General features: G+C 40.4%; 1 protein-coding gene across 1 annotated transcript; it reads right to left on the minus strand.

Moving 5' to 3' along the window:
• Positions 1-49: 49 nt before the first annotated feature.
• LOC133083662 (integrator complex subunit 10-like) lies at positions 50-22,450 on the minus strand (the record flags this gene model as incomplete). Its single annotated transcript, XM_061179767.1, has 12 exons — positions 21,993-22,450; positions 21,340-21,407; positions 20,050-20,153; positions 18,299-18,438; positions 16,138-16,219; positions 15,495-15,635; positions 14,889-15,060; positions 14,257-14,426; positions 13,348-13,481; positions 2,155-2,311; positions 930-1,012; positions 50-202 (listed from the first exon to the last, which is right to left on the minus strand). Coding segments are annotated over exons 1-12 (1,533 nt in total), but the record flags the coding sequence as incomplete, so codon positions are not given.
• Positions 22,451-61,764: the final 39,314 nt, after the last annotated feature.

The following is a 61,764-nucleotide window of genomic DNA, read 5'->3' on the forward strand; positions in this document are numbered from 1 at the left end:
GGTCACCGAGTGCGCCTGCGCGTCCCCGTGCCAGGCACCCAGTACTCACTCTGTACTCCCCCAAGGCAAAGTGGCAGGTCGCCAGCTGGATGAGCGCCCTCTGATGCTCCAAGGTCCCTTGTCCCGAGATCTGTGGCTGAGGAAGTGGTCCCTGGAGAGCTGCCAAGTGGTGCAGGCTGGCTATGGCCTTTTTATACTGACCCTTGGAAAGTCACACAGCAAGGAGGAAAACACAGTGCCATTAAAGAATCTCCAGAGCTAATTACGCCACTAGCAAGCAAGCAACCACAAATCAGGCACCTGTGCTTAATCATTTGAGGAGGGAATGGAGACTTAGCTACAGAATCAAACCAACTTAGCTAAAGCTACGTGGAGGATCTGTAGGGGGACTTCATAAATACAAAGATTTTTCTTTCTAGTCTTAATTCTTGAGACTAAATAAAACGCCACAAGCTCTTTGGTAGAGTACATTTTGGATATACCACTTCTTTATGAATATTTTACTATTAATACCATTTCTCCTTCATGAAGGCTGGAAGCTGCAACCTGCCCATTTCAACAACAGGGGTTGGAAGCTCTCCCTCTCGTTACTGAATCCCCTCTCCCTTCTGGGCATAAGTAGCTCGAGGACAGCAGAGCAAGGCAGCAGGGCTCCCCCAGAGCAGAGAGGAGGGGTGAGCAGTGTTTGTCTTTCACTGAGAAATAAAACTCTTACTTTTACAGAGGGGTGTGATTGGACCCCCCAAAAGTAACCCAGATGTGGGCCTGCCGTCTGGAGCTGTTCTCAGCTGAAAGTGGACCACAATCCCCTCACCACTGAAGACAGAACATCTGCCTTCAGAGCAGGAGGAAACGCACACACCTTCACGCTGAAGATGCTCGCAGCAACTGTGGTCCTGTCAAGACACAGGTACTTAAACACACATTACCTGATAGATGATCACATCATTGAGGAAGATTCTCAACCAAAGCCAAGTATCCGTCTTCCACGCCAAACAAATTCTTGTGAATTCTGAGCAAGAATTCAAAAGCTAATTTACCAGAAATAAGTAACACAGAAGCAGAGAATAAAACTGACATACCCACCAACAGAACAATAGTCAGAGAGAAACAAATTACCAAAAAATGGATGTAACTTTAGACTTTGATTTCTAAAACAATGGTCTGGACTTTCAGTTAGATAGTAAAGTTAGGGCAGAATACTTACCAGTAATACACAAGCAATAATCTTATTAGGCACCAACCCTTACTAAGCACACATCATGTGCTAGCAGCTGCTCAGAATGCTTTTCACACATTACTTTATCTTTTAAACTGCTGCGCTTTCACCCAGTTAAAGTAATAAATATATTACACTAAGAGTTTCACTCATTTTTTTAAGTCGATTTATACTTAAAGAAAAACATCCCCTCCAAAAGTCACATACCTATTCACCATTCTAGATGTGACAAGGATGAACTGGATGATGCAATGTTTACTTAGAAACTATGACATGACACATCAAACAAGGGGTCTGTATAGGCACGTGACAGGAGCAGGCCAGGAACAACTGTCCACTGGCCAGGAGGAAAGTGACGGCCTTGATCCCAAAGTACAGGAAAATATGCGGGTTAGCAGAGTGCTAGTGGTTTCTGAGCAGTGTGGAAGTACTCAGTAGTGTAAATATTATACAGAGAAAACTCCCTCTCATTCGTATGCTCAAAGCGGGCTCTCCGCAGTGTTTGGAGTTTGGGCTTTCAGGCAACGGAGTCAAGTCAGGCGGCACAGCACCACCTTCTGCAGCCTCAGTCACACGTGGCTGGAGGGGGCACCAAGCAGTGGGCAGAGCGACTAAAAGCACCAGACAGACCCAGCAAGAAAAAAGGCCAGCAATATAAATTTTAACAGAAAGACCAAACCCCCCTCCCTCCAAGTCCACCCCAACCCTGATTATAATACATCCCCAGTGCAGGAGCTAAGAGGTAAATGGCTATTTGAATATTTATAACTGATTAGATTTCCTGCTCAAAAAAGAATCCTATGAAATGTGTGAACTACTGTAATCAATTTAATTAGCCGTTAGTGACTAGACATTTCGAGTAGAATAATGAACCTTTTCGGCATGATGATTTCACATTAAAAATGAAATATCACAGCAGGATAAGCATGCCTTACCCTTGTCAAGGAATTCCAGGGAATAGAGCAGCTCCCAGCTCTCTCTGGCCAGCTTAAAGCTTTCCAACACCTCGATCGAGTTAGCAAGTTCTGCCTTATTGACAACAATGTGACGATTCCTTCCTTTTGCTGAACAGTCTTCATCGTCCGAACTCTGCTTAGAGAATGTGAAGAACATGATTAAAGTTATAAAGATAGTCACTACTTAAACATTATTACGTTTATCACTGTCAATTCTATTATACGAATTTCATATCAAAGTATACTATCATGAGTATAATACAATTTTTTTGAATTTAACAATTTAGCTTTAAAAAGTAACATAAAATTTTCATCCTTTCACGCATTTGATAGTTACTTTTAAAATTAAGGTTTTCTGATGATAAATTCTAAGCTTATGTTGGCTTCAGAGTAAAGCCATAGAGTTAAAACTTCCAATAACTTAAAAAATATATCAATGTTATAAAAGCCAAAACTTACATTTTTACATTTAGGGATACAGCTTAATTAAGTAGCACCTGTTTTACAGTTTACTTTTTTCCAATATGTGACATTTAATTTGCTTCCAAGAAACAGTTTGTTCTGTAACGCAATAAAATTAAAGCCTGAGTCCTCTGAGAAATAATTAAGAGAAACTGTTACTTATCTTTTGTTCACTGCATATAACTTCTCCAATGGCCACCCAATGCAAGGTGTCTGGCCAGGAATTACGTTTGTCTGCACTTACCCATTTTACTTTATAATAAACTTTCCTACGTTTCTTGCTCTTCATCTCAAATAAAGCCAAAGAAAAGAGAGGGCCTCAGAGAAAGGCAACTATTGTAAATGCCACTGAGTATGGTCAGACTTTTTGCCAAAAACAAGTAAAGTCAAAAAAGCTCCATTTCACTTTATTTTCCTGAAAATTTCTTGAATCTTTTATTCTACCTACGTCATTTTTATTAATTCATTGACCCAAATTAAATTCTCCCTGCAGATTTTTACCCCACTAAGACCATTTAAAAATATGTACAAATAAACACATCTATGAAACAGAAACAGACTCACAGACATAGAGAAGAGACTTGTGGTTGCCAAGGGTGGGAATGGGGGAGAGAAGAACTGGGAGTTTGGGATTAACGGATGCAAACTATTATATATAGAATGGATAAAAAACAATATTCTACTGTATAGCACAGGGAACTATATTCAATAGCCTGTAATAAACCATAATGGAAAAGAATATGAAAAGGAATACATATGTATAACTGAATCAATTTGCTGTACAAAAGAAATTAATACAACACTGTAAATCAACTGAATCAACTGAATTTTTAAAATTCAATAAAATTTTAAAAAAATACATAAAAATATTTCAGCTAAAAGCTCCAATCCTCATAAACAAAACCAACAAACCTCCAGCCAGGCTCACCATGAAGAAAAGAGAGGAACTAAATAAAATAAGAAATGAAAGAGGAGAAATAACAACCAATACTGGAGAAACAAAACAAATCATAAGAGAATACTATGAACAGTTACATGCCAATGAAATGGACAACCTAGAAGAAATGGACAAGTTCCTAGAAACATACAGCCTGTCAAAACTTAATCAAGAAAAAAACAGATACTCTGAACAGACCAATCACTAAAACAGAATCTGTAATTTAAAAAACTCCCTGTGGGCTTCCCTGGTGGCGCAGTGGTTGAGAATCTGCCTGCTAATGCAGGGGACACGGGTTCGAGCCCTGGTCTGGGAAGATCCCACATGCCGCGGAGCAGCTGGGCCCGTGAGCTACGGCTGCTGAGCCTGCGCGTCTGGAGCCTGTGCTCCGCAGCGAGAGAGGCCACGATGGTGAGAGGCCCGCGCACCGTGATGAAGAGTGGCCCCCACTTGCCGCAACTAGAGAAAGCCCTCGCACAGAAACGAAGACCCAACACAGGCAAAAAATAAATAAATAAATAAATAAATAAAAATTGACAACCAATGGGTAGCATTAAAAAAAAAAAAAAAAAAAAAAACTCCCTGTAAACAAAAGTCCAGGATGAGATGGCTTCACTGGGGAATTCTACCAAACACACAAAGAAGAACTCATACCAATCCGTATCAAACTCCTCCAAAAGACTGAAGAGGAGGGAACACTCCCAAAGTCATTCTATGAAGCCACCATCACCCTGATACCAAACCAGACAAAGACACTACAAAAAAAGAAAATTACAGGTCAATATCTTTGATAAATATAGATGCAAAAATCCTCAACAAAATATTAGCAAACTGAATCCAACAATACATAAAAATGATCATACACCCATGATCAAGTTAGATTCATTCCAGGGTCACAAGGATGGTTCAACATAACACTAATCAATCAATGTGATACACCATATTAACAAAAGAAAAGACAAAAACCACACGATTATCTCAACAGATGCAGAAAAAGCATTTGATAAAACTCAACATCTGGACTTCCCTGGTGGCACAGTGGTTAAGAATCCGCCTGCCAATGCACGGGACACAGATTCGATCCCTGGTCCGCGAAGATCCCACATGCTGCGGAGCAACTAAGCCTGTGCGCCACAACTACTGAAGCCCGCGCACCCTAGAGCCTGCGTGCCACAAATACTGAGCCCATACCGTGCAACTACTGAAGCCCGTGCACTCTAGGGTCCACGTGCCACAACTACTGAGCCTGCGTGCTGCAACTACTGAAGCCCGCACGCCTACAACTACTGAGCCTGCGTGCTGCAACTACTGAAGCCCGCATAGCCCATGCTCCGCAACAAGAGAAGCCACCGCAATGAAAAGCCTGTGCACCGCAACGAAGAATAGCCCCTGCTCACTGCAATTAGAGAAAGCCCTTGCGCAGCAACGAAGACCTGATGCAGCCAAAAAATAAATAAGAAAAAAACAAAACAAAACAAAACTCAACATCCCTTCATGATGAAAGTTCTCACCAAAGTGGGAATGAACATATCTCAACATAATAAAACCACTTACGACAAACCCACCGCCAACATAATACTCAATGGTGAAAAGCTGAAAGCCTTCCCACTAAAATCTGGAACAAGACAAGGATGCCCACTCTTACCACTTCTATTCAACACAGTATTGGAAGTCCTAACCCAGCAATTAGACAAGAAAAAGAAATAAAAGGTATCCAAATTGGAAGGGAAGAGGTAAAACTGTCATTGTATGCAGAAGAAATGATACTCTATATAGAAAATCCTAAAGACTCCACACAAAAACTATTAGAACTAATAAATGAATTCAGCAAGGTAGCAGGATACAAGATAAATATACAAAATTCTGTTACATTTCTTCACACTAACAATGAAATATCAGAAAGAGAAAGTAAAAAAAAAAAAAAAAATCCCATTTAAAATCACGTCAAAAAATAAATAAACCTAGGAATAAACCTACCCAAGGAGGTGAAAGACCTATATGCTGAGAACTCTAAAACACTGATAAAGGAAACTGAAGATGATTCAAAGAAATGGAAAGGTATCCCATGCTCTTGAAATGGAAGAATTAATATTGTTAAAATGGCCATACTACCCAAAGCAATCTACAGATTTAATGTGATCCTTTATCAAATTACCCATGACATTTTTCACAGGGCTAAAACAAATAATCCTAAAATTTATATGGAACTACAAAAGACCTAGAATTGCCAAAGCAATTCTCAGGAAAAAGAACAAAGCTGAAGGCATAACCCTCTCAGACTTCAGACAATACTACAAAGCTACAGTAATCAAAATAGCATGGTATTAGCGCAAAAACAAACATATAGATCAACGGAACAGAAGAGAGACCAGAAATAAACCCACACACCTCTGGTCAATTAATCTTCAACAGAGGAGGCAAGAATATACAATGGAGAAAAGACAGTCTCCTCAGCAAGTGGTGCTGGGAAAGCTGGACACCACATGTAAATCAGTGAAATTAGAACACTCCCTCACACCCTACACAAAAATAAACTCAAAATGGCCTAAAGACTTATATATAAAGCATGACACCATAAAACAGCTGTAAGAGAACATAGGCAAAACATTCTCAGACATTAATCATAGTAATATTTTCTTAGATCAGTCTCCCAAGGCAAAAGAAATAAAAACAAAAATAAACAAATGGCACCAAATCAAACTTATAAGCTTTTGCTCAGCAAAGAAACTCATAGGAATGCAAGAGATTTCTGTGCATTAATTTTGTATCCTGCTACTTTACCAAGTTCATTGATTAGCTCTAGTAGTTTTCTGGTAGCATCTTTTCTTTTTGTTCTGTTTTGTTTTTTGTTTTTTTGTTTATGGCGGCGTTGGGTCTTCGTTGCTGCATGCGGGCTTTCTCTAGTTGAGGCGAGCGGGGGCTACTCTTCATTGTGGTGTGCGGGCTTCTCACTGTGGTGGTTTCTCTTGTTGTGGAGCACAGGCTCTAGGTGGGCGGGCTTCAGTAGTTGTGGCTGGCAGGCTCTAGAGCGCGGGCTCAGTAGTTGTGGCGCATGGCCTTAGTTGCTCTGCGGCATGTGTGTTCTTCCCAGACCAGGGCTCGAACCCATGTCCCCTGCATTGGCAGGCTGATTCTTAACCACTGCGCCACCAGGGAAGCCCTCTGGTAGCATCTTTATGATTCTCTGTGTATAGTGTCACGTCATCTGCAAACAGTGACAGCTTTACTTCTTCTTTTCTGATTTGGATTCCTTTTATTTCTTTTTCTTCTCTGATTGCTGTGGCTAAAACTTCCAAAACTATGTTGAATAATAGTGGTGAGAGTGGGCAACCTTGTCTTGTGCCTGATCTTAGAGGAAATGGTTTCAGTTTTTCACCACTGAGAACGATGTTGGCTGTGGGTTTGTTATATATGGCCTTTATTATGTTGAGGTAGGTTCCCTCTATGCCTACTTTCTGGAGGGTTTTTATCATAAATGGGTGTTGAATTTTGTCGAAAGCTTTTTCTGCATCAATTAAGATTATCATATGGTTTTTATTCTTCAATTTCTTAATATGGTGTATCACATTGTTTGATTTGCATAGCAGGATACAAAATTAATGCACAGAAATCTCTTGTATTCCTATACATCAATGATGAAAAATCTGAAAGAGAAATTAAGGAAACACTCCCATTTACCACTGCAACAAAAAGAATAAAATACCTAGGAATAAACCTACCTAAGGAGACAAAAGACCTGTATGCAGAAAACTATAAGACACTGATGAAAGAAATTAAGGACAATACAAACAGATGGAGAGATATACCATGTTCTTGGATTGGAAGAAACAATGTTGTGAAAATGACTATACTACCCAAAGCGATCTACAGATTCAGTGCAATCCCTATCAAACTACCAATGGCATTTTTCCACAGAAGTAGAACAAAAAATTTCACAATTTGTATGGAAACACAAAAGACCCCGAATAGCCAAAGCAGTCTTGAGAAAGAAAAATGGAGCTGGAGTAATCAGACTCCCTGACTTCAGACTATACTACAAAGCTACAGTAATCAAGACAGTATGGTACTGGCACAGAAACAGAAATATAGATCAACGGAACAGGATAGAAAGCCCAGAGATAAACCCATGCACATATGGTCACCTTATCTTTGATAAAGGCGGCAAGAATATACAATGGAGAAAAGACAGCCTCTTCAATAAGTGGTGCTGGGAAAACTGGACAGCTACACGTAAAAGAATGAAATTAGAACACTCCCTAACACCATATACAAAAAAAAACTCAAAACGGATTAAAGACCTAAATGTAAGGCGAGACACTATAAAACTCTTAGAGGAAAACATAGGCAGAACACTCTATGACATAAATCACAGCAAGATCCTTTTTGACCCACTTCCTAGAGAAATGGAAATAAAAACAAAAATAAACAAATGGGACCTAATGAAACTTAAAAGCTTTTGCACAGCAAAGGAAACCATAAACAAGAGGAAAAGACAACCCTCATAATGGAAGAAAATATTTGTAAACGAAGCAACTGACAAAGGATTAATCCCCAAAATATACAAGCAGCTCATGCAGCTCAATATCAAAAAAACAAACAACCTAATCCAAAAATGGGCAAAAGACCTAAAGAGACATTTCTCCAACGAAGATATACAGATTGCCAACAAACACATGAAAGGATGCTCAACATCATTAACCATTAGAGAAATGCAAATCAAAACTACAGTGAGATATCACCTCACACCAGTCAGAATGGCCATCATCAAAAAATCTACAAACAATAAATGCTGGAGGAGGTGTGGAGAAAAGGGAACCCTCTTGCACTGTTGGTGGGAATGTAAATTGATACAGCCACTATGGATAACAGTATGGAGGTTCCTTAAAAAACTAAAAATAGAACTACCATATGACCCAGCAATCCCACTATTGGGCATATACCCTGAGAAAACCATAATTCAAGAAGAGTCATGTACCACAATGTTCACTGCAGCTCTACTTACAATAGCCAGGACATGGAAGCAATCTAAATGTCCATCGACAGATGAATGGATAAAGAAGATGTGGCACATACATACATTGGAATATTACTCAGCCATAAAAAGAAATGAAATTGAGTAATTTGTAGTGAGGTGGATGGACCTAGAGTCTGTCATACAGAGTGAAGTAAGTCAGAATGAAAAACAAATACCGTATGGTAACACATACATATGGAATCTAAAAAAAAAAAAAGTGGTTCTGAAGAACCTAGGGGCAGGACAGGAATAAAGACGCAGACGTAGAGAACGAACTTGAGGACACAGGGAGGGGGAAGCATAAGCCGGGAGACGAAGTGAGAGAGTGGCATGGACATATATACACTACCAAATGTAAAACAGATAGCTAGTGGGAAGCTGCTGCATAGCACAGGGAAATCAGCTCGTACTCTGTGACCACCTAGAGGGGTGGGGTACGGAGGATGGGAGGGAGACGTAAGAGGGAGGAGATATGGGGATATATGTATATGTACAGCTGATTCACTTTGTTATACAGCAGCAACTAACACACCATTGTAAAGCAATTATACTCCAGTAAAGATGTTTTAAAAAAAAAGAAAAAAAAAAAAAGAAAATCATAAGCAAAACAAACAGACAACCAACAGACTGGGTGAAAATATTTGCAAACAATGTGACCAACAAGGGATTAATTTCCAAAATATACAGACAGCTCATGCAGCTCAATATCAAAGAAACAAACAACCCAATCAAAAAATGGGCAGAAGACCTACACAGACATTTTTCCAAAGAAGACATACAGATGGCAACAGGCACGTGAAAAGATGCTCAGCAACACTAATTATTAGAGAAATGCAAATCAAAACTACAATGAGGTATCACCTCACACTGGTCAAGATGGCCATCATTAAAAAGTCTACAAATAATAAACGCTGGAGAGGGTGTGGAGCAAAGGGAACCCTCCTGCACTGTTGGTGGGAATGTAAATTGGTGCAGCCACTATGGAGAACAGTATGGAGGTTCCTTAAAAAACTAAAAGTAGAGCTACCATGATCCATCAATCCCACTCCCGGGTACATATGTGGAAAAGACGAAAAGTCTAATTGGAAAAGATACATGCACCCCAATCTTCATAGCAGCAGTATTTACAATAGCCAAGACGTGGAAGCAACCTAAGTGTCCATCAACAGATGAATGGATAAAGAAGATGTGGTATATATGTACAATGGAACACTACTCAGCCACAAAAAAGAATGAAATGCCATTTGCAGCAACAGTGGATGGACCTATTATACTAAGTGAAGTAAGTCAGAGAAAGACAAATATTATATGATATCACTTGTATGTAGAATCTAAAAAAGACACAAACTTATTTACAAAACAGAAACAAACTCACAGATATAGAAAACAAACTTATGGTGACCAAGGGGAAAGGGGGGACGGGGGGGAGGTAAATTAGGAGTATGGGATTAATAGATAAAAACTACTATATATAAAATAGATAACCAACAAGGACCTACTACTACACAGCACAGGGAACTATATTCAATATCTTGTAATAACATAGAATGGAAAAGAATCTGAAGTTGTACACCTGAAACTAACACAACATTGTAAAACAGCTATAGTTAAAACAAACAAAAAAAACTCCAATCCTCAAGCTAAACTCAGAAAAATTTGGCACCTCCCTCCCACTACCCACTTTCTCCCCATTCCTTGACAGCTGGGGACCCTCCCCGTCCCACCCTAGTTAGCTTCATATTCTTATCCCCCTAGTAATGACACACACCCCAATTCCTTTCAAAACCAAAACCCATCTGTCAGGCACCCTAGCTCATCGGGGCCACATGTGGGCCACACGTGGGCCATCTAGTGAGATACAGTAATAGGAACAGTGTGTTCATCGCCATGGCAACTCATGGAACACGTTCCTGCCTCAAAATGATATCAGGAGTTTCCGGAAGGGCCTCAGATGTGGTGGGGATAGCGTGGAGTTCCAAACAGTCTATGAAATTCAGAGAAATTGATTTCGAAATACAGAAATGCACTCTGAGGCTCTGCGGGGATGCTCTGAAGCAGGAGTCCTGACCTCAGGGAAGGTACACGAGTGTATGTGGTGGGAACACCCTGCCCACAGGGAAGACTGCCCCCGGCTCCAGCTGCCTGGCCGGTCACGTGAGCAGGCACTTAGGCTGTGGGGAGAATGTCCACCCCACTGCAGGGGTGGGCCTCCACAAGGGGCCAGCATTATCAGAGACACCAATTATTAAAGGGAAGTCAGACATCTGGATAGTGAGAGAAAGCTTCCAAGTTTTAGGTGCTAGGTTAGTAAAAACAAAACAAAACAAAACAAAACAAAACACTATGAGTAAAACAAGACAGGTCTGTGAGCTGAGCTCATGGGCCACCAGGTATGTCCCCTGCCACAATGGGACAAACAGACCTGGCTGGACCTGCATTGGGTGGGGAAGGCAGTGGGACGGAGACCCCAGACTGCCTGGAGGGCCAGAGCATGAGAGCAGAGCCTGCTAGACGGCACACGACGAGTGAAGGATGGAAGGAGAAACGGATGGGCCAGAGGCTAAACAGCTGTGCCACCGCCCGGACCCAAACCCAGGAGGGCATGTGTGAATCCCCTCGCGCACCAGAGCTCACGGAAGGCCTGCTGGGGCGCAGGCACCGTTCGAATGGATACCCAGACACTGTCACTGGCCCCATGGAGCTTGTACTCTGGTGAAGGGACACGGACAGCAAACCAACCAACCAAGAAAGAATTAAAAATAAACAGCAATAAGGGCTATGCAGAATTTGGATACAGTAATAAAAAGAGAAAACTGATGGCCATTTGGAGGCAGCCTCCGGGAGAGCGCTCAGCTCTGGGCTGAACACTGACCGACGGGACCCAGCCAGGCACAGAAAGGCACTCCGCCCCAGAGCGTGGCTATGAGCTGCGCCGGGGCCCGGGCAGGAGCAGCGGCAGCCAGCGTGTCTGCAGCACCGAGGGCGGCTCAGTGCATGCTCCGAAGCCAAAGGAAAGAGTCTGGATTTTACTCTTAGAGTGATGGGAAGCCGTCGGAGGCAGAAGCCATGTCTGACTCACACTGTGAAAAGGTCACTAAGGCTGCTGGGTAGAGGAGAGATTGTGGGGAGCAAGAGAGCAAGCAGGGAGCCAGGAGGACGACGCGGGTGACCCAGGGCAGAGGCCGCGGTGCCTGAACAGGGAGGAGGCTGGAGGGATGGAGAGACACAGGGTGCGGCTCTGCTACGTACGCTGAATGACAGGCCGCTCCTTTTCACTAAGACTAGGAACACACAACCTACCACCTACATGGGTGGGAGAGGTGTCTGTGGTCTTACTGTGAAACCACACACCCGCAGAAAGCAGAAGGGAGAGCTAACGAGAGTTACCCCACCTAGGGATGTCAGGAAAGAACGGAAGAGCAGACAGAGGGCATCTGGGAAAGCCTGGTTAGCACGGAGATCTCAGCCTGGGGTTCAGGGTTGGGCTTCAAAGCAAAATTGTGCATGTTGAGCATTTTTCTGTGGAAGGAAACAAACTAGTTTTTCAGAAGGGTTAATACCCTTACACGCACGTTCAGAATGGGCCACGTCTTCCCACTCCAAACCACTTCATACTCCAGAACCTTGGAGACATCAGATTAAACCGATTTTCAGACCTGCCTCTCATCAAGCCAGGGTTTCGTTAAATGTTACCCAAGGGCTGAAGAAGAGCAGGTAAGAGACTGAAAGGCGGAGAGAAGAGGGGACAGAAGGTGGGTGAGACTCCTGGCTGCCCTCACACTTCCACCAGAGGAGGAGCTGGCACGCTATGCCCTGCAGGACAAACCCTGCTGTCTCCCACTGTCTGTGGCTATTTCTGCACTTTAGCAGCAGAGCTGAGTAGCTGCCATGGAGACACATGGCCTGCAAAGCCTGAAACATGCACCACCCGGCATTTTACAGGACAAAGTGTGCTGAGCCCTGACCCAGAGCATCCCCACTGTCACGTTACATGACGGGCCTCCACAGAAGTGTTCCTTGAAAGAAAGGATTCCTCTGCTTAAAAAGAGTTCGAAAATCAGCGTTGGGCACTGGCTCGCCAGCAGGCCAGACCAGAAGACTGATGGTTCACTCTCTCTAGTTTCCTGCATCTTTGTGCAAGCTGCCCCCTCTCAACAAAATCTACTTCCCATTTCCAAACAACAAAACCCTACAAGGCTGGCGTCAAATGCCAACCTCCTTCATGGGACCGTTCCAACATCTCCCCTCGGGTTATGACCTCCTACCCCGATGGCCTAAGAACTCCCCGTTCTGTGGCCAGTGCCCCTTGGCACCCCGCTCTACATGTCCAAGGTAGTTTATCTGGTTTTGCCTTTTAAATTTAATCGATGGCACTAAGTCAAATAGGTATGAACGACTTACACCAGGGTTCCTCCGCCTCAGCACTAGAGGCCTTTGGGGCTGGATAACTCTTTGCTGTGGGGCTCTCCTTGTGCACAGGAGCATGGTTAACAGCATCCCTGGCCTCCGTTCACTAGATACTAACAGTAACCCCTCCCCACCGAGCCACGACCATCAAACATGTCCTCGGACACTGTCAAATAACCCAGGGGGCAAAATCGCCTCTAGTTGAGAACCACTGATTTTATATAGTAATTATATTTTATAATTAAAAGACCTAAGCTTTATCAATTTAACTCCAGAGCCATGTTTTACAAAGATTCATTTCTAGCAAACCATAAACATATAATCTGTTAACAATTATATCTGAAAGAATTACCATGGTTTTATCTCTTCCCTCAGCTAGTTTCCTCTTTTTATGTATGTGTTTATTGCGATCAATTTCTACATCACCGTATACATTTGATATGTCCTCCAGAAGGACCAGTGGAACTTGGCTAGGGGCATTAGGACCTGTGGATGGAGGGAAAACACCAACACTTAAAAATGCAGCAAGGAAAACAGTACTTAATATCAGCTGGAAATTTACTCAACCATCGTGTGAAAATACGTTCAGTATCATCCCAATTAGGTAAACAAATAAGTATACATATACATATACAGAAATGAAAAACTGTACAGATATAAACCAAATTGTTAATAAAGGTTCTTTCTCAGTGGTGGACAAGGGAAAGTTCCCTCTTTGTATTTGTTCTTATGTTATCTAACAATATTTTACAATGATCACGAAGCATAAAATTACCAAAAAAAGAAAAACTACCAAGTCGCACATACATTATTGTTATAAATTCCAAACAAATATATGAAACACTACAGGCAATACACAAAAATGAGAGCTGCATTATACTGGAAGTACTGTGGCTGATTTCACCCTGTAGTTTTCCTGTTTTTCCCATTCTCTAGAATTTACATGCATACGTATTATTTTTAAAATCTTTGTCTATTGAGAAGTCATTGTGAAATCTACTTCAGTACTTAGCTACATCTGCTGCTTTTTTAAAACAGAGGCATTCAATATCTGTATTTAGTTTCACAGTACCACTACATCCTTTGATATAGAAGTTTTTAATGAAAACTTACTTACATAAAAATCAACAACTAATGAAAGCTCTGGCATCACCCCGCAATTATTTGGATCCAAGAACAATGTTAAGGTAAACATTTTCATCTTCCTCACCACCCAAAATGAGGCCAGTATTCTGAGACACTCTAAAATTCTTAAACCAACCTTGGAATAGAGACGGCTGTATGCTGTTGACATACTGAAATGCATTCTTAAAGAAGACCAACATAGTGGAATAAACCACTTGGTTTTTATATTTTGCATGAGCTTCATTATCAAAGTTGTTCATGTATCTGCAGAGATCCTTCATTCTATGCAAAATATCACCATAGCTTCTGAAAGGTGAAGGACAGTAAAAATTATTTAATTACTCTGGGCTTGTCAGCAAAAGGTCTACCAGAGAAAAGCCCCAATAAAACCATTACAACTACCAAATGTGGCTCTAGGCATGTATAATTATTCTTCATTGTCTGCATATGGATGCAAATTCCTCTTCTGAATTAGAGCAGCAACAGGCCAAGAGTTCATGACACAAACATGCCAAGTAGCTTCTCTTTCCTCTAAACACCAAGGAGTGCTTCAAGCTCAACAGCATCTTAAGAGTTCATACTTCCGTTGCGAATCTTTTAATAAGGTGAAAAACCACACTCTTTTGCATAAATACTGAGTGTTACAGAATTTGCCCAGACAGAGGTGTACCTCTACATTATATGCTTTTAGAAAAAAATATTTTGTTTTATAGAGAGTATGCTATCAAAAGATTTGTTATGCAATCTTAGAAACGAACAGTTTTGTACCGTCTTCCTTTATCCATCTGCCAGTCACATCTCATTCCAACAACATTCAAAATCTTAAACAACCTCTCCCAAGGGTCCACGATCTGGGATGATTTTTCAGTCAGCCCCTCTATTATGTACTTCTGAGAGCTACGTTTGCTCGGTGACATTAAATCAGACGTTTCTTGGGCACCTGAGATGTGAAAAAAAAGTAGTTGACAATTAACATTACTACTTACTATTTATGCGGTACTTTATAGAGAAAAAATGTCTAACTCCCATGCAAAAGGCAAGAACACAGAACCTCAACATGTTGTGTGTTTTATTCAAAGACCCACCACTGGCCCCTGGTAGAGGAGGAAGGGACCTTTGAGCTGTGGTTAACGTAGGAAGCTAACCTTATAGATCAGCAGGTTCACTGTTTCAATCGAGGGGTAAAACTGGTTCCAGAAAAGTCTCATCTCCTAACTGTAGTGTTTTTTTCTAGGAACCGTCTTTTAGCAAGACTATCAAACTGGTATGTATCCAGAGGAGAATAATCCGAATGTTGAGGGATTTCTGAGCTTGAAATTTTACAAAATAAAAAATACAATACAATAAAATAAACTGCAGGTTATTCCCACTTACCTTGATGCTGACTCTCTATTTGAGTAGACCTAGTGACATAATTGATATAAAATTCAGCTGCTTTGTTCAAGTACTTATACAACAAATTGGCAGGCAACCGAACATCATGGTTGTTAATTATTAGAGGAAGGACATCACACACTGTTGAAGAGGGAAAATTAGGAAAAACCGATTAAGCTGTTTGTCTACTCTAGGGTTCTGGCAAAAACAAAATTTATTTTAGAGTTCACTTAATGTACTACCTAAGATAGACAGGCAAAAAGAAACCCCTTATGGCACATTTATTTAAAAACTGCAGTGCAGAGGGACACCAGTGCAGTGGATGGAGTCAGCAAGGAAACACACAGGCAGATTCCACATTATGAGTGATGTTTGGGTGGAAATTCAGGTGTTTGTTTATTAGTATGCTTCATACTCAAATACATGGTTACACGTACTCTTTCAGAGGTATCAACTATTACATAATAAAAATTTAGGAGTTGTTTAAAATGCTTTCTGAACTGAAAAAATAAACACAGATTTAAATCCCATAATACGAAGAGTTCCTTTGCTTTCCACAAATGACCTTATTTTTGAAATGACACTTACCCCCAGCATATTCTACTTAGCATAAGGAATGAATACAAGATGTAATTTTTCTTACCAAATAATTTTCTAAAGCAGTTAACAGGAGATTCTTGCTCTTCAATAGTTTCAGCCTCCAATAGTGCCTCCCCAAGGCCAACCTGTTTCAAAATACAATTAATCATTTGTGTTAAGTTTCAGATGTCAGAATTACAAGAATAAACACCATATTTGATTTACCACATAGTTTGTACATTCAAACTTACCCAAGAAACAAATACTATCATTTTAAAGACTAGAAAACAAAAGAATGCATCAGCAACACCACCCAGAAGGGAACCCCACATGCACCTGACCACAGACCACTCTGTCTTGGTTATTCTCCCCTGAACTAGTACAATTAAAATGTCTAAGAAACTTAATGGAAGCACTGGAGCTAGTTTGATAATAGAGATGTAGAGATTTTTCTAAGAAATGTAGAAACTAACTTTATTCTCTACATCAAGATGCATTATGTAGACAAAATTTAATATCTTCAAGAGTTGCCGGGAGTAGTCAGTCATACAGCCTGGACTAGGTCGGACACAACTGTTTGAGAAGGCCACCTTCCCATTACTGATGCCCTAGCCTAGTAGAAAGCTGGCTTCTCCAAATCCACCAACACCTGCATCATCTTCCTTGTAACCACTTGGCGATGCATGGCGTGGGGGGAGAGGGGAACCATGTAAACAATTACATGAGACAGAAAGTTAAAAGTCAGAGTAATGATCAGGGAGGACACCAGGTTGAACAGCATCCCCCCAAAATTCACGTCCACTCAGAACCTCAGAATGTGACCTCATATATTTTTTATCTTATAAAAAAGGTCTTCATGGGACTTCTCTGGTGGTGCAGTGGTTAAGAATCTGCCTGCCAATTCAGGGGACACGGGTTCGAGCCCAGGGCCGGGAAGATCCCACATGCCGCCGAGCAACTAAGCCCGTGAGCCACAACTACTGAGCCTGTGCTCTAGAGCCTGCGAGCCACAACTACTGAGCCCACGTGCTACACCTACTGAAGCTCACATGCCTAGAGCCTGTGCTCCGCGACAAGAGAAGCCACCGCAGTGAGAAGCCCGCGCACTGCAACGAAGAGTAGCCCCAGCTCGCCGCAACTAGAGAAAGCCCACGTGCAGCAACAAAGACCCAATGCAGCCAAAAAAAAAAAAAAAGAAAAAGGTCTTCGTAGAAGTCATACTGGATCAGGGTGGGTCCTAAATCCAATGACTGGTATCTTTATAAGAAGGTCATGTAAAGACACAGGGACACAGACCACAAAGAAGGCCACATGACAACAGAGGCCGAAACTGAGTGATGAAGCTGCAAGCCAAAGAATGACAAGGATCGCTGGTGCCCCAGAAGCCAGGATGAGGTGAGCAGGAGTCCTCCCCAGAGCCTTCACGGGGAGCACGGCCCTGCCCATACCTTGCTTTTGGGCTTCGAGCTTCCAGAATTGTGAGAGAATAAACTTCTGTTGTTTTAAGGCACCCAGTTTCTGGTATTTTGTTATGGCGGTCCTTGAAACTAATATACGGACGTACAGAGAAGGTTAACTGGGGCCAGCAGCCAGAAAAGTGGAGCCAGAAAGAATAAGCCAAAGAGTTTGAATTAAGAGAGTTAATGATTTGAATCCCACCTCTCCGTTACTGGCTACGGAAAGTGACTAACATATATGTAAAGTAGGATGCTATCTACCTCAACGGATCTAAGGAGTACAGAAGGACCTACTGAACACCGACCAATGCCTGCCAGTAGCACTCAATAATAATTAGAGATATGAGGAAAGGGCAGAGTAGAGGGAAAACAGTGACCATGTGGCAAAAGCATGTGAAAAACGTTAAGAATACAAACTATGGCTCTCCTTTAAATTCAAACACATTGTTCAATACAATGAAACAGATTATTTTTTAAAACTTTACTGTACTTTACAAATTGAAGATAAGTAGCAGTGCCAAGGCTTGGTGACTGTTTCCTCACACTGGTAACACAACTTCTACTGGGTATTCATAGCGTTTGGTAACAGTGACATCCTTTTAGCTTTAATGACAAAGATTCCTTGATTTGAGTTCAATCTTATCTGGTACTCCTCAGAATTAGAATAATCTGCTTTAGAATAATATACACTGTAGCTCTTAAACATACTCGTGAGTCCACTGATCAATTTTATTCTCTTTTATGAAAAAGGAAAGGATCAAATCTTACCCCATGCTGTACCACCGTTTCAGGGAATCGTCTCAAAAGTAGAAGCAACATTTCTGATCGTTCCAAAGTGTTGAAGCATTGTTCCGTAACCTTTAGTAACATTTCACACTGAACCCGACCAGGAAGAGTTTCAAATAAACCTGTATATAACACAGTTCACTTTTAAAAGTTTCTTTCAGAAAGAAAGTACGGAAGCAAAAGTGGAAATAAGGCATCATCACGTACAGAATGGTATATACTAAGTGAAGAATCACTATTTTTGGAGTTCACCTACAACCTGGAAGGCTTTGGGGTCAGATACTATAGGGCATAAGATATTTGCTGAATGACGATAAAACCTTTGGAGGCCTTATTGGATCTAGAAGAGAAGAATGATGCCTGGGAAGGGTCACAGCAGTGCTTGCTGCTGACTGAGATAAAAAGCACTCACTTGAGTTGAAATGACCTAAACAATCTACTTTCTTTTTTATCCAAAATCTGAAATCCTGGATTGGCTATAGCAACCAACACAGAGTGAAGGTTAATGAGAAAGGTCATAAATTACTAAAAGTTTCTCTCCTGTTCTGTGGAGATCTGTCTAATCTACAGATGTTTTATGATTACTGTAGAACTTGTTAAAATATATTCAGTTTCCCGGGCTAACTGATAAGTCCACATCCTTTAAGGAAGTTTAAAGGGTTCTAAGCATATGCTCAAGGGATCAAGTGACATCATTTGTACAGGCTTCAGTTGCCAAGAACAAAACATGCATATGGGTACCAATACCACAGATGTGACTTTTTTGTGAAATTACTACACAGAACTTGGTATTCCAGAAGTAGTAATTTTTTTTAAAAGAATTATATGTTTTTTATTATAATATAATTCTACTTGGAAATATTTTGGTATATCTACAACTGTATTATATGAGATAACATCATCATTATGTTCTAATAACAGTAAAAAGAATGATCACTTTCTAGATATTTCTGTTTTTCAGAAAATTATTATTTTTAAAATTAACAGCTCAATAAAATTGCATGTTATTGGGTTCACAGTTGTGAGTCACTTTTACTATGGTGAAATAATTGCTAGTATTTTTACCCAAGTAGGCAAAACTTCCAAAATACAATTACTTTGAATCTCATACAGACATTTTATAAAAATTAGATGAATTATCTTCTTTTACATTTTTGCTTCTAATTTTATCATAAATTATGTATATTGCTAGAGTATGTAGCATAAAACACATTATTATATCTTATCTCTGATTTCTTAATGATAGCTTTAATGCCTTACCTATTTATCGATGTTGGTAATTTTATTTTTTACATCTTTATTGGAGTATAACTGCTTTACAATGTTGTGTTAGTTTCTGCTGTACAACAAAGTGAATCAGCTATACGTATACATATATCCCCACATCCCCTCCCTCTTGCATCTCCCTCCCACCCTCCCTATCCCACCCCTCTAGGTGGTCACAAAGCTGATCTCCCTGTGGTGTGTAGCAGCTTCCCACTAGCTATCTAATTTACATTTGGTAGTGTATATATGTCAGTGCTACTCTCTCACTTTGTTCATCTTCCCCTTTCCCCCTGTGTCCTCAAGTCTGTTCTCTACACCTGTGTCTTTATTCCTGTCCTGCCACTAGGTTCATCAGAACCATTTTTTTAGATTCCATATACACGCGTTAGCATACCGTATTTGTATTTCTCTTTCTGACTTACAGAAGTAGTAATTTACACACCATTAAGTTATCACTTCATTCTTACTTCTTAAAAATTGGGTTTGTTTATCCTGTGAATCGTTTCTTAATGCTGATGTAATAATGCTGATTTCTCTCCACACCACGGGCTGATCTGGGAAATTCACAAACCTATTTTTAAAATGAATGCATTAAATTAAAATGTCAGATTCCAAATAGTATCCAAAAAAGAAAGTAAAATGCTAGCATCAGAGAAAAACACATTTTACTATATTCCAAGTGAACACACAGATGTACCAAAACAAACCGAAATAAAGATATAAAAATAAAAACTAAGAAAAATGAGGGTACTCACAAAAGTCTGTAGTTTTTTTAATAAGTGAAAAGACAAGTGACCATAATATGCAAAACACTCCTAAACGGCAAACAAGAAAAAAAAAAAAAAAAAAAACTCCCCAAAGAAAAAAATGGGCAAAGGCAAATCACAGAAAAAATACAAACAGCCAAATATTTGAAAAGATACTCAGTCTTATTAGTAATACAACAAACACAAATCTTTAAAAAATAGCAAGATATTGTTTTCTCCTACGGCACCGGCAAAAATTGACAGCTGAGAGAAAGACTGATAATATCGAATGCTGGCGAAGGTGTGGGAAAAGAGGCACTCACACACGGTCAGTGGAGACGTAAACTGAACAATACCTTTTGGAGAGTAATCTGACAGTGCATCGAAATTTAAAATGCGCATACCCTTCGACTAGGAAAACCTACGTCTAAGAATCCACTCTGCAGAAAAACACCCAAATGTGAGTACAAAACTGCTTTCTGACACTCTGAATATAATTTCAAACAACTGGAAACTACCTAAATGTCCGCCGAGAAAAGAGGGCTGAAACGCCATGCAGACAGGAGAAAGAAGCAAGTAGATCCCTACGTGCTGGCCTGGAAAGCGCCCCATCACAGTGGGTGAGCCGTAGGTGCTCACCGCTGCAACTCCTCCCCCAGAACCTGCTGATGCGCCCTGGCCGTACATGCACACAGACACACACACCCCTGAACTCGGACCGAGGCTGGGAGGGACTTCCACTGATTACTCTCTACACTTCAGTACCGTCGCAACTTCTGCGAGGAGCCTTATTACGTTATTCCCAAAGTAAAATAAATGATTGAATGGAAGAGCTGTAACAAGAATAAAACCTAAGAAGACTTCCCCGCAGTTAACGGAAGGCCTAGACCCACGACCAAGTTAAGCTTTAGGTGCCGGACACGCAGATGAACTTGAGGACCTTCCCCCAACTCCCTCTGCCACAGACAGAACGGAAACCTCCCGAGAGGGGCGGGCGGCGTCCCCACTCACATGTCGTAGAGCAGCCTCCCGGCGGTGGCCGTCCGCTCCGCGTTCCGCTCGATGGTGTACATCTCATACTGCAACACGGGCCGGGGCCGCGTCAGGCCCTCCGCCCGGCCGGCCCGGCTCACCCCACCGCCCCGGAGGTCCCAGGGTCGGGCATCACGTGCTGACGGAGCCTCAGGGCTCGCGCCGCACGGCCCCGGGGCCCCGGCTTAGCGCAGGCACGTCGCCCGCGGCCAGCGGGGCTTCTGACTACCCGCGACGGCAATGCGGTGCAGGTCTACGACGTTCGCGTTCCTCGAATGCCTTTATCTACCGCGGGGCCCGCAGATGCGCAGTACTGGTCCCCTCACAGAGCCGCAGCCCGGAGCTGGCGCCTGTGTTCACGACACTGCACCCCAGCTCCCTCCCGCGGGGACCCAGAACACCCCCACCCCGCCCCCACCCCCGCCACTACCCGCGCCCGCTCGGCGGCCGTCCGGACCCACGAGCCGGCGGGCGGCCTTGCCCGGCGGCGCGAGGCGCTGTCCCGGCCGCCGAGAGGGTAACGCTCCCGTCGCCCCGACCCGGAGCGGGGCCCGGGGTCCCCTGGGCCAGCCTCGCGGGGGGCTCAGGGAAGCGGGGAGGAGCGCCCCACCTGCGCCCCCGCCCGGCCTCACCTGGATGTTGAAGTCGGCGGGGTAGAGGCTGCGGGCCGTGATCAGCCAAGCCTTGGCGGCCCACAGGTCCTGCTGCACCAGCTCGCGGGCTCGCTGCACCAGGAACTCGCAGTCGCCCTGGGCCGACATGACGCGGGAGGCGTCGGGCGGCCTGAGGCTGCCGGACCTTCCGGCTGGGGGACGCCGCGGACCTTGCCGCAGCAGATCTTGCCGCCGCCGCCGCCGCCGACGCTACTGCGCAGGTCCGGGGTCGCGCGGCCGCCGCAGGGTGGATCCGGGAGGGCTTCCGGACTTTGCGAGCAGTCTCTTCCCGGCCACTCCGCGCCTCTGCTTGGCCGTTTCCTCCTCTGAGGACTTAGTGCGTTCGTCCCGGCTCTTCCAGGTCGCCTCCAAGACGCGGAGGAGCGTATTCTCACCCTGCTCGGGAGCGACCCCGGTGCAGCCAGGGAGCCTGCGCGGAGCCCGGTCCTGGCCGGGCGGCCGGGGGCCGGGCGGGGAAGACGCTGGAGGGGGGAGCGCCGAGAGGCGGCGCGGAGGCGGCGGAAAGAGCCCCTCGGAACCTCCGGATCGGATGTACAGAAAGGCTCGCGCTGGTTTCGGTCAGGCGGTAACGCCAGCGTTTGGACCGGTGCTTTGGGTCCTCAGCACGGTCACGTCTCATGGTCCTTGCGCCTTTATTCCCTGGTTTCTCCGAAAAGCATTTATTGAGCCAATTGCAGTCTTAGTACTTTGCAGGTGCTTGGCTGCATGCCGGGAGCTACCGAGCCGTTTATCCTGTTCCAACCCGAGTTTACAGTGTTAGGGACCTGTGACCTACAGAAAATAGCTGTTTTAATTCTCTTTCAACCAGAATCAGTGTCATTTTCACCAAATGAAAACAAAACAGTCTACCTGATCTCGTGAAGGGAGGCCACACTTAGGAACCGGAGGAAGCAGCATTTATTTGCCTAATAGGAGGCATGTGCCAAAATGTGGGTTCCCAACAGTTCGTTGGAATCTCCAGTCCAAGGTCTATATACAAAACTTTTAGCAAATTCTAGTACCACTGATATCTTGGACTTAAAACCGAGATTAGGGATCCAAAACTGATTTTTTTGGAAAAAAAAAGAAATGACTATATACTTCATACATGAAAACATTATAAATATGGTAAATAAATATGAATATATACTTACTATCGAGGGCAAAGAATGTTGCCTGCCATCCGAGTAAACAATGACTATTGCCTGCCCGCAAGCTATCAGCCACTGTAACCTGGCCCCCCCTCCACCCCGCGCCCCCCATTAGTGCCCCATGAGCGGAATTCAGGATGGAGAAAAACAGGATAGTGGCCCTACATCAAGATGCATACCTAAGGAGTAACTTTAATGAGCCCAGACTCTTGCATCTTCCCACGTGTGCTTTTCAGCAGAAACTCCTATATATCCTCACTCCCCTTTACCTCTTTGGAGCAGTCCTGCAGAGCTATCTGAGAGGCTGTCTCCCAGGCGATGGTCCTCAGTAAGGTCCCCAAATAAAACATAACTAGCAACTTTTAGGTTGTGCATTTTTCTTCAGTCAACACTGTGGTTATACGTAAAGTATAATATGTACTTCGTAATTATAATAATTTAAAAATAAACAACCGTGGGACTTCCCTGGGGGTCCAGTGGTTAAGACTGCGACCCCACTGCAGGGGGTATGGGTTCGCTCCCTGGTCGGGGAAGTAAGATCCTGCATGTGGTGTGGTGCGGCTGAAAAAATAATAAAATAAAAACAATCGTAAAGTTAGTGGTGAATTAGTGTGTTAGTTTTAGAGGAAAGTACCAAGAAGAGCAGGCTTTAAGGAACACCATGTAAAGCGCCAACGCTACCAAATCCATCCATGTCCAGGCTCTTTTGCTATTTCGCTCATAATACCAGTCTAAAAATGATAACTTTAGTATCTCCCCCCTTATTTTAAAACCTTGATTTAAAAAACTCGATTTTGTTTCATTAGTATCCTCAATGATATCTTTAGGTAAGAGTCATTGCTTTACCCTCAGTCACTCTGATACATTAATTGTATTAGCGCTTTGGGAAGCATTATGGTTCCTAACGCTATTTAATGCCCTCTGATTATGCACAGGAACAGCGTGATTATGCGATCACTTTGTAGGCTGGGATGGATTGCTCAGTGATAGAATTTTTTCGGCTTTGTAGAAAGGAAGGTAAACAGATCAGGGGACTTCCCTGGTGGTCCAGTAGTTAGGACTCGGGGCTTTCGTTGCCCCGGGTTAAATCCCTGGTCGGAGAACTAAGATCCTGCAAGTGCGGCCAAAAAAAAAAAAAGAAAAAGGCTTTATATACACATAAATATAAAAATCAGGATAATTTTTATCTTATAAAGTGTAGATCAAAAAAACAGATTGCTAGCTTAAATATTGTTTTCATTATTTCATTGATTTTAATGTATAAATTGTATAATGTGTAAATTGGCAAAAATGACTGATTGGGCTTTAATCTTTAAACTTTATGTTTTGGTTATGGGATTACAAAACAGAAACCAAAACAAAACTGTGTACCTGTTCCTGAGTCTTTAGTTCTCTAGTGCTGTATTAGGTAACAACTGAAAATTAAAATTTTAAAGCTAGGGCTAAATAAGGGAGCTCTGGTTATAATTTAGATACCAATCAATTGAGTTTTTGCCAGAATACAAGATAAGACTTGTGGCTATTTTCTAGCCAACCTCTTAATTTTGAAAGATCTCTAGATAAATATTTGTCCTAGGGTATCATGCTGGCATCTCAAAGTACAGAAGACAGGCACCATACCGTGTGGGTTTACGTCTTTTGGGCCTCCTTGTCCTGATCTCGAAGCCTCACTGAGCGTCTGGGCGCCTGGCTCCCGTTCTCCCTGACAACTTCTAAGTCACATAAGATGCCCAGCATCCAGCATCCAGCATCCAGCATCCAGCCTCAAGCTCCTGGACCTCAGTTCAGTGATTCGTATTAAACTCTATATTGCTTTTTACCGTCCACTTCAAAATCTCAAAACTCATACACAATCTCTTAACTTTCCTGCCCTCAACTCTCTCCTTGGTTCTTTTCAGCAATTTCCTCCTTTCTTCCTCCCTGATGTTAGCTTGACAGACCTACCTTTTCCTCCTAGTTTATCTGCCTCCTCCTGCTATAGCCTTGCTTGGACACTCAGCATGCTCAGCGTCTTTGCTTCTTATCCCACCTGTATCCACTCTTCAGATGAACAGCCCTGGATCCACCCTGTGGTGCATCTTGCTGGGTGTTGCGACTGGCTTGAAATAGGGGCAATAGCTATATAGTCAGTGAACGCTGAGGAGGCTGAGTCCTGCTGGAGAATAGCACACACATGTGCAGATTGATGCTGTAAGAGATTCCTGGTCTTAGTATCAGTCTGGGCTCTCAACGACTCCACCTCCCACTCTTTCAGTTAGGACTCTGGATCTACGAGCTGATGGGAATTGGGTACTTTCTATATAGTCATTCAACTCAGATTTCTGCTCACCTGGCTTAGACTTTCTCTGATTTTACAGATCAAGCCGTACTTTGGTGGAGGCTGTCCATCTATTTTATTCCTGGGAACTTTATGATCAATTAGCCACTGCCACAGACCTTGAGAGCCAAAATGCTCTGATGGCCACTCTGTCCCCGTGTTTTATTATGCGAATTGTGCCTACTTTGTCCTTGATGGTCAAGTGCTGCCACCACACTGCTACCACACAGGGATCCCATTATTCCCATTGAAATTAGGGCACCCAATTCTACTGCGGTTATCTCCCACCAGCATCTCTGGTGTACAGAGGAGAGTTAGCACTACGACCTTTATGGATTCTGGTGCTCCCTTCACTAAAGCATTTCTGGGCCTCCTGGGTTGGGTGGTAGGGGCTGGCTGAGCAGGCTGCACATAATGAATTAACTCCAACATTCCCATCTCAGTGAGCCATTATAGTCCTTTCTCTAACGTATGCTGGGAAAATTCCAGCATCTCAATCTAGGCCATCTATGAACCAGTCTTCACAAGTATACTCTTAGAGCCATTTGGCACCTAACAGCTGTTCAACTATCTATAATAGCTGCAGATCCCAAAAGAGGGATCTGCAACTATTGTAGCAGATCCAACAGAATTCAAAATGGCTGTGATGGATAGGGATGCCATATGCAGCCCCTGACAAGGCCTAATGGAGCAAAACATGCCCATTTGACAAGCAGTTCCTAGACTGCTACTGGACATGTTGAACCTAGAATTCTTGGTAAGTGCACCCATATTGATAAATTTGGTCCTATCTCATTGTATAATTTATCCTATTTGGTCAATTCCAAGCATCTCGTGGATGTGAGTTGGTAGAATCCTAAAATTCCTTTGGGATATACTTTTTCTCGTCCTGGTTTTGTAAGTCACTCTTTAGGCCATATAGGAATTTCTTTTCCTTAAAAAAAAAAAATGTTTTACTTGGAAATAATTTCAAACTTACAGAAAAGTTACAAGAATAAAAATAGTATAAAAATTATCCATATACTTGTTAGGGGTTGAATTGTGTCCACCCCTCCCCCCCAAAAACAGATATGTTGAAGTCCTAGTCCTGACACCACAGAATGTAACCTGATCTGGAAATAGGGTCTTTACAGGGGTAATTAAGGTCATTAGCTTAGGCCTTAATCCAATATGACTGGTGTCCTTATGCAAAGGGGAAATGTGGACACAGAGACACACACACACAGGGACAATGCCATGTGAACATGAAGGCAGAGATGAGGGTGATGTGTCTACAAGCCAAGGAACATGAAAGGTTTGCAGCAAACCACCAGCAGCCAGGAGAGAGGCCTGGAACACTTCCCCGTCACAGCCTCAGAAGGAACCAACCCTGCTGACACCTTGATCTTGGACTTCCAGCCTCCAGAACTGTGAGACAGTAAATTTCTGAGGTTTAAGCCACCCAGTTTGTAGTACTTTGTTTGACCACCTTAGCAAGCTAATGCATACTCTTTACCCAGGTTTACTTATTGTTAACATTTTATTTCATTTGCTCTATCATTTGCATGGATTCTCTCTCTCAATAAATACATGCATAATATATATTTTACTGAACAATTTGAGAGTAAATTGTATTTGTCATGGCCCTTTATTCCTAAATATTTCAGCGTGTGTTTTCTAAGAATAAGGATATTCTCTTACATAGCCAAGGACGATGATCAACTTCAATACCTTTAACCTTAATAAAATAGTTTCATCCACTCTACCATCTACATTCCAGTTTTTAAATTGACCCAATAATGTCTTTCACAGAATACCCTTTCTAGTAAAGGAGCCAGTCTTGGATCAGGTATTGCATTCACTTTCCACTTCGTGTTCCTTGAATGTAGAATATTTCCACAGCCTCTCTTTGCCTTTTATGACATTGACATTTTTGAAGAATATAGCTCCCCTCCATTTTCTTTTACATAGAAAGTTCCTCATTCTGGGCTCATCTGTTCCTCCTCCTGGTTAGATTCAGCTGTGCATTCCCAGGTGGAACACTACATGTGTGATCTACCCTTCTCTGGGCATCACACCTGGAGGCATACAATGTCCACCTGCTCCTCACTGGCGACACTCATTTTGATCATTGAAGGTGTTGTCTGAACTGTAAGTATTTTCTTCTCTCTGCAACCATAAGCAAACTGAGGGAGACACTTTAAGGCCATGCAAATACGCTGCCATTCTGGAATTTTCCTCTCGTTATATGCCTGGATATAATGCAGAACAGGCACCCCATCTGCAGCTGTTACAGCCTGGAAGCAAAGAGATAACAGATTCCTTGCAGGCCATCAGAGACGTTTTCTGATTTCAACCAACACCCTGAGTTGAAAGTTCAAGACACCCAGCTTATCTTTTTCCAATCTACATCTTATTGCCACAGTAACCAAATGATTTTCCAAGTCTTTTCCCCTCTCTACTCCATTCCGTGCCATGGCAGACCTTAATTTGAGTAATCCTGGTGCCAGGGTGTGCTATGGGTTTCCAGTGGCTCTGAGCCATGTATGGGAAGCCCAGAATTCCATCTTGAGAGCTGTTGTTCAAGGTTACTCTTCATACCATTTGCTCTCTCAGTCAGGGTCCCAAGAGGAAAAAACAAGATACACTCAAGTGGATTTCTGAAGGATTTAACGAATTTACAGCAGTGTGGACAGAGTTAAGAGACCTACAGGGGATGTGGAGGGACCGGGAACCAGCCACAGTAGGATTACCCCTCGCCCTGGAGGCTGAGAGCTGAGGGGCATCCCGGCAGAGACTGCTGTCGTAGAATGCCAGCCTCAGCCAAGCTCTTGCACCGATACAGCAAGAGAGAGTGGACAAGAAGTGCCCCGCTGCCCTCTCCTGCCCTCTGAGCGCCTGCGGTACTTCCCTTCCGTTGGGTGATGCTAACCCCGGGCTAATGCAGCCCCCAGGGGTCACCTTCTGGAGCAGAGCGGGCGGGCAGGGCGCAGAACGGGAAGCAAGCAGCACCGGGCCCTCACTGTCACTGCGGGGACATGGCTGTGGTCCCCTGTGCTCCTGCTGTGTGCAAATCCACTTGTAACACTGCTAATGTTCCCTTGCGTGTTTTCTTTGTTTATTATACCGCTTCTCGAAGAATGTGAAGACAAAACAGCAAAACTCCATTTACCCTTTCTCCCGCCCTTTGTGCTGTTATTGTCACATATATTACCTCTGCCACAATACATGGTTATTGTTTTTTCTATAAATGTTTAACTACTTAAGAATTCAAGAAACCAAAAAATTACCCTTTTATTTTTACCAATATCCTTAGCATTTCCAGTGCTCTTTGTTCCTTCTTGTGAGTCTGATTTCTATATGGTACCATTTTCCTTCAGCCTGAAGAATTTTCTGTAGCATTTCTTACAGAGCGAATTTGCAGGCAACCGGTTATTTAAATGTCCATTGATCTGAACATATCTCTATTTTGCCTTCATTTTGACAAGATGTTTTCACTCAGTGTAGAATTTTAGGTTGATAGTTGATAGTTTTTATTTGGTTTTGGCACTTTAAAGATACCCGTAGGTCCTACTGTATAGTACAGGGAACTATAGTCAGTGTTCTGTGATGGACCATAATGGACAAGAATATGAAAAATAATATATATATATATATATGTATAACCGAATCACTTTGCTGTACAGCAGAAATTAACACAACATTGTAAATCAACTCTACTTCAATAAAATAAATTAAATTTAAAAAATAAATTAAAAGATACTCTTGTCTTCTGGCCTCCATTAGTTCTAATGAGAACTTAGCCTTATTTTTATTATTGCTGTTTGCACATACTGTACCTTTTATCTTATGTTTGCTCTTTTTAAAAAAATTTCAAAAATTTTAAAATTGTGGTAAAATATGTATAATGTAGGATTTGCCATTTTAACAATTTTTAAGTGTGGAGTTCGTTAGTGTTAAGCATATTCACATGATATAGCCAATCTCCAAAACTTTCTCATCTTGCAAAACTGAAATTCTGTGTCCATTAAACAATTCCCTATATCCCATGCCTGCACCCCTGCAACCAAACTTCTGCTTTCTGTTTTTATGAGTTTTACGAGGTACCTAGAGCATCTAGGTACCTCCCATAAGTGGAATCATACCGGATTGATCTTTTTGTGATTGGCTTATTTCACTTAGATTAATGTCCTCAAGCTTTATCCATGTTGTATCATGTGTCATAATTTCCCTTGCTTTTTAAGGCTGAATAATATTGCATTGTGTATATATGCCAGTTTTGTTTATTAATTCACCCTTTGATGGATACAATGCTGCTATGAACCCGTACCTCTTCAAGACCCTGCATCTGCTTGCCTTTGAGATTTTATCTTTATCTTTGACTATGATCTGTGTAGGTGTGATTTTCTTTTTAGGTGTTTTTCTTTTTTAGTTGGGGTTCACTGATTTTTCTGTCTGTGGGTTTCTTTTTTGATCAGATTTGGGATTTTGATGAAAATTTCTTCAAAGATTATTCCTACTTCATTTTCTGTTTTCCTCCTTCTGGAACCCTAACCACACATGTGTTTGACCCACAGGTCATTGAGGCTTTGTTCTTTGTTTTTCTCCTACTATTTTACTCTTTGTGTTTCAGTTTAATGATGTATTTTGAGCTATCTTCAAGTTTACTAATCCTTTCTTCTGTTGTGTTCAATCTCCAGGTAATCCCATCCAGTGAATATTTGATTCCTGTTCTTATGCTTTTTTTTCAGTGTTAGAGTTTCCACTTGGAAACTATATATGTAAATTTTTATAACTCTCCTAAAATGTCTTATCTCTTTCTCCATTATATCCATCCTTTCTTCTAGATTCTTTTACATGTTATTATTTGTGTGTTTGAGGCATGGTGTTTTATGTCTGTTTCTTTTCTTTTTTAAAAATTATTTTTTTTTTATTGGAGTATAGTTGATTTACAAGGTTGTGTTCCTTTCTTTTTTTTAATAAATTTATTTATTTATTTAATTTATTTTACTTTTGGCTGCGTTGGGTCTTCGTTGCTGTGCACAGGCTTTCTGTAGCTGTGGCGAGAGGGGGCTACTCTTCATTGTGGTGCGTGGGCTTCTCATTGCGGTGGCTTCTCTTGTTGCGGAGCACGGGCTCTAGGCACATGGGCTTCAGTAGTTGTGGCACGTGGGCTCAAGGACTTGTGGCTCACGGGCTCTAGAGCACAGGCTCAGTTGTTGTGGCGCACAGGATTAGTTGCTCCGCAGCATGTGGGATCTTCCCAGACCAGGGCTCAAACCTGAGTCCCCTGCGTTGGCAGGCAGATTCTTAACCACTGCGCCACCAGGGAAGCCCTGTTGTGTTCCTTCCTGCTGTACGGCACAGTGAATCAGTTATACATATACGTATATCCACTCTTTTTTAGACTCTTTTCCCGTACAGGTCATTACAGAGTATTGAGTAGAGTTCCCTGTGCTATACAGTAGGTCTTTATTAGTTATCTATTTTATATATAATAATGTGCATATGTCAATCCCAATCTCCCAATTTATCCCTCCCTGCCTTTCCCTCCTGATAACCATAAGATTGTTTTCTACAACTGTAACTCTATTTCTGTTTTGTAAATAAGTTCATTTGTACCATTTTTTAAGAGTCCACATATAAGCTATATCATACAATATTTGTCCTTCTCTGTCTGACTTACTTCACTCAGTATGACAGTTTCTAAGTCCATCCATGTTGCTGCAAATGGCACAATTTCATTCCTTTTTATGGATGAGTAATATTCCATTATATATATGTACCATGTCTTCTTTATCCATTCCTCTGTTGATGGACATTTAGGTTGCTTCCATGTCCTGGCTATTGTAAACAGTGCTGCAGTGAACATTGGGGTGCATGTATACTTTTGAATTATGGTTTTCTCCGGATATATGCCCAGGAGTGAGATTGCTGGATCATATGTTAGCTCTATTTTTAGTTTTTGAAGAAGTCTCGATACTGTTCTCCATAGTGCTTGTACAAATTTACATTCCCACCAACAATGTAGAAGGGTTCCCTTTTCTCCACCCCCTCTTAGTGTGTCTGTTTCTATTGACAGATTCTACTTTTTTTTTTTTTTTTAAATAAATTTATTTATTTATTTATTTATGGCTGTGTTGGGTCTTCGTTTCTGTGCGAGGGCTTTCTCTAGTTGTGGCAAGCGGGGGCCACTCTTCATCGCGGTGCGCGGCCCTCTCACTGTCGCGGCCTCTCCCGTTGCGGAGCACAGGCTCCAGACGCGCAGGCTCAGCAATTGTGGCTCACGGGCCTAGCCGCTCCGCGGCATGTGGGAATCTTCCCAGACCAGGGCTCGAACCCGTGTGCCCTGCATTGGCAGGCGGATTCTTAACCACTGCGCCACCAGGGAATCCCTACTTTTCCTCTAGATCACATTTTTTTCTTTGCATTTCTAGTAATTTTTGACTGCATACTGGACCCTTGATGATTTGTTTTAGAGGCTCTGGATTGTTTTATTTTCTTCAAAACAATTTTGAATTTTATTTTGGCAGATCCCTAAATTAATGTGGACCACTTTGATTTTTATTAAGGCTTAGCTCTAGGCTTTTTGAAGGTTGGCATATTTTGCCCTCAGTTCTAGGGTATGATCTTTACTTCTGCAAGATGGGCGTTCTGGTGTCTCAACTGAATGGCAAGGACATTGACCAGTGTCTCTCCTTTCTGGATGGGTCAGTGTCTCCCCAGCACTGTGAAATCCCTAATTCCTCTTAGCTTTTGGTCTCTCAGCAGTTTTTCTCTGCTAGGCTTTTCAGAGCCTCATCTTCACAGACAGCTTTGGATTTGTAAAAGGACGCCAGGGAAACCCTTAGGTAGACTTTAGGATTCTTTCTCTGTAGCTCCTTCCTTTCTGATAACCTGCTCCCCAAATATCACCTGCCTTAGCTGCTCTGAATTCCAATCTCTGTTTTTTTTGTTTTGTTTGTTTGCTTTTTGCCCAGTGAGACAGTTCTCTGCTTGGCCTCCATTTTCCTGCACTATTTTTGGAAAATGCCTCCAGAGAAGTCTGGGTGGCTTTGGAGCTCACCTATGGTGTGCTTCCTTTCTTCCAAGATCACAGCCCTGTGCTGTATACGGCCAGTGCTTGAAGACAGTTGCTTTCTAGTTTTTTAGTTGTTTATAGTGGGAATATAAATGCAATTTGAACTAATCCATCAAGGCCAGAACCAGGAGTTACTTTAGAAAATTACTAGGACCATTTTATCATTAAAAAAAAAATTCTTTTTCACTTTGAAATAAATCCCTCTTCTTATATCATGTCTTCTTCAGGGATAGTTTTTATTTATTTTTTCCTTGGGATGTGCCATACTTCCCTGTTTCTCTGTATGCCTTGTGATTTTTTTAATTGAAAACTGGACAAGTAAATCTTATAATGTGGTAACTTTGGAAATCAGATTTTCCCCCTTCCCCAAGGTTTGCTGTTTGACTTTTTTAAAAACTGAGATATAATTGATATCATTTTACAGCTCAAGGTAGTGTTAGGAGCGCCCACGCTCTGCACAGTCAGAAATCCGCATACAACTTACAGTCATGCCTCCATACTCGTGGTTCCTCCGTATCATCCTTGGATTCAGCCAACCGAGAATTGCATAGTACGGTAACGTTTACTATTGAAAAACATCCCCGTATGAGTGGTCCCATGCAGTTCAAACCTGTACTGCTTAAGGGTCAACTGTATTAGTTTCAGGGTACAACGTAATGATTTGATACACGTATGTATTGTGAAATGATCACCCCAATAAGTCTGGTTAGCATCCATCACTACACATACCTACAGTTTTTTTCTTGTGATGAAAACTTCTAAGGCTTACTCTCTCAGCAGCTTTCAAATATATGACACAGTATCAGTAACTGTAGTCGCCATGCTGTAAGTTACATCCCTAGGACTTACTTATTTTATAACTGGAAGTTTGTACCTTTTGACCCACTTATCCATTTTGCCTCCCTCCACACACACCTCTGACAACCATCAATTTGTTCTCTATCTATGAGTTCAGGTTTTCCTTGTTCTTGTTTTAGACTCCACACATGAGATCATACAGTATTTGTCTTTCTCTGTCTGACTTATTTCACTTAGCATAATACCCTCCAAATCCACGCATGTTGCCACAAATGGCAGGATTCCTTCTTTTTTTGGCTGAATAATATTCCATTCTATATATACTACATTTTCCTTATCCATTTCCAACATCAATAGACAGATTGTTTCCATGTGTTGGCTATTGTGAATAATGCTGCAATGAACATGGAGTTGCAGATATCTTTTCAAGTTAGTGATTTTGTTTCCTTAGTATATATACCCAGAAGTGGGATTGCTGGACTGTATGGTAGTTCTATTTTTAATTTTTTGAGGAAAAAAACTACTGTTTTCCATAGTGGCTGCACCAATTTCCATTCCCACCAACAGTGCACAAGGGGTCCCTTTTCTCCACATCCTCATCAGCACTTGTTATCCCTTGTCTTTTTGATAATAGCCATTCTAACAGGTGTGAGGTGATATTGTGGTTTTGATTTGTATTTCCCTGATGATTGGTGATGTTGAGCATCTTTTCATGTACCTATTGGCCACCTGTATGTCTTCTTTGGAGAAATGTCTATACACTTCCTGTACCCATTTTTAATCAGATTGAGTTGTTTGAGTTTCTTATATATTTTGGATATCAACTCCTTATCAGGTATGTTTGCAAATATTTTCTCCTATTCAATATGTTGACTTTTCATTTTGTTGATGATTTCCTTTGCTGTGTGGAAACTTTTTAGTTTGATGTAGTCCCACTTGTTTATTTTTGCTTCTGTTGCCTTTGCTTTGGTGTCAAATCCAAAAAATCATCCCCAAGACCAATGTCAAGGAGCTTACTGCCTATGTTTTCTTCTAGGAGTTTTATGGTTTCAGATCTTATGGTAAGGTTTTAAATCCATTTTGCGTCAGTTTTGTGTAACTATTTGGTGTAAAATGGTGGTCCAGTTTTATTCTTCTGCATGTGGCTGTCCTCTTTCCCCAGCACCATTTATTGGAGCGACTGTCCTTTCCTCACTGATTTGACCATATATTCATGGGTTTATTTCTGAGCTCACTATTCTGTTCCATTGATCTGTGTGTCTGTTTCTATGTCAATATCATAGTGTTTTGATTATTATAGCTTCGTAATATAGTTTGAAATCAGGAAGTGTGATGTCTCCAACTTTGTTCCTCTTTCTCAAGATTGCTTTGGCTATTCAAAGTCTTTTTGTGGTTCCATGCAAATTTTAGGATTTATTGTTCTTTCAAAACATTTTTTTTGTGAGTGTAGGTGTCTCTGTGTCAGAGATCAGCCTGAAGTGTGTAAACTTAAGGTCTTCTCAGGTCTAAGAAAAGCCTGCATCTTGGACATGAGTGTTATCTTTCTAAATTTCCCTGTATGTGTAACTAATCTTTAAGTATCTTGCTCCCAAAGGGGGCAAAAGGGAAAAATGAAGGGAATAAAAGATCCATTGTCTCTTTAAATCCCCTGAAAGGTGCTTGAGGTGGAGGAGCATGCAACAATGGTGGTGGGAAATGCTGCTGACTGCCCCCCTCTGTGTCTGCCCCTCCATTACCAGAGGCAGCTGTTGGTGATCAGAACCCAGATCCCTGATATTTGGAGGACAAAGTCCTTATTGCCACTCTGGCTCCTGCAAGCCCCTCTAAGAACACTGGTACAGCTGGCTGCCGTGGGCTGGGGTGTGGGAGGATGCATAGCTGCACTAGGCTGAAATTGACCAAAAGTAAGCGCAATTTACCAGGCTTGTCCTTGCCTGGAAGCTGCAAGCCTTTGAATAGACTCTGAAATTCTAAAACAATTATGGAAGACAGATTTGGCCAATACATGTTGTCCAGGTGGAGAGACAAATTCTTAGCACTTCCTACACTGCCATCTTCTCTGCCATCCCAAGCTTATTTAGTCTTACATTCTGGTACAGTGACTTTTAAATTCTCATGTCAACTCTCTAATTTAACAATTATAAAAACTGACTTCAGGTTGCTATGTGGAATTTAAAATTATTGAGAGTGATAGCTTAAATTAATTTATACACACATTTGAAGGCCTTCTTCAAGATATACTCCAGATTATGCAAAGAATGCTTGGTACCTTGGCCAAAAGAAAGCACGTTTGTGTGTATGAATAAGATGTAGAGCGTAGCAAAGCAGTAGAGAAAGGATTGGGATCCTGGGGAATTGAAGCTTAGAGACAATCCTAAAGCCATCTGATTGGCCACTGTGATAACAGTAAGAAGGTGGCATAAATTTCGATCAAAAATCTTACTACCCAAAGCAATCTACAGATTCAATGCAATCCTTATCAAACTACTAATGGCATTCTTCACAGAACTAGAACAAAAAATTTTACAATTCGTATGGAAACACAAAAGACCCCGAATAGCCAAAGCAATCTTGAGAAAGAAAAATGGAGCCGGAGGAATCAGGCTCCCTGTCTTCAAACTATACTACAAAGCTACAGTAATCAAGACAGTATGGTACTGGCACAAAAACAGAAACATAGATCAATGGTACAGGGTAGAATGCCCAGAGATAAACCCACGCACATATGGGCACCTAATTTACGACAAAGGAGGCAAGAACATACAATGGAGAAAAGACAGCCTCTTCAGTAAGTGGTGCTGGGAAAACTGGACAGCTACATGTAAAAGAATGAAATTAGAGCACTCGCTAACACCATACACAAAAATAAACTCCAAATGGATTAAAGACTTAAATGTAAGACCAGACACTATAAAACTCTTAGAGGAAAACATAGGAAAAACACTCTTTGACATAAACCACAGCAAGATCTTTTTTGACCCACCTCCTAGAGTAACAGAAATAAAAACAGAAATTTAAAAATGGGACTTAATTAAACTTAAAAGCCTTTGCACAGCAATGGGGACCATAAACAAGACAAAAAGACAACCCTCAGAATGGGAGAAAATATTTGCAAATGAAACAACAGACAAAGGATTAATCTCCAAAATATACAAACAGCTCATGCAGCTCAATATTAAAAAAACAAACAATCCAGTTAAGAAATGGGCAGAAGACCTAAATAGACATTTCACCAAGGAAGAAATACAGATGGCCAAGAAGCACATGAAAAGATACTCAACATCACTAATTATTAGAGAAATGCAAACCAAAACTACAATGAGGTATCACCTCACACTGGTCAGAATGGCCATTATCAAAAAGTCTAGAAACAATAGATGCTGGAAAGCGTGTGGTGGAAAGGGAACCCTCCTGCACTGTTGGTGGGAATGTAAATTGATACAACCCCTATGGAAAACAATATGGAGGTTCCTCAAAAAACTAAAAATAGAAATACCATATGACCCAGCAATCCCATTACTGGACATATATCCTGAGAAAACCACAATTCAAAAAGAGACATGTACCCCAATGTTCATTGCAGCACTGTTTACAAGAGCCAGGTCATGGAAGCAACCTAAGTGTCCATCGACAGATGAATGGATAAAGAAGATGTGGCACGTATATACAATGGAATATTACTCAGCCATAAAAAGGAATGAAATTGAGTTATTTGTAGTGAGGTGGATGGACCTAGAGTCTGTCATATAGAGTGAAGTAAATCAGAAAGAGAAAAACAAATACCGTATGCTAATGCATATATATGGAATCTAATAAAAAAGAAAATGGTACTGATGAACCTAGCTGCAGGGCAGGAATAAAGAGGTAGACATAGAGAATGGACCTGAGGACATGGGGTGGGAGGGGGAAGCTGGGGCGAAGTGAGAGTAGCATTGACATATATACAGTACAGAATGTAAAATAGTTGGCTGGTGGGAAGCAGCAGCATAGCACAGGGAGATCAGCTCGGTGCTTTGCAGTGACCTAGAGGGGTGGGATAGGGAGGATGGGAGGGAGGCTCAAGAGGGAGGGGATATGGGGACATGTGTATGCATATGGCTGATTCACTTTGTTGTGCAACAGAAATTAACACAGTATTGTGAAGCAATTATACTCCAATAAAGATCTATTAAAAGAAAAATCTTATATTGCTGTGCAGTAACATCTTTTGCAGGTCTCAGGCAGAGTCCCAGTGAGGAGAGACTCCTTACCCACGGTCATGTTCCCCTTGTATTAGGCATTCTCTTAAGGCTTCATCCTACTTTTAAATGTTTTCCTTGGACTCCCTACATCATTTATACATCATCATGCATTTTGTTATTTTCATAAGGGTTTGCTTTGTTTCTCCAATTAGACGGCAAGCTCTTTGAGGTCAAGCATTATGTTTTCATTCTTTTTAATGTTACACACTATTGGGAACAGTTGTTATTCAATTACTATTTTATAATTAATTTTTCAGAACATGAGAAATCTAAGGTCTTTTAATGTGTGATTTGTCAGAATGCAAATACTTTTATTTTAGAAGCTCCTACATTAATAGGAGTTCTGATGGGAGTGAAAGCAGAAATTCTTCTTGATAGAGGAGTGTGATTTCCTAATTTTGGCTCAAACTCTGTTCATAACTTTTGTTTCTGCTGGATCCTATTTGGCATATTAATAATTCATTGATGTGTATATAGGTTGATAGCTTGATATATTAAATTTGGTTGTAGGCATTAAACAAAATAAATGAAACCATTGCAAATTGGAAGAGGGTATTATTATTCAATTTTCACTGTAGAACACCTTGGAATAGTTTGAGAATGACTACCATAAGTCATCCAAATATCCCACAAATTTAACAGTCAAGCATTCAAAATTTATTCCCTAGATAGTATCTTTTGTAAAATCCATCGTTTTTATTCATTAGAATTGTGAAACACTAAAAGTTCTAAAAATAATATATAATTACTATAGAAATTAGAAAAGTGCAGAAAAGCACAAGGAAGAAAATGTAAATCACTCGTAATTCCATCATTCAGAAATAACTCATATTACCATGATCTATGCAGTCATTAAAATTTTTTTCCACTTATATTTTATTCTTTTAAAGAAAAAGATAAACAATCCAATAGTAAAAAATGGACAAGAGATTAGAACAGGCCCATCATATAAGACAATGTGTAAGTGGCTAATAAATCCAGTAGAAATAAGGAAAATGCAAATTACAATCACAAGATACTACTCTATAACCATACAACTATTAACATTAAGAAAGACTGACAATACCCAGTATTATTAAGGATGTGGAACGATGGAAACTCTCACACCACTGATGAGAGTTTCAACTGGTTGCAGGAAATTAGGAAAACTGACATTATCTGCTAAAACTGAAGATTCACATATCATTGCCTCAGCAATCCCACCCCTAAATATTTACTCAACAGAATGTGTGCTCCTATGTAATAAAAGGCATATAGAAGCATGTTTATAGGAGCGTTATCCATAATAGCCACAAATGTCCTTCAAGAGCAGAATGAATAAATACATCATGGTCTATTCACACAAGGACTTAGAAAGGCTTTCTCCATCTGGGACACAACAATGAAAAACGGCTACTCTGTACAACGTCAGGGAGTGGAAGAGGCCAGACCTAAAGTGCCCACACCATGTAATTGCATTTACATAAAGTTTGAAAACAAACAAAAGTAAGCCAAAGTGTTTACAGTGTTTTCTTTATAGTTTTAGCACACAAGTGGTAAAACTATAAAGAAAAGTAAGGGAATAATTACACTCATGTGGTTCATTTGGGGAGAAGGGAGGGGTGAAGACTGGCAGGTGGCAGGAGGACACTGAGACGCTTGAATCATTCTATTTCTGGACCCAGTGGTGCTTACAAGATACTCACTTTGTGATAAGTCCGATCTACCTGTTTCTTTTGTACCCTCTTTCTTATGTTATATTGAACAATAAAAATTCTTAAAAGGAAACAAAAGTATTGCACTAGACATTGTTTTGAAATTTGCTTTTTACAAAACAGTATCTTAATAATGTTTTCAATGCCATTAAGTCTTCTACTTTTTATGGCCGTATAGTATTCCCTGAATTAGGTTCATTATAATTGGACATTTAGTTGTTTCTAGATTTTTAAATATAAATAATAGTTTGCTAAACATCTTTGTAAATATACATTTTCAGATGTACATGATAGTTTCATTTGGATACATTCTTAAAGCTGGAGTTATTTAAATAAAGTGAATGCATTTTAAAGTTTTTTTTAAAAGGTTAAATGTGTCAAATTACTCTCCAGAAACATTTTGACATATCAGATTCCCAACAGCATTGTGGGAGAATGCTAATTCTCTCCACCCTCAACATTAGGTTTTGTCATTTTATTAATCTTTTCCAATTTGATCAATCACATTCTTATTTTTGCTTGAATTTTGCACTTTTTATAATTAGAAAGTTTGACCATTTAAAAATGTGTTTACTGAACATTGTTGGTCTCCTATGAATTACCTTTGCTTGTTTTTTAATTGGGATGTTAATTTTTTCCCTTATTCTTTAAAAAAGTTTAAAATAAGAATATTAATCTTTTGCTGTCACATATGTACCTTTCCCAGAGTTCCTTTTAATTGTACGTATGATGCTTTTTAAAAATAGTATTTTTACTGTAAAATAAAACATGGATATAGAAGACCACACAAAACAAACATATAGCTTTGTGAATTGTTCTAAGGCAAACATCCTTGTAACAACCATCAGGGAAAGAAATAGAACTTTTGTCTCCCCAGAGGTCCCCTTGGTGTGCCCATCCTTATCTCTCTCCCCCTCCTCCCACAAATAACCACTACCCTGACTTTTATAAAATCACTTCCACGTGTATCTGTCATAGACTGAATATTTGTGTCCCCCTCCTCAAATTCATATACTGAAACCTAATCCCCAAGGTGATGGTACTTGGAGGTAAAGACTGCAGTCTGTGGACCAGGAAGCTGACTCTCACCAGACACCGGATCTGCTGGCGCCTCCATCTTGGTCTCCGCAGTCTCCAGAACTGAGAGAAATAGATTTCTGTTGTTTATAAGCCACCTAGTCTATGATTTTTATCATTATGCTTTATTATTTTTAGCTCTATTGAGGTACAATTCACAAATAAAATTGTAAGATATTTAAAGTGTACATAGTGATGACCTAATACATTGTGAAAGGAATCCTCCCAACTAGTTAATCAACACATCTGTCACCTTATTTATTTCTATACACACACACACACATATATATATATATATTTTTTTTTTTCTTTTTTGGAGAGGGTGAGAACATTTAAGTTCTACTCTCTCAGCAAATTTCAATTATACGATACAGAGTTAGCCACTTTGGTCACCATGTTATAGTTTAGATCCTCAGATCTTATATATCTTATAGGTGAAAGTTTGTACCCTTTTACCAACCTCACCCTGTTTCTTCCATCCCCCAGCCTCTGGTAACCACTTTTCTACTCTTTGTTTCTATGAGTTTGACCTTTATTTTAAGATTCCACAAATAAATGATACCGTACTGTATTTGTCTTTCTAGTCTGGCTTATTCATTTAGCATAATCCCCTCAAGTTCCATCCATGTTGTCAAAGTGGCAGGGTTTCCTCCCTCCTCATAGCTCAATAACGTTCCTGTGTGTGTGTGTTTGTGTGTATGTGTGTGTGTGTCTGTGTGTGTACCACATCTTCTTTAACCACTCATCCACTGATGAACATTTAGCTTGTTTCCATGTCTTGGCTGTTATAAGTAATGCTGCAATTGAACATGGGGGTGAAGATATCTTTTCAAGTTAGTGTTTTCATTTCCTTAGAAAGTACCCAGAAGTCAGAGTGCTCCATCATATGGTAGTTCTATTTTTAATTTCTTGAGGAATCTCCGTACTGTTTCCAGAATGGCTGTACCAATTTACATTCCCACCAACAGGGCACAAGAGTTCCCTTTTCTCCATATCCTTGCCAAATCTTAACTCTGGTCTTTTTCATAATAGCCATTCTGACAGTTGTGAGGCAATATCTCATTGTGGTTTTGATTAAAATTTCCCTGATGATTAGTGATGTTGAGCAGATTTTCATGCTCAACAATGATTTTTTTGCATGTGGCCGTCTGGTATATAGTTTGAATAGTTTTGGTTTGTTTGTTGTAAATTAATCGACCATATATGCATGGGTTTATTTCTGGGCTTGCTATTCTGTTCCATTGATCTATTTTTATGCCAATACCACAGTGTTTAGATTACTATAACTTAGGAATATAGTTCGAAATCAGGAAGTATAATGCTTCCATCTTTGTTCTTTCTTAAGATTGCATTGGCTATTCAGGATCTTTTGTGGTTCCATATGACTTTTAGATTGTTTATTCCTATTTTTGTGAAAATTATCATTGGAATTTTGATAGGGATTCCATTGAATTTGTAGATAACTTTGGGTAGTATGGACATTTTAACAATATTGATTTATCAATTGTTCCAATATATGAGCATGGACTATCTTTTCATTTATTTGTGTCTTCTTCAATTTACTTCATCAGTATTTTATAGCATTCAGTGTATTTAATTTTTGATACAATTGTAGATGGGATTGTTTTCTGAATTTCTCTTTCTGATAGTTTGTAATTAGTGTATGGAAATGCAACTGATTTTTGTACATTGGTTTTGATCCTGCAACTTACTGAATTCATTTATTGGTTCTAACTGTTTTTGGTGAACTCTTTCTATATATAATATGTCATCTGCAAGTAGATAATTTTATTTCTTCCTTTCTGGTTTGGATGCCTTTTTTTTTCTTGCCTAATTGCTCTGGCTAGGACTTCCAGCACTATGATGAATAAAAGTAGCAAGTGTGGGCACCCTTGTTTTGTTCTTGATCTTAGAAGAAAAGCTTTCAGCTTTTCACCATTGAGTATGATGTTAGCTGTGGGTTTGTCATATGTGCCCTTTATTATGTTGGGGTACATTCCCTCTATACCCACATTGTTGAGAGTTTCTATCATGAATGGATATTGAATTTTATCAAATGCTTTTTCTGCAACTATTGTTATGATCATATGGTTTTATGCTTTGTTTTGTTAATGTGGTATATACCACATTGACTGATTTGTGGATGTTAGACCATCCTTGCATCCTTGGAATAAAATCCACTTCATCATGGTGTATGATGTACTGTTGAATTTGGTTTGCTAATATTTTGCTGAGGATTTCACATCTGCATTCATCAGGGATATTGGCCTGTAATTTTCTTTTCCTGTAGTGTCCTTGTCTGCTTTTGATATCAGAATAATGCTGGCCTCATAAAATGAGTTTGGAAGTGTTTCCATCTCTTTTATTTTTTGGAAGAGTTTGAAAAGGGTTGGTATCAGTTCTTCTTTAACTGTTTGTTAGATTTCTTTGTTGCCAGATTTTTGATTACTGATTCAATGTCCTTACTACTAATTAGTCTGTTCAGATTCTCTGTTTCTTCATGATTCAGCCTTGATAGGTTTTATGTTTCTAGGAGTTTATCCATTTCTTCTAGGTTGTCCATTTTGTTTTGGTGTATAATTTTTTATAGTAGCCTCTTTAATCATTTGTATTTGTTTGGTATCAGTTGTAATGACTCCTCTTTCATTCCTAATTTTATTTATTTGAATCCTCTCTCTCTCTCTAGTGAGTCTAGGTGAAGATTGTTTATTTATCTTTAAAAACCAGTTCTTAGTTTTTTTTTTTAATTAATTAATTTATTTATTTATTTTTTATTTTTGGCTGTGTTGGGTCTTCGTTTCTGTGCGAGGGCTTTCTCTAGTTGCGGCGAGCGGGGGCCCCTCTTCATCGTGGTGCGCAGGCCTCTCACTGTCGCGGCCTCTCCTGTTGCGGAGCACAGGCTCCAGATGCGCAGGCTCAGTAGTCGTGGCCCACAGGCCCAGCCACTCCGCGGCATGTGGGATCCTCCCATACCAGGGCTCGAACCCGTGTCCCCTGCATTGGCAGGCAGATTCTCAACCACTGCGCCACTAGGGAAGCCCCAGTTCTTAGTTTTATTGATCTTTTCTTATTGTCTTTTTAGTCTCTAATTCATTTATTTCTGCTCTGATCTTTGTTATTTCCTTCCTTCTACTACCTTTCAGCTTAGGTTGTTCTTTTTCTAGTTCCTTGATGTGTAAAGTTAGGTTGTTTATTTGAAAGTTTTTTTTTTTCCTTAAGGTAGGTATTTATCACTATGAACTCCCCTCTTGGAACCACTTTTGCTACATCTTATCAGTTTTGGTATGTGGTATTTCTATTTTCATTGGTCTCAAGATATTTTTGATTTCCTTTTGATTTCTTCTTTGACCATTGGTAGTTCAATAACACATTGTTTAATCTCCACATATTTGTGAATTTTCCAGTTTTCTTCTTATAGTCAATTTCTCATCTCATACCGTTGTGGTCAGAAAAGATGCTTGATATGATTTCAGTCTTCTTAAATTTATTGATACGCGTTTAGTGGCCTCACATATGATGTATCCTAGAGAATGTTTCATGTGCACTTGAGAAGAATGTGTATTCTGCTGCTCTTGAATGTATACTGTGTAAATGTCTGTTAGGTCCATCTGTAGTTTAAGTTCAATGCTTCCTTATTGATTTTCTGTCTGGATGACCTGTCCATTGTTGAAAGTGGAGTATTGAAGTGCCCTACTATTATACTATTGCTGTCTATTCCTCCTTCAGGTCTGTTAATATTTGCTTTATCTATTTAGGTGCTCCTATGTTGGGTGCATACATATCTATAAATGTTACATTATCTTGTTGTACTGATACCCTTATCATTATGTAATGACCTTCTGTGTCTCTTATTACAATCTTTGGTTTAAAATCTATTTTGTCTGATACAAGTACAGATACCTAGCTATTTTTGGTTTCCATTTGCATGGAATACCATTTTTCATCCCTATACTTTCAGTCTGTGTGTGTACTTAAAGCTGAAGTGAGTCTCTTCTGAGCAGCATACAGTTGGGTCTTGTTTTGTTTAACCATTTAGCCACTCTCTGTCTTTTGTGGAGAATTTGTCCATTTACATTTAAAGTAATTATTGACAGGTATGTACTTTCTATTGCCATTTTAAAATTGTCTTCTTGTGTTTTGTCATTCCTTTCTTTCTTTTTTCTTCTCTTGCTCTCTTTCTTTGTGATTGGTGATTTTTACATAATGGTATGATTAGATTCCTTTCTCTTTATCTTTTGTGAATCTATTTAAGGTTTTGCTTTGTGGTTAACACGAGGCTTACATAAAACATCTTATTTATAACAGTCTATTTTAAGCTGATAACAATTTAACTGTGAATGTATACTAAATCTCTACATTTGTACTCTTTTTGTTGAAACATTTTATGGTTTTGATGCCACAATTTATATCTTTTTAACTTGCTCATCCATTTACAAATCATTGTAGTTATAGTTATTTTTACTAATTTTGCCTTTTACCATTTATACCAAATGTAAAAGTGATTTACCCATCCCAACATTAGAGTATTCTGCACTTAATATATATTTACCTTTACCAGCAAAATTTATATTTTCATATGTTTTTCTGTGATTAATTGGTGCCCTTTGTTTCAGCTTGAAGAAGTCACTTTAACATTTCATGTAAGGCTGATCCAGTGGTGATAAATTCTTTCAGCTTTTGTTTGTTTGGAAAACTCTTTATCTCTACTTCAGTTTTGAAGAACAACTTTTCCAGGTAGAGTATTCTTGGTGGCAGTTTTTTTTCTTTCAGCACTTTGAATATATCTTGCCATTTCATTATGGCCTGCAAAGTTCCTCTGAAGAAACTGGTCATAGTCTATGGAGGTTCCCTTGTATGTGACAAGTTGTTTTTCACTTGCTGCTTTTAAGATTCTCTGTCTTTAACTTTTGACAATTGAAGTATATTGTGTCTTGGTGTGGGTCCCTTTGGATTCATCTTATTTAGAACTCTCTGGGATTCCTGGATGTAAATGTCTATTTCCCCAGGTTAGGGAAGTTCTTAGCCATTATTTCTTTGAATAGCTTTCTGCCTCTTTCTCTCTTTTCTCCTTCTGAGACCTCTATAATGTGATTTTTGGTCCACTTGCTAGTGTCCCATAAGTCCCTTAATCTCTCTTCACACTTTTTTCTTTTTGCTCTTCTTATTGAATGAATTCCATTGCTACCTTCAAGTTCACTGATTCTTTTATTTCGCTACATCTAGTCTGCTGTTGAATTTTTCAGTTCAATTATTGTATTCTTCAGCTCTGTGATTCCTGTTGGGTACTTTATTATATTTTCTATCTCATTGTTGAAATTCTCACTTTGTTCATGCATTGTTCTCCTTATCTTGGTTAGCATCTTTAGGACCATTATTTTGAACTCTTTGCAGGGTAAATAAATTATTTTAATTTCATTAAGATCTATTTCTGTGGTTTTATCCTGTTCTTTCATTTGGAACATGTTCTTCTATTTCTTCATTTTCCTTGACTCTCTGTGCTGGTTTCTATGCATTAGATAAAACAGCCATCTCTCCCAGTCTTGAAGGAGTGGCCTCCTGTAGGAGAGGACACTTATTGTTCAACCCTGCCCTTACTCTTGGTTGTTTGTCAAACCTTTGTGATTGTCTAAGCAGACTACTTTGTTCTTAGTGGCTCCCAGTAGTTGAGGGTGTGCCAAGACCTGTCCGTGTCCCAAAGGGGAGGGTCTCAGTCATCACCCATATGCAGGCTGATTGGAAGCTGGACCTTCAGGCAGCAGCTTTTGAAGGATGGAAATAGACCTCTTTCAGGAAAAAACTCAGAAAAGTTTCTCTCTGCTCCTTCTGCACTGAACTCTGGGGGCACAGCCAGTGAAGAACTGTTTCTTTTTTCGCCACAGTCTGGTTGAACCTGTGAACACAAGCCTTACGGCATCCGAGCCAGACGATCAAGGGGTGTGTCCTCTGGATGGCAGCCACACAACCCAGGGTGCCAGGTGTGTGCCCAGCTCTCCTCATGGGGAGATGGGTGACCTGGAATGGGACAGAGGGAGAGTGTGAAAACTGCTCCTGCTGGCCTCCCCAGTCCTTGGACCCTAGCTGCGTGTTAAATTAGAAGGCTGACTTTCAGGATGTAGCTTTTAAGATAAGCAAATAGGACTTTTTCAAAGACAGACTGGGGGTTATGTGTTTCTGATTGGCGTCTCTGCACTGAGCCTTGCGGGGATAGTCTGTTAAGAACTCTTTCTCTATATTATATGATCCTGTGAGATCTCAGAGCATAAGGTCCTTCTGGCAACCAGAGACAGGCAATCAAGGAGTGTGTCCCCTGCGTGGCAGGCACACAAGCTGGGGCACCAGACGTGTACACAAGCTCCTTTCAGGGAGATACTCATGACGTAGATCAAGGTACAGGGAAGGCACACAGATGTGCCCATGGGCCTCCATGGTCTCTGGAGAACATTGCTGTCAGCCCCTTGTTTTGTGTTAAATTAGAGGCCTGATAGGCTGCAGCTTTCAAGATACACAAATAGGCCTCTTTCAGGGAAAGACTGGGCGTTGCCATGTGCTATCTCTGCTCTGAGGCCTGGGGGGAAAGTTGGGAATCCTCACAAGCTCTTTAAAAATGATTTCTTTAAAGAGAGTTGTGAGTTTCCTCTTGATTACACACTGTCATGCAGGGGATGGGGTTTATGGTGGGATTGCATCTTAGCCTCTCTTACCCGTTTTGATGTGGGTATTTTCTCATTCACTCAATGTGTAGGGGTAACTCACTCAGTTTCTGGATTTCTTTCAGAGGGAAGTTTTGCATATGGAGCTGTAGATTCGGTGTGTCCATGGCAGCAGGTGAGTTCAGGAGCCTCCTATGTTGCCACCTTGGACTGGAACCTTCCTGTACAATCTTTTTAATGTTGTGACAGCTTCTTTTTTACCTGGTGTGACAAGATGTTCCAGCTTTATCTTCTACATCTTCAGCCATTTCTTCAAGAAGCCTTGTTTTTTATTTGTTTTATTTCATGTTGGGATTTAGTGGGAAATGCTGTTTCAAGGTCACAATCTGGGTTTGATGGGTTCCCATTGCCACTTAGATGGTTATTGTTTACAAACCTTTTCAATGGACAGATCTAGGATTTACATCAATCTATTTATCTATTTGTAAAATATGTTCCACCCAACATTTATTATTTACAAAATTAGAATCTTTACTTAATCTCATCTATATTTCTGTATTTTCTTTCTTCCACGAGTATCCTGATTCTCAAGGACACAGGAGATGCTAGAATTAGAAAAATCTCATATTACATGCTTGCCTTATCTCACAACAATCTGAGAACAGCAATACTAAGATTGTTATTATCACTAAACTGATTATTCAATATATATTTAAAACTTTTGCTTATGCTCTTCCCAAGCTTTCCGTATTTTTAATGGTTGTATATTATTTACCTTGTTAGAGAGTAAAGCTATTAAACACTAAACCTTCGTCTTTTACCCTCATTTAGACTTAGTTTTAAAGTAACCATATACTTAATGCTCATGACCAATTCTTATGCCAATGTCTCTCAAGTATTTGTTTGAAGCTTCTTTTCTAATAGATATTTCTGGAAATGCTCATGAGAAAATTATTCCCTGAGTTCTGTATGTTTTTAAACTTTTCTTTTTTTTTTTTTCCCAATTATTAATTTATTTTATTTATTTATGGCTGTGTTGGGTCTTCGTTTCTGTGCGAGGGCTTTCTCTAGTTGTGGCAAGCGGGGGCCACTCTTCATCGCGGCACGCGGGCCTCTCACTATCACGGCCTCTCTTGTTGAGGAGCACAGGCTCCAGACGCGCAGGCTCAGTAATTGTGGCTCACGGGCCCAGTTGCTCTGCGGCATGTGGGATCTTCCCAGACCAGGGCTCGAACCCACCAGGGCTCGAACCCGTGTCCCCTGCATTGGCAGGCAGATTCTCAACCACTGCGCCACCAGGGAAGCCCTCTGTATGTTTTGATAATAGTCTTTCTAACTTTTTGTACTTAAAAGTTTACTGGGTTTAAAATCCTTGGTTCACAGTTTCTTTCATTGAGGATCTTAAATTTATTTCTAGCATAAAGTGTTGCTTTCAAAGAGTGTGATGATAATCTAATTTCCTTACCCTCGTTAGTCAGCTGCTCAGTTGCCTAGATTTCCAAAGAGTTTTTACATTTTTAGCTTATTGTGAAATAACAGGTAAGGGTCTTGGTGTGTTTTGTGGGCATGTCTTTCCGGAGTGCTTTCACTGATGTTATTCTGTTCCTTATTTTCATTTGGGATTTTATACGGGATTTAACCTTGATCATTGTCAGTTCACATTTCATGTGAAATTAGTTTTCCTCACCTTTTTGGTGGAGGGGTGGTTTAGTCAAGATTTTCTACCTTCACAGGGCTCCCTCTTTTGTTGTTTTTGTGTAGTTTTGAAAAAATATGGTAATTTGCCTTCTGAAATGTCCTGGCTTAGTTCTCCCTCACAGTTTTATTTGTGCCCTGTTTTTTCTTTGCCTCTGTTGCCCTTACACTACTCAATTTTGATTCCATTTCCAATAATTTCTTTTTAGCGTGGAGTCCAGTTCTGGAAGGGAGTACTGGCTGGTCAGTTTTGAGAGTGCAAAGGGTCTGGAAGGTTCCAGCCTTTTCAGACCTAAATATGGATTCTTGCTCTCATCTGCATTGGACTGCATGAAATCCCTTCAGTTTCAGCTTTTGTTCTCAAGGTGACCTGCTGTTGTTTACAGTGAATATCTATTGGCTATTTTACGGTGTTGCTGTTCTCAGATCTGTTAGATGCCTCATGGCTTCCCTCTGCTTCCTCCTGCAAAGATGCTAATACCATGCGGGTATTATGGCTGTCGGTGGTTTGTCCCTCTCTGCTGTATCTGCACTGTCGACTGAAAACTATGTACAATGTGAGAGTTGTGAGTTAAGTTTTATTTGGGACAGTGAGGACTATATGAGGACTATAGCCCGGGAGACAGCCTTTCAGACAGCTCTGAGGAACTGTCCAAAGACGTGGGGGGAGGTCAGTATATACGTGATTTTGGTGAAGAGGGTACATGCAATCAAGTACACATTTTGGCAGGGGGTTGCTGCTATTCACGAGGAGCAGATGTCACCATTCATGATTTTAGTGCTTTTCTAGATATGAGAAGATGCAAGAAATTGGGCTCATAAAATCTTCTCCTGAAAATATCTATCTGCAGGCCTGTTCTGCCAGTTTTTCCTAGAGCACAGAGTACCTCATTCCTGATCTCCACCCTGAACTCGTTTCAAGGTGAGTTGAAGGTCAGCGACTGCAGGGCCTAGTGACTTCATCCTTGTAGAGGCAGATGGCGTGTGGCAATTTTTAGTTGGCAGGGGTTTGTGGGAATACCCTCTCACCCAGATTTGTTGTAAATGTTGGCCATGCCTTTGACTTTGCTATCTAGTTTCTCTCTCTATTATTACATTGGGATTCAGGAAGTCCCCCAGATTATACCATCTCTGCCACCTTGAACTTCCCAGACTCTATGATAGTGTTTTCTGACTTGCAGAAGTCTTTAATTTAATTTAATTTTGTTTTTACTTTAAAAAAACCCATTTATTTATTTATTTATTTTTGGCTGCGTTGGGTCTTACCTGTGGCTTGTGGGATCTTTCGTTGTGGCATGTGGGCTTCTCTCTAGTTGTGGTGCATGGGTTCCAGAGCATGTGGGCTCTGTAGTTGCGGCACAGGCTTTCTAATTGTGGCACGTGGGCTCAGTAGTTGTGGCACGAGGGCTTAGTTGCCCCGCGGCATGTGGGATCTTAGTTCCCCCACCAGGGATCGAACCCACGTCCCCTGCATTGGAAGGCAGATTCTCAACCCCTGGACCACCAGGGAGGTCCCAGAAGTCTTTAATTTTAATGGAGCAAAATTTATTACTCTTTACTGCTATGGTTTATGTTTATGCTTGTGTGTCTAGAAGGGCTTCCTCCATTCTAAATGCAGGTAAGTAATTTTTTGGTACTATATTTCTTTTCTTTTTGTACATTAAAAAATATCCCTCTGTAATTCTTTTGGTGTTTCATGAGAATTAGGGACCTGGTTTTATTATTTTTACAAATAGTCATTTCAAAACCATTTACTCACTTATCTCTGTGCTGATTTAAAAGGCATTGTCCGTCACAGACTAAATTCTTTGTACTTAGGTCTATTACTAAGCCCTCTAATAATTTCCATGTGTCTATTTCTATGACCGCATCACGCTATCTTAATGACCAAACTTCATAGTTTACTGTATCTGTTAAGTGCAAAACCCTTCCTTGTTATTTATCCTTTTCAACATTTCTTAGCTATTCCTTCCCATCTATTCATTAAGATGATATTACAACAATTTCATCAATCTCATGGGTGTTTTGAATTATTTCTTCCAACATTTGGAAGAAATCATATTTTAATCATCCAGAACTGTTTCATTCAGGAGAAGAGTCTCTTCCTTTATTCTAGTCTTCTCTTGTGATCCTCAGTAAAGTTCTGTCAATATCTTCCTACAGGTCCCCCAAATCTCTTCTTGATTAGAAAAATATAATCATTTATCTCCTTTTCCCGAGAGGCAGGATTGGTTCCAAAGTATGGACTGCTGACTCCCCAAATGAGGTTAAATGTTGGAAACTTGTGGGGACAGGGAGCGAGCCAGGTGTGGTGGCCCTGAGCTTGGGCCTTGCCATCCTCTGACTTCAGGGAGAAAAACCGTGCAAGGGCTGGGGCTGTGCCCTGACATCCACCACTGCTCCAAGTCTGGGTAAAGGGTCGCGTACCCAATTTCAACATGGCAGAGGGTGTGGGGTGGAGGGTTGCAGGGTAGGGGGTAGAGGGGTGGAGGGTTTCCCCACACCAACTGGCAGGTTTCCAACACCTGCTGGTGTCCTACAATTCAACGCGATTCTGACACCGCCTACCTGGAAATAGCCTCGGATCCCCACAGGTGAGGGCTCCGTCCCACAAGGCCGCCCTCCACTTTGGATACCAATCGTAAGCCCAGGTTCTCACCTTTGCTTCTGACCAACTGGCTATAAATTGGAGGTTCCCATGACCCTCTCCTTGGGCTTGATTAATTTGCTAGAGCCACTCACAGAGCTCAGGAAACCCCCTGACTCACTAGTTACTGATTTCTTACAAAGGAGATTAAAGGACATGACTCAGCAGCCAGAGGAAGAGATACGTCGGTGAGGTCCTGAACAAAGGAGCTTCCGTCCTCGTGGAGCCTGGGGCTCGGTACAGCGGCAAGTGTAAGCATTCTGGTTCTCCAACCTGGGAGCTCTCTGAACCCCCTCCTTTGGTTTTTTTTTTTTCTTTTTTAAGTATTTATTTATTTATTTATTGGCTGTGTTGGGTCTTCATTGCTGTGCGTGGGCTTTCTCTAGTTGCAGCGAGCAGGGCTACTCTTTGTTGTGGTGCATGGGCTTCTCATTGCGGTGGCTTCTCTTGTTGCGAGCATGGGCTCTAGGAGCGCAGGCTTAGTAGATGCAGCATGCAGGCTCAGTAGTTGCAGCATGCAGGCTCAGTAGTTGTGGCACGCAGGCCCTAAAGTGCATGGACTTCAGTAGTTGCGGCACGTGGGCTCAATAGTTGTGGCACATGGGCTTAGTTGCTCCACGGCATGTGGGATCTTCCCGGACCAGGGATCGAACCTGTGTCCCTGCATTGGCAGGCAGATTCTTAACCATTGGACCACCAGGGAAGTCCCCTCCTTTGGGGTTTTTTTTTTTTTTTTTTTTTTTTTCCCCTTTGGGGTTTTTATGGAGGCTCATTACACAGGCACTATTGACTAAATCATTGGCCATTGTGATAGATTCAACCTCCAGCCCCTCTCCTCTCCCTGAAAGTGGCGGGGAGGGACTAAAATTTTACCCTTCTATTTGTGGTTGGTTCCCCTGGCAACCAGCCCCCATCTTTGTGGATTTCCAAAAATCACCTCATTGACATAAACCCAGTAGTTGTGGAAAGGGGCTTGTTATGAATAACAAGACACCCATTTTCCTTTTGTGGTTCTGAAGCATTTTCAGGAACCGAGGACAGGAGACCAAATATTATAACAAAAGATGCTCCCATTGTTCCTGTTGCTCAGGAAATTCCAAGGGTTTGGGGAGCTGTGAGCCAGGAATCATGGGTGTATTTCTCGTAATTCACAATATTGCACCAGGATACCGAGACAGCCTGGTCCTGGGAGAGAGGGCCGCACTGCCGGCTGATGTTGGCTTGAGCACCCATGAAGCCTCACTGAACTTTCCTTAGATGCTTGGCATCGTGGTCTGAGATGTGTCCACTCAACTCCCCTTCCTGTTTCCTTCATCCCACTGTGATGCTCCCCAACCCCCAATGCATTTTCTCCCACAGATAAAACACATTCATGCAATCCTTGCTTCTACTTATCAGAGGACCTGAACTAACACACAAGGTGTTGTAGTCTCATATTTTAAAATTATTTTGATCTTGGAATTTGGAAAAAAGCATATAATATGGTTTAAACCATATACCAGGTTAAGTAGTTTTTCCAAAGTAGAGTAGCTGGTTCTAAGACGTGGTGGAACTGGTATTCAAATACAGGTCTGACTCGAAAGCCTGTTCTCACCCACATGTGTGGTTTATGCTTTGAAGGCCATTCATGCCGTCTGGCTGGCGTGGAGGCTCCGTGTTCATGAGGGGTGTACTTAAGGCAGAAAGAGAAGGGGGGACTGGAATCTGGACAGTTTGAGAGCTAGGCCAGGGCATTTAAGGAGTTGTGAGTTTTGGCTAAACAGTGGCGATCATTTTACTTAAAGTAATTCTATGTTTGTTGGTGGCAAGGGAATCTGGTGTTTCAGAAGGCAGCTTGGCAATTTATGTATGCAAAAGTTTCGAATGAATGCCTTTGACCCAGAAATTCCACTTTTACAAATTTGTGTTAAGGAAATAATTAAGAATATACTCAGATAAATCACTACAATAATAGTCAGTGAACCATAGTTTGGAATAATGCAAACTTGGAAAGAATGTAAATGTCTGACATAGAAGATTTGGTTAGATAAGCAATGATATATACATCCAGTATATAAAACTATTTTAAATGATGTTACATGAATGTATCTGCAGATGTGAAGAGTATTTAAATATATTTTTTTAAAACTGCACTTTTGAATTAAAATTTTTTTCATTTTGAAATAATCTCAAGCTTGCAGCAGAGATAAGAACAGTCAATATTTTTCTCCTTAACCATTTTAAAGTAAGTTGCCAACATAGTATCCCCTGACCCCTGAATACTTGTTTACTGTGGCTGGGTGTAGGTCATTCTCATGTATAACCTCAATACAACCATCGAAATCAAGAAATTAACGTTCATATCTGTATTAGTCAGGGTTCTCCAGAGAAACAGAGGGATAGAAATTTATTTTAAGGAATTGGTTCACACAATTGTGCAGGGCAGGCCAGCTCACTGGAGACCCAGGGAAAAGTGGCAGTTCATGTACCAAGGCCATCTGCTGGCAGAATTCCTTTTTGCTCAGGAAAGGTCAGTCTTTGTTTTATGAAGGCCTTCAACCGATTGGATGAGGCCCACCCAAATAATGGAGAGCAATCTGCTTTAGTCAAAGTCTACCCACTTACATGTTAATCTCATCCAACAACATCCTCACAGAGACATCCAGAATAATGTTTGACCAAATATCTGGGCGCTGTGGTCTAGCCAAGTTGACACATAAATTTAGCCATTTTAATATCTTCTTACCTCATTCAGGTTTTTATGATTGTCCCAATAATGCTCCTTTCTGGAAAAAAGATCCCGTTCAGAGCAATGTGTTGCATTTAGTGGTCTCTCTAGTCTCCTTCAATCAGGAACAGTTCCTCCGTCTTTCTTTTCCTCATGACACCTTTGCAGCTAAGAATGTTCCTCAATCTGGGTTTGTATGAGTGGATTCAGGTTGTGCATCTTTGGCAAGAAAGTCTCAGAAGTGATGCTTCTCACTGTGTTCTGTACCAGCTGGGAAAGTGTATGGCTTCCATTTGTCTCATTCCTGGGACACTTGATTAATCTTCTCAGTCTTCTCCACTGTAAGTTTACTCTTTTTTCACTTTGTAATTGATAAGCATTGTGTGGAGAGGTCCATTGAGACTACGTAAACTTTCATTCTTCATCAAACTCTCAATTTGTTCATTTATATCTCCATGGACACATGGGTTCCTATTTTATTCCTTGCTTTATAATCTGTCTCTGTCATTATTTATTTGATGTTCAATTTGTTCCATATTTGACGGGTGGGAACTTTTTCAAGCTATCTTCTATGTTCTTTTGACACATCACCATCATTCTTTGGGCTCTTTCTTACTTTCTGGCACAACAGATATTCCAGGATCATTGTAGCATCATTTATAGCAAGTTGAATGATAACCCCCTCCAAAGATATGTCCGTGTCCAAATCTCCAGACCGGTGAATAAAAAGTTAATACTTTTTTTGAAAAATGATTTTTGCAAATGTGATTAAGTTAGAGATTGTGAGATAACGAGAGCATCCTGGAACATCTGGTGGCCCCTAAATCCAATGTCAGGTGACCTTACAGGTGACAGAAGAGGAGAAAAAAGAGAGAGAAGGCCATATGAAGACAGAGGCAGAGACTGGAGTGATGCAGCCACAAGGAAGCCAGCAGAGGTGGAAGAGGCAAGGAAGGATTCTCCCCTGGAGCCTCCAGAGGGAGAACAGCCCTACCAATACCTTGATTTTGGACTTCCAGCTCCAGAGCTATGGGAGGATACATTTCTGTTATTTGAAGCCACCAGGTTTGTGGTCATTCGTTAGAGCAGTCTCAGAAACTACTTTCCTTTCCTTGCTCTGGGAATGGCCTAGAATTAGCCATTTCTGGAGGAGCCCTGGATCCTTTTTGTGTAGAACGGTAGTTAGAAATCACAATCTGATGAATTGGGAGATTGGGATTGACATGTATACACTGATGTGTATAAAATCGATGACTAATAAGAACCTGCTGTATAAAAAAATAAATAAAATTAAATTTAAAAAAATGATGGACTAAAACACACACACACGGGAAAAAAAAAAAAAAAGAAATCGCAATCTGAGTGCCAGATGTGCTCACTATTACTGGGAGTTCCCTGTTCCCAGAGCTAAGGATTATATACACTCACGCACACATTCATAAATAAACATATATTTTAAAAACCAGGAATTCACACTGATATGCCCACTTCCAGCCCTCTCTCCTCCTTTCCACAGCGGGACCTCCCCTCCCTGACAGTGAGAAACCTGGTTGCCCTCGTCCTCAGTACATCGGTTTATCACCAGAACCCCCCTCGTTTGTGTGCACACGCTCTCCCCTCACGGCTGCCCACCCCCGCAGATGCCCTTTCCACCCTGCCAGGGCCTCTGTGCCTCAGGCCGTCCCTCCTGCTGTGCCCCCCTCACCCACGTGGCTTCTGACACCTCCCCCCGGGCTGCCAGTGTCACTCCCCGGGCCCTTCCCTTCCTCACCGGATCAGACCTCCACACGCCGCCGAGCCCTCGCACCCAACCACAGCCATGCGTCTCGCTCAGCCCCACGTGATGATCTAATGACTCACGGCCCAAAGCGTTCAAGCAGGAAAAAGGAAAAGGAGAAGAGGAAACACAAAATACATTTGTAAGTGAAAAAAGTTATGAATTAATACGCTTTCAGGGAAAATTTGTACACACGAAGAAAAGGATTTGGGCGTGCCCCCGTCAAGAGGGTCCACAGTGGCTGTTGCTGGGAGACCCCACCCATGTTTGTTTTCTTTTCTCTTTTTGCTTCTGCTTGTCTCAGTTTTCTTTTGTCCTCCTCTCCCTCCTTTTCTTCTTTAGGAGGGGAGGCCAATGGGCATACTTGATTTTTGGAGTAAGAAGAATAACTGGAAACTTTATTTTTAAAATTAATTTATTATTTTTTGTTGAGATATAATTGACTTACAACACTATATTAGTTTCAGGTGTACAACATAATGATTTGATATTTGTATATATTGCAAAATGGTCACCACAATAAGTCTAGTGCAATCCTCTGGAGACTTAATTTTTAAATATTCTTTCAGAAGCCTATGATTAAACACAAAGTTTTTTCTTCCTGGGTAGAGAGTAACTCAAAACGTATGGTTCTTAGGATGACCTGAGTTTTTTTTTTTTTTTTAACCTAAAATTTTTTTTGAAGCTAGCCTACCCAGATAATAGTGCAACTTATTTTATCTGCTGTTCGCTTGAATCTGAGGATTTCTCTCTTTCCATTGCTAACTGAGATTGCTGACATTTTCCCAGCTGGTTTATTGATTCACTGAAAGAGAAATCATCCATCTGTGCTGGGCAATGTGGAGAGCGAAAAAAAAAGTAGAAAATAAGATCCCTGATCTTTTATTTTTGTACTTTCAAAGTCTAGTAAAAAGTTAACATTTCCAATTGCATCAAGTTCAGCTGACTTGAAAGTAGCCAAAAATCAAACCCAACTAAGATCAATCTATCTCTGTGTAAATTTCCACTTCACAGACATTGGTGGAATCTACTTGGCTGATTGTAATTGATCTGTTTTAGTGCATTAGGTACAGGTGCATGCTTTGCAAGGCGTCCTTATACCAATACAGCCCTGGAACGTTAGATGCATACAGTTGTCCAAAGGTTTGTTTTCTTAATTGAGTTACTTCTGGTAGAATTAGTTTCTCATTTTACACACAGTTGTTGAAAACAGACTCCATGTAGAAGGATTTGTCCCATGAAGTCATGCGCTTTCCTTTGGCGCTTTCGCCAGTGGGAGTTTTGTTCCTTTGTATGAGTGATTTTGGCCCCAGGAAGCTTTTTCCCACTCTGACTGGTTTCTGAGCAAGCTTGCCTGGGCCTCCTTAGGTTCCAGCTGTAGAGATTTTTGGACTGTCACAAAATCTTTCATATTACTGTGTAAAGGGAACCAACTACGTAGCACTCTCTGGCTTTAGGCTTATATTTTTCTAGTTCTTTTGTTTGGATTCATTTTTATCCTTATGTCCACTGACGTTATTTTAATGGGCCATTTTCAGGGAGATTAATTATACCCTTGACACATCTGTTTTCCCATTTGAAAATTTTCTTTCTGTGACAGGATTGGAAAATAATAGAAAACAGTTCATACAGCTGCCTTAGTTACCAAGACAACAAACCAAAGAAATAACTGGCTTTTCTCTCTTTCTCTGCACTACCTTCCAAATAAAGTAAACGCCATCTGAAAAGCTATGTATCTGTTTGAGATTACTACTTGAGTAGTTACTGAATTAATTTCTTAACAAGAGTCTTATGTGCCCTAACTATAGTCTGAGAACAAAGCAGTTTTTGTTTTATCATTAAGTTTTCTTTTAAATTATTTTAGAAATTACACAGGTAATACATTTATACATGTTCAGTTTAAGAACGTAAAACTTTATGGAAGTATATAGGATAAAAAGTGTAAGTCTCAATATCCAGGATACTTATCTCTTTTTGTGTGTGTGTGTGTGTTTTCTTTTTTTAAAGTTTTTTTTTTTTAATGTGGACCACTTTTAACGTCTTTATTGAATTTGTTACAATATTGCTTCTGTTTTAGTATTTTGGCCCGGAGGCATGTGGGATCTTAATTCCCCCACCAGGGATTGAACCCACACCCCTTGCATTGGAAGACCAAGTCTCAACCACTGGACCACCAGGGAAGTCCCTCTACGATACTTATCTTGACTGATATCAACATATCAAAGTGAATATGATTCAGTAAGTTGGCTCAGGGTGAATTTTAGGACAGGAATATATTCAGATTAGTAAAAACCACATGTTAAGTGTGTTAAAAATAAAAAACTTTAAAACCCTTTAAAATTTGTATAAACAATATGTGCTGCTTCTTTGAAATTCAAAACAGACAAGCAAAAAAGAATAAATTACCTACAATTCCACTACTCAGAAGTCACCACCAATAACATTAGTTTTTAATGTTTTTCAAAAGGATTAGTTTTTATTTTAAAGTAATACATGTTCATTAATTAAGAAAAAATACTTAGTCCCATTAACAATAAGAACAATAACAATAAGAACAGCTGCTCTGTATTATTTTTTTGTGTGTGCAGAACGTTTTATTTTATTTTTTTCTTATTAGTTATTTATTTGATACATATTAGTGTGTATACGTCAATCCCAATCTCCCAATTCATCACACCATCACCTCCACCCTCGCCACTTTCCTCCCAGCTTCTCTTCATTGAATGTTCGTTGCACACCAGCCTGTGGTCACAGCTTACGTGCAGGAAAACAACCATTTTTTGACTAACATTTGGAATTCTAATTTCTGATCTTTTCTTTCCTTCTGTGTATAGGCATTTAAAAAAGTATGTCGCTATAATTGTACAGTATAAACAGTTTTGAATTCTGTTTTTTCATAAAAATTTTTTCTGTGATGCTCTATATTCTTCGATGTCACTTTTATAGTATGCTATCAGACAGTCTTTTTAAAGTGTCCTTTTACTGGTTGTCTAATATTTCATTGAATGCATGTATACAATTCGTTTTACTATTTCCATATTGTTGAACACTTATTATTTCTATTTTTTCATAAAATGTTCCTTATATGTTATTTCTTAGAATAGATTATTTCTTAGAATGGATCTATCAGAAATGAAATTATTGGCTCAAGGTAAGGACTCGTTTTAGAACTCTTGAATATGTTTTCAAATTGCTTTACCAAAAGGTTGTACTTATTCATATTGCCATCATCATTATATGACAATACCGGATGTTTCCTATTCTTTTCTAGTTTGATAGAAGCAAAATGATAGACTGTATTTAATTAGTTTCTCTTTGATTATGACTGAGTTTAATCATTTACCCATGTTTAACAGTATTATTTCCTTTCTTATGAGTTATCTGTTGTGATGTGGCATTTTATCCTCAAAACTGTATGTCTTTTTAAATCGCAGGAGTAATATAAACTTATTGTAAATTTAAAACAATATAGAATGCACCTAAAAACAGGTACTCCTCCACTTCACCGCATCTGCCTCATCTCACTCCTGTAGGACTGGCTGGCAGGTACCTCTCAGAACTTCCGCTAAGGTTTCGGCGTTAAGCTTTTTTCTTTCGCGGTGGTGGGTGGGAGGGAAAAGAGTTTGATAATCGGTCTTTATGAAGCAAAGATATTCCCCTTTGTCATTTGTACTTGCTAGAAATATATGTTTACATATACATTTTGTTTGTTAGCCTTTAACTTTGACCTTGTTCTTGCAGTCAAATTTGCTGACCCTTTCCTTTGTGCCTTTTTAAAAAAATTCTTTTCAGCTTAAAAAGGCCTTTATGTTTAAAGGCTCAATAAACACTAAGTTCTTTTTTCTGCTAGTTTTTATTATGGTTTTAATTTTGGTATATATTCTAAGGCAATGTTCGAAATGTCATTTGGTTTTTCAAGAAATTAATTTTGGTGTATATATTATGAGATGATGATCTAAATGCAATTATCCCCCCAAATTGTGTGTCAGGTGTCCCCAAACCATGGCCTGCATAACCCTGGTCTTCCCCAGTGATTTAGCCTCCATTGCCACGTTTTAAATTTTGAAGTATAAGAGGACCTCTTCCTGGTGTTTCCTGTTCTATTGACTTGTATGTAATTTAAGGTTATTTTTAAAAAGAGTTACATAAATATGTGTTATACTTCAATAAGACTAGATTTCTTTTCACACAAAACACAGAAAAGTTTATGTGTGCATCTGTGGGGAAAATCCCCCCCCCTCTGGAATTTGCCTCATTAAAAAAAAGGTACTCTATATCTTCGAAGAAGAATATTAAACATGGATTAATGTTTAAGATTATCCATTTTCTTGTTTTCAGTTTAGAGCCTGAGTTCTGCCCAGGTGATTACCTTTTAGTGATGGGGTGGGGGGCAGGGTGAGAGACAATGGTGCAGAGCAGGTAATGCTAACCCCATTTTACGGAGGAAGAAACTAAGGACTTGCTTGGAGTCTGTTTCATATGCCTGACTAAGTGCTATGATTAAAGAAAGGTGTACGTTCTTTTTCCGCTTATTTTCGTAATTGCCTCTTTTTAAGTATGAGAGTTAGGTCCTCTTGTTGCCTAATTAAGAACCACATCTTTTTCTTTTAAAAATTGGTAAATGCCTAAATTTTGCCATCTAAAGTTTTTAAAAGAATGTGGTGTGATGGAGTATCTAGCAAAATCATGTAAGACCAGGGTTTAACTATAGTCAGCTGAACTATTGGTGAGTAGATTTTCAAATTTTAGTTTATCAATTAAAAACTTGATTTTAATGTTTCACCTTGATTTCGACTTTGCCTAACTGGGCAGCTGACATCTCAAACTATCTGTTCATTCTATTTTTTTATTGTGGAAATATACACAATATACAATTTACCATTTTAATCATTTTAAATGTTCAATTCAGTGACATTAAGTATATTCACGATGTTCTGCAACCATTACCATATCCATTTGCAGAACTTTTTCATCATCCCAAACATTAAACAGTAATGGGTACCTCCCTCCCCCTTCTCCTAGTCCTTGGTAACTTCTGTTTTATTTTCTGTCTCTGTGAATTTTCTTATTCTATGAATCTCATATAAGTGGAGTCATAAAATATCTGCCCCTTGGTGTCTGACTTATTTCACTTAGCATAATGTTTTCAAGGTTCATCCATGCAGTAACATATATCATAATTTCATTCTTTTCTGGCTGAATAACATACCATTGTATATGTAGACCACAATTTCGTTTATCCATTTATCTGTTGATCGACACAAAAGATGTTTCTGCCTTTGGCTATTATGAATAATGCTGCAATGAACATTGGGTGTACAGGTATCTGTATCTCTTTGAGTCTCTGCTTTCAATTCTTTTAGGTATATACCTAGAAGTGGATTTGCTAGATCATATGATAATTCTAATGTTTAACTTTTTGAGGAACTACTAAAATGTTTTCCATCACATCTTCACCATTTGAAATTCCCACCACAATGCACAAGGGTTCCAATTTTTCCATATCCTGGCCAATACTTGCTATTTTCCTTTTTTTAAAAAATAATAGTCTTCCTATCAGGTGTGAAGTGATAAGACATTGTGATTTTGGTTTCCATTTCCCTAATGACTAATGATGTTGAGCATCTTTTCGTGTGTTTATTGGCCACTGTAGATCTTCCTTGGAGCAATGTCTATTCAAGTCCTTTGCCCGTTTGAGAACTGAGTTGCTTGTTTGTTGTTGTTGAGTTGTAGGGGTTCTTTACATATTCGTGATATTAATCTCTTATCCGATATATGATTTGCAAATATTTTCTCCCAATATGTGGATTGTCTTTTTACTCTCAGTTGTGTCCTTCGATGTACAAACTCTTAAATTTTGATGAAATCTAGTTTATTTTTTCTTTTGTTGCCTGTGCTTTTGATGTCATATGCAAAAAATTATCATCAGATTTAAAG

Source organism: Eubalaena glacialis, unplaced genomic scaffold, assembly GCF_028564815.1.
Source record: "Eubalaena glacialis isolate mEubGla1 unplaced genomic scaffold, mEubGla1.1.hap2.+ XY scaffold_474, whole genome shotgun sequence".
In the NCBI taxonomy this organism is placed as follows: Eukaryota; Metazoa; Chordata; class Mammalia; order Artiodactyla; family Balaenidae; genus Eubalaena; species Eubalaena glacialis.